This window comes from Glycine max, chromosome 2 (assembly GCF_000004515.6).
Source record: "Glycine max cultivar Williams 82 chromosome 2, Glycine_max_v4.0, whole genome shotgun sequence".
NCBI lineage: Eukaryota > Viridiplantae > Streptophyta > Magnoliopsida > Fabales > Fabaceae > Glycine > Glycine max.
The window spans coordinates 20,438,281-20,510,369 of record NC_016089.4 but is presented as its reverse complement, the minus strand read 5'-3'; the positions used below and the strand labels follow the sequence as shown (position 1 = coordinate 20,510,369).

Here is a 72,089-nt window from a genome sequence, read left to right as displayed (position 1 = left end):
CGTTTCCGTAACGTTTTCCATGAGGAATTTCGCAAAGGTTTCAACCGTTCTTCGACGTTCTTCATTCGTTCTTCATCGTTCTTCGATCTTCAACGGGTAAGTACCTCTAACCAAGCTTTTTGATTCATTCTATGTACCCGTAGTGGTCCACATTGTGTTTCGTGCATTTTTATTCTCATTTTGTTTACTTTTTATACCCCCTCTTGACGTGCTTAAGCCATTTTACTTAAGTCATTTCTCGCTTAACTTAAAAATAAAATAAATTTCCACCGAACGTTTGAATTGTATTATCTGTTAACTTCGGTTAAAATGAATTCCGACCGTTCGGTCGTGCCGTAACCACGTTGGAAATCAAAAAGAGGTAAAAAATAATATAATAATCAAAAAACATCTTTTAGTAAAATAAAGCGGAAAATCAATCGGACGTTTTCTCTTTGGGATTTCTCATTCTTAATCGAATTGATTAATAACTAAAGTGAAACTAAAGGCTAAAATCAATTCGCCTAGTCAAGCTCGTCCATAAAAATAGGCTTTTGAAGTTTGTCATTTCAATTTCTCACTAAGTAAAATGGATCATTTTTAAGGTCCAACGCCTTAAAATGATCACCATTTAAGTAAAAAAAGAATCACTTGACAAAAAGCAAGAACTACGTAGGTCTGAGTTCCTCATTGAGGATACGTAGGAGCAAAAGCCCCGCTTTTGTCGACCACCCCAAGAGATCGTTAATGGTCCAATGCCTTAACGTTTCTCTCCTTTCAAAAACAAGAGATCGTTAATGGTCCAACGCCTTAACGTTTCTCTCCTTTCAAAATCAAAAGATCGTTTAATGGTCCAACACCTTAAATGACCTTTTGTTCAATAAAAACATATTTTACAAAAAAGACAAAAATAACTTAACCAAACACTTTGTTCCGAAAGAACTACGTAGGTCTGATTTCCTCATCGCAAATTGAGGAATACGTAGGAGCAAAGGGAAACACCCTTGTCGACCACAAAAAGAAAAAAAATATATAAAAAGGATATAAAGGATATAAGGACATAAAAGGGAACATAAAAATCAAAGTCATGTTTGCACCTTCGATTAAAGGCTGCCGTCCCTTGGGACGGACGTGTGGGGTGCTAATACCTTCCCCGTGCGTAAATACAACTCCCGAACCTTTTCACTTAAAAGTTCGTAGATCACGTCTTTTTCGGTTTTTTCCGACGTTTTCCTCAAATAAACGTTGGTGGCGACTCTGCGCGTATTCCTTTCGTGGAACACGCATCCCGCGAGTCTCGCGTCTCCCTCCCGCCGAAGGGTAGGTTGCGATAGTTGGCGACTCCACTGGGGACTGTTTTTAGAGAGTTAGGCCATTTAAATCTTGTGCAATGTTTTACCATGACTTATCCCTTTTTTGGTTTCCCTTCATTATGTTCTTGTGTATATAAACTCTTGGTTGCTTTTAGTGCGTTTTAAAATGTATGCATGAAGTAAATATTTATTCATTTGATGCACACAAGCACCAACACTATTTGCACACACTGTGAGTGAAAAAGGGCCCTATACCCGGGTTCATGGGAACATAAGGAGTGGAGGTGAATCTGTGATCATGCTAGGTCTCCGACTTGCTTGATTACAGTGAACCCTCATCTAGAGTTTTCCTCTTTGAAAATATATCGTTGCTAGTAGTCCCTACTGCTGCAATATGTTCTTCGAAGGGGATAATACCTCTAGAAACCATTAAGAGAGATATGACTACCTTGGGGGGGGGGGGGGGAGGTTATCACTAAATGCCTAGTTAGTTCTCTCCCTTATAGGTCCCTTAAATAGGGGGCACGGAGCGAATACGCTGCGTGCCATTTTTCACAACTGCCATGCATAAGTATCATATACCCTTTTGCTTATGTTCAGTGAATATTGTCATACTATGTACATTCCCGCATTGCGTCTTTTGCATATGCATCCCATATGGGTTCTGTCTTGATCCCTTCTGTGAACAAACCGACGGAGGGTCCGTGTCGCTTTCTTAAATACATACATTGAGGCACTTTGCTACCCCTAGACGTTGTATCTAAGAAGGAGACAGTTCCTCAGGCTCCCGTATTCGTAAATTGCATCTGTGTCATATGCATTTCTTCATGCATTCATCCATTCCACCCATGATAGATGTCGGAGTTTTGATTCGCACTAGATTTTATTTCACTTTAGTAAAACATGGGATCAAGTCAAAAGCCTTCGCTTAAAAAGAGGTTCTATCAAGTCAAAATCAAGAGCTTAGAGGTCACTAGTTTACGAGAGTTGGGGCAATTAATGGGTCAACTTCAACAGCAAGCCTTCCGCAAAGCCTATGGTAAGATTTGGGACCTAGCTAGGGTAGAAGTCTCCATGGAACCGATTGCATCCCTTTCCCAGTATTATGACCAGCCCCTAAGGTGCTTCACATTTGAGGACTTCCAGCTAGTGCCGACTGTGAAAGAGTTTGAAGAAATCCTGGGATGCCCACTGGGAGGAAGGAAGCCATATCTTTTATCTGGGTTTTATCCCTCCACGACAACAGTTTCCAAGGTAGTGAAAATCTCAGCACAAGAGTTGGACCGTGTAAAGCAAAATAGGAATGGGGTAGTCGGAGTATCAAGGAAGTGTTTGGAGGAAAGGGCAAAGGCCTTGGAAAATCAAGGCGAATGGGCTTTCTTTTATTGACATCTTGGCGCTTTTGATCTTTGGAGTTGTCCTCTTTCCGAATATGGAAGGGTTAGTGGACCTAGCAGTGATTGACGCTTTCCTCGCCTTTCATCATGGCAAGGAAAGCCCGGTCGTCGCCATTTTGGCCATGTATGACACGTTCGACCGGGGATGTGAAAAGAGCGACGCAAGAATTTTTTGTTGTGCACTGGCTCTCTATGTGTGGCTGGTTTCACACCCTTTTCTCCAAGAAGGTAGGCCCGTCTATCCGCTACAAGGTCACCGCTCGTGCGTCGAAAAAGGAAAGGCGAATTGGGACCAACTCTTGGCTAGCATGGAGGGGCGTCTGTTAATTGGTTCCCTCGCTAGAAGGAAGGAAGAATCAGGATTCTATCTTCATGCGAAGGATGTCCAAATGTTCTCTTGATGGGAACAAGGGGTTGTATTAATTATAATCCCGTCCTCGCCATAAGACAGCTTGGCTACCCCATGAGAGAAGTGCCATCAGACGAAAGCATCACGCCTTTCATCGCATGGGGTTTCAGTGACCACAAACGCGAGGGTACTCCAAGGAGTTCGCAAGGCATGGGATGCGGCGTGAAGAAAGGACAGAGAGCTTAGGGGAAGCAGTAATGGGATCATCGGCGGCTATCATAAGTGGCTGAGAATCCGAACACAAGGATTGGATTGGCTCCCAAATCTAAAGACTGTGAGAGACGATGAGGTTAAAGCTTCGGAAGAAAGTGATGAGGTACAAGCCCTAAAGGCAGAGCTTGAAAGAGCCCGGGTAGTCGAAGAGAAGTTCAAGTCCATAGCCATCAAAGTCTGAAAAGAGTATGATGAACTAAGGGACGTCAATATGGCCACAGCTGAAGCTTTGGAACGAGAAACCAAGAAGGCCCGAAAGGAAGAACACGACCAAAGCAAAGTTTTGAGGGGCTTTATAAGGCAGCAATAGTGAGCTCAAGCTCCGAAGAGGTGAAAGGAATCATCACGGGTCAAAGGCATGATCTTGAAGGACGAGCTAAAGGTTTGCCTTAGGTCGAAAAGAAATTTGTCCCAACAGTTAAGCGAGACTAAAGGGAATATGTGGGCCATCATCGATAAGTGCAAAGAGAAGCTAAATCTAGCGGCGACTCATGAGCAAAGGCTAGAGGATGAGTACGCCAAGATATCAGCAGAAAGGGAAGCAAGGGAAAGGGTAATTGATTCATTGCACCAAGAGGCAACAATGTGGACGGACCGATTTGCTCTTACTTTGAATAGGAGTCAAGAACTTCCCCCATTGCTAGCCAAGGCCAAAGCAGTGGCGGACACCTACTCCGCCCCCGAGGAGATCCACGGACTTCTCAGCTATTGTCAGCATATGATAGACTTAATGGACCATATGATTAGAAACCGCTAGGAAGTTTGTATTGTCGCTCAGATCTTGACTAGTTATAACTTTTTGAAAAAAATGAGTTTATCCCACGTTTTTACTCCAAAAATCAGTGCGAATCAAGTCACTCCCACATTTTATCTCTAGCATGCATTGTATGTTGGTCTCGTCCTTTGTCACGGGAAGCCGGAAGGTCCATATCACCTTCTTAATTGTACACATGGGGCACTGCTCCCCCAAATGCGCAAGTAAGAAGAGATAATTTTCCGGGCTCTCGTGTCCGTAAAATGCATTCATATCATGCATCGCATAAGCATCTCTTCATAACATCATAATGAACATATCATTCCTGCATTTGTCCGTTATCATATTCCAGCCTCACATTTTGCATGAGTCATGGCATCATCATGCATATGCGTTCAACAAACTTTTTGATCTGCAAAATTGCATACCATTTGTTTTCATGTTTGCTCATCCTTGTGTTTTCCTCTACAAAAACAAAAAAGGGGAAGCGTGAAACTTCACACTACATTCTTAGTTGCATGTGTTAGGCACCATGAGCCAACCATGTTGGGATCATAAACCCATTTCTAAAAAAAAAAAAACACACAACAACAAAACAAAATAATTGAACATGGTACCTAATGCATGGTTAACTAGGAAATGGTGTTTCTTCGGGCATCTCAATTTCATAATTACATTTTCCATGCATAGCTTAAAGTATGCCCGAGTCATTCATCCCTATGAGATGTTGTTGAAGTATTGGCGATCAGAATTGCCATTCCTTGGATTATAGGGTTGAACCAAGCTCATGCTTTTATAAAAAGGTTCATCAAGTCAAGTTGAAATATGGAAGTAACCGTCTTGCAAAATTGGGGCAAAAGATGAATCAAGTCACATCACTTCTTTGTCTACTGCCAAACATATTTAGGATTGTTGATGTCCTTGTTACTTCCAGTTTCACCTTGACAAAGATGTCATGGACCATGTTGAAAATCTAAATTGATTCAACCCCATATCCTGCGTAAAAATTCGCAATCTTCAACTGTACATCATTCGCATACATCCATGCTTTTCATTGGTTGCATTGCTCATTGCATTCTTTCCTTGAAAAATAAAATAAAATAAAATAAAATGAACTTAATCATTGTTATAAAAAAAAAAAAAACATGCTTTACGGCGTCCTCACCGAACTTGTGCTAGAGCTAGAGTAATGGGTGAAGTAGAGGAGATACAAGAGAAGATGAAGGCCGACATGGAGGCCATTAAAGAGAAAATGGCCACAATGATGGAGGCCATGATGAGCGTGAAGAAGATAATGGAAGCCAATGCGGTTGCAATTGCCACTACCAGCGTTGTTGCTAAGGTGAACCTGATGTCCCCATCCGGCATCAACCAAATGAATCATCCAACCTCAGATATGGTAGGCAAAGATTTGGGAAGTACGGGCAGCCCCCATAATGTACAAATTCAAAACGAGCACACCTTCCCGCCATATGGCTTGTCTCTCAACTATACGCCACCCAAAGTGGCATACACTCTCAATGAAAATCTCAATAACTCCACTCCGATACTCATTGAGAACCAATAACCTCATCAGGCACATATCTCTCAAACCATGGGGGAGACACATGAAATTCCCCACCACAATCTAGCTGACTTCGAGCCTTGGCTCGGATATGCCACTGAAGGGCAAGCAGTTGGTGGTATACCCTTTGAAAACACTTTGGAGGGCCCTCAGTTTCGCCCACAACCACAACCATTGCATTTTGCGGTGGGAAGAGCCCCTCCTGCTATGGCCGAAAAGGGAAAGGCGGATCATCTAAAGGAAAGGCTCAGGGCCATTGAAGGAGGTGAAGATTATGCCTTTGCTAACCTAGAAAAGTTGTTCCTAATACCCAAACATGGTCATTCCCAAGTTCAAAGTGCTGGACTTTGACAAGTACAAGGGGACTACTTGTCCCAAGAACTATCTAAAGATGTATTGTCAGAAGATGGGGGAATACGCAAAAGATGAGGAATTGCTGATACACTCCTTCCAAGAAAGTCTTACTGGGGTAGCTGTTACCTGGTACACTAACTTGGAATCTTCCCGAGTCCATTCTTGGAAGGACCTAATGGTTGCCTGTGTTAGGCAGTATCAGTACAATTTTGATATGGTTCCGGATAGGATGCAACTACAGAACATGTGCAAAAAGGGGGCACGAATCTTTCAAAGAATACACCCAAAGATGGAGAGACTTGGCAACTCAAGTAGCACCCCCAATAACAGAGAAAAAGATTATCACAATGATAGTAGACACGTGACCGGTGTTCTACTATGAAAAATGGTGGGTTACACACCTTCAAGTTTTATAGATTCGGTCTTTGCCAGTGAAAGGATCGATGCGGGTCTGAAAAAAGGCAAATTTAGTCATCCTGCTTGGACGAATGAGAAAACTGGGGCAAATGAAGAGGGTGAGAAAGAGGGAGAAACCCATGCTGTGACTGCCATTCCTATACGGCCAAGTTTCCCACCAACCCAACAATGTCATTACTCAGCCAATAACAAAACTCCTCCTGACCCACTACCCAGTTATCCATAAAGGCCATCCCTAAATCAACCACAAAGCCTGTCTACCGCACTTCCAATGACGAAGACCACCTTTAGCACAAACCAAAAAAACACCAACAAAAAGGAATTTTGCAGCAAAAAGCCTATAGGGTTCATCCCAAATTCCGTTGTCATATGCTAAACTTGATCCCATATCCACTCAATAATTCAATGGTAGCCATAACCCCAACCAAGGTTCCTCAACCTCCATTTTTCTGAGGATACGACTCGAACGCAACTTGTGCTTATCGTGGAGGAGCCCAGGGGCATTCCATTGAGCATTGTATGACCCCGAAGCATAAAGTGTGAAGTCTAATTGATACGGGCTGGCTGAAATTTGAGGAGAATCGCTTGTTGAATCATAACATTGACAAGCAACACCATACATGGGGCAATTCTGGAAGCTGTTATTATGACTCATCAGGATTTTCAAGTTTATGCCATAAACCACAGTTACAATGTTAAATGATATGGATAAAATGGACATCCTCTCACGAACACATCTTTGCTTATTCAACTTCCACCGGAATGTGAGTGTAAGCCATTGGTCTGTTTGCTCAAGCAACCTGCGCTCCTGAGTGTTGACTTCCAAGACCGTTCAATCAGAGATTACTCATCTTGCACGTTGGTGGGGGTGCCGTAAAACAACGAGCAAAGTTCAAAACAAATAAGTTTCAAAATAAAAAATAAGTTTCAAAATAAAAAATAAAAGGCATTTGATTGACTGTGTTTTCAAGTAAAAATATAGACGTTCATGTGACCTCATTTTGTCTTTTTAGAGAGAAGTGAGTTATCAAGAATAGGATGTTGGACAAATGGCCTCAGTTACCTTAAGAAAAAGGGGGGTTGAATTAAGATGCAAAGACTATTCCCCAATTGAACTATCACTCTCTCTTTTCAGATTAACAATGCACACAGGAATAACCCTTCCCTTGTGTTCAGGAATCCTCTACAACAAGAGACCCACGGTCTCTTAATCCCGTTTCAGAAATAAGAAGAAGAGAAGAAGAGGTCTCTCATAAAAGAGGTAGATTGTAAAATGAAGATCAATCAAAAATTCCTTATTGAATTAGCAAGTGGTTGACCAAGGAATCTTTTTGAGAGGATAAGACATTTCAGTTCAGAAAAACTCTTGATCTTTCGAGAGGATAAAACTGTTTGGGCAATGAAAACTCTCTTTAAAACATTTGAATGGCCATTCATAAAACATTTGAATAGATATGTCTCTTGGAAATTATTTTCTGAAAATCCCCTCTGGTAATCAATTACAAGACTTGTGTAATCGATTACAGGTTTTAAAAATTTGAATTAAAACATTAAATAAACTGCTGGTAATCAATTACCATCGATGTGTAATCAATTACACGTTATAAATTTTGAATTCAAATTTCTAGTGACTGTTATAAACATTTTTCAGCTGCTGGTAATCGATTACCAGAGAGCAAATCTCAATTTGAAATGATAGAATTCTTTGGTCAAACCTTTTGTTTTTTTAATTTGGAAACTTCTCCCTAAGATTCTAGAGATCAACTTGATCATATATCTTGATTTTCTTGGATTCTTGGATTCTTGCCTTGAATAAAACTTGGAAGCACTTGATCCTTTGGCATCATCAAAACATCTTGCTTCTACATAGGAGTCATTTGACTTAATCCATCAAAAAATCCTTCAACTATTTCTCGTCCTTGGAAAATTCTTTTTGCAAGAATCAACTGCTTCTTTCATTCTTCCTCACTACGAGGCTATGAAAACAAGACAACGATTGGTACCTCAAAGCCTTACACTGGGGCAATGAGGGGAATCGTGCATGAGCCTCAAGTGAACCTAGGGGCAGATTAGAAGTTCTCACCCAATAGGTTCCCTCCTACAAGGTCATGACGAAAGACAACGATTGGTACCTCAAAGCCTTACACTGGGGCAATGAGGGGCACCGTGCATGAGCCTCAAGTGAACATAGGGGCTGATCAAAAGTTCTCACCCATCGATGTTTTCAACAAAAAAAAAGGGGGGACAAACCCTAGGATTTCAATAGATTGATTAAACGACAAACAGCTCTATTGCCATCACTCCAAAATGGTCAAGTGACTAAATCAAATAGAACATACACTTTGAGGGGGTTCCCGGAGAGATTTGCAAAAGATAGGATAAGGTTGCATGAATTATCACCTTTTTCAAAAGGGCAGTCAATCTGTGTTTTCCAAAAAAAAAAAAAAATCAAATCAAAATCAAAATCACAAAATAGGGAAAGAATGCCATGAACATTGTACAACTTTCCATTACATTGCATTGTTTCATATAAAGTCCGCATTTACCCAAATTTCACAACAAAGGTTGCATGCATTTGCATCCCTCAAAATCATGTTAACTACATAGATTCCCTACATCTAAATGTCAAAATCTTTTGAATTTGGGATGACCGGCTCTCTCGATGAGTCGATCTCTTGCTTTCTCATAAGGATGGACCCTCGGGTACTAGTACCCTGGTCTTCAGAGGACTACACTCCTCGCCAACAGAGGGCTGCACGCCCTCACCTTAAGAGGACTGTGTGTCCTCACTTTCAAAGGACTGCATGTCCTCACCTTCAGAGGGCTACACGCCCTCGCCATCAGAGGACTGCGTGTCCTCACCTTCAGAGGGCTACACGCCCTCGCCATCAGAGGACTGCATGTCCTCACCTTCAGAGGGTTACACGCCCTCGCCATCAGAGGACTGCATGTCCTCACCTTCGTAGGGCTACACGCCCTCACCTTTAGAGGACTACACGTCCTCGCCAACAGAGGGCTGCACGCCCTCACCTTGAGAGGACTACACGTCCTCGCCAACGTAGGGCTACACGCCCTCACCTTTAGAGGACTACACGTCCTCGCCAACAGAGGGTTGCACGCCCTCACCTTTAAAGGGCTACATGTCCTCGGCTCCGAGGGCTACACGCCCTCACCTTGAGAGGACTACACGTCCTCGCCTTGAGAGGACTACACGTCCTCACCATCATTGGGCTACACGCCCTCACCTTTAGAGGACTACACGTCCTCACCTTCGAAGGGCTACACGCCCTCACCTTTAGAGGACTACACGTCCTCACCAACAGAGGGCTGCACGCCCTCACCTCTAGAGGACTACACATCCTCGCCTTGAGAGCGCTGCACGCCCTCACCTTTAGAGGGCTACGTGTCCTCATTTTCAGTGTGCTCCACATCCGCACCTTAAGAGAATTTAAGGTCCTCTGTCCTTAAGTGCTTAACCGAGACTTGCACTCCCGGTTAAGGGACCAGTAGTTTCCTTTTAATGGTTCCTAGGCCACCCCCTGATATTGGTGGAGGGCCAACTGTGCGAGCACAACCAGAGAGGGAGGCTGTCACACAGCCACTATGCATACCGGGGCAAGATTTCACCCGTGCCGCTGCAAAGAGACGAGTGCGGATCATGCGCACCGACATGACCATTCTTACACAGATATAGATGACATTGCTACTTAGCAACGTTCTGCCCAGCGACCGCAATGCCAATCTCCCCCTGCAAAAGTATCAGTTGGTCTGTGTCGTCCCGACATGGGTAAGTATGCATATGGTTCAACTGATTTCTGATACCATCTATTGTTTGCAGGGATCGCACCCACAAAGACACCCAGTGGACCTGAAGAAGTCCAACAGGGCCCTGGGGTTTCCAGCTCTGGTTACGGGCCTCTGTCGGCCCTATAGGGCGCCCGTCCCCCCAGCAAGCTCATGCCATCATGACATAGGTAAGTATGCACCTCCCCCAACTGATTTCTGATATCATCTATTGTTTGCAGGGATCGTGCCCGCAAGACACCTAGTGGACCCGAAGAAGGCCAACAGGGTCTTGGAGTTGCCAGCTCTAAATACAGGTCTCTATCAGTTCAAGGGAGTGCCTGTTGCCCCCAGCAGGGTCATCAGGCCCCCTACCAATCGAGTTTTCATCCAGAAGTGTTGCGCCCCCAGGCAGGCGCAGGGCGAGACACTACAGCAGCATTGGGATGGCCGGTAGCGGGCAATAGACACACCACCACCACCACTAAAGTTCACCTCAGCTCATCCATAAATAGGTTAGAGCGTTGCCTACGACACATGGCCGACCAATAGGCAACCAAGTCTAAAGCCAAAGGTAAGCAAAGTACTAGGTCAGTGACCGAAAAGTCATAAGGCGTCCAGCTAAAGACGTTAAAGAAGCGCTACTAGGAGGCAACCTAGTACCTTTTGAATCTATGCTTGTTATTTGATCACTTTTTATAGTAGGACGCACCTAGTTGCTCATGATCCTGGGGATTTAAATAAAACAAGCACAAGCTCGAAAGGTAGTCATACCTTACAAAATATATATATGTATGTTTAGGTAGAAAGATACCTTAGATATGCATGTATGTAAACAAAAAAATACTTCACAAAATATATATATGTATGTTTAAGTAGAAAGATACCTTAGATATGCATGTATGTAACAAAAAAATACTTCACAAAATATATATATGTATGTTTAGGTAGAAAGATACCTTAGATATGCATGTATGTAACAAAAAAATACTTCACAAAATATATATATGTATGTTTAGGTAGAAAGATACCTTAGATATGCATGTATGTAACAAAAAAATACTTCACAAAAATATATATATGTATGTTTAGGTAGAAAGATACCTTAGATATGCATGTATGTAACAAAAAAATACTTCACAAAATATATATTTGTATGTTTAGGTAGAAAGATACCTCAGATATGCATGTATGTAAACAAAAAAATAGTTCACAAAATATATATATGTATGTTTAGGTAGAAAGATACCTCAGATATGCATGTATGTAAACAAAAAAATAGTTCACAAAAATATATATATGTATGTTTAGGTAGAAAGATACCTTGGATATGCATGTATATAGTAAAGATACCTCACAAAAATATACACATGTTTAGGTAGCAAAATACCTCATGATAAAAAAGGAAAAGAAAAATAAGTTGTTTAGCTGAAAAACCGATATGCTTTTGAAAAGAGATGATTTCCAACTTTTCTTTAAAAAAAAAAAAAATTCATTGATCATAACCGATTTTTGAAGAAAAAAAACGTGTCTACACCTGAAGGGTGAATGCTGTGAAAATTTCCCCGGACGCCCGAAATGGACTTGGAGGAATGCACAAATTGATAAAAGAACATATTTTGGAAACATTGGGTTGATTTAAAATAGAGGAAATGAATCCTGAGCCCTAGCATCACATGACCATAAAAATTTGACACTTGAGCGTCCGCATAGGTGCATGCATGACCAGTTTTGCATAAAATTTCCAAATCATCATTTTTGCATTTGTGTCATGGAAATAATGTGGGGCATCCCTTTTATCCTTGAACCAAACCAAGCCCTCACATGTATCATGTCTAGCCATTCTACAAGCTTTGAGCCAAAATCCTGACTCACCATAAACCTTGACCCAGGGTGAGAATGTCAATCCTTACCCTCGGAAGCGAAAAGAATAGAAGGGAAATTTCCAATCAGAGAAAAGGAAAGAAGGAAGATTTCCAATCAAAGAGAAAGCAAAAAAGGAAAAGAAGGAAAATTCCCAATCAAAGAGTGGGAGAAAGCAAAAAGAAAAGAAAGAAAATTCCCAATCAAAGAATGGGAGAAAGTAAAAAAGGAAGAAGAAGAAGGAAAGAAAGCTCCTGATCAAGGATCGAAAGAAAACAGAAGAAATGTGCAGAAAGGTCTTTGGACCGGACAATATCTGAACAATACAGAATTGTCACCAAATGAACAAAAAGAAGGAAAGGAAACCACGACCTAAAATTAAGGTAAACGCATTAGAAACGAAATGCTAACATCCAAAATCTCAGTTAAGGTTATGGGGGATTTCATTAGCAGACTCTCATTCCCCGGTAAACGCATTGTTTTTCACTCAAAAAAAGCGTATGCTGCTCTAATCAGTTGGAATATTTATCTCTTTACTTAGCATGTTTGCATTTTTAGCGAAGAAAACACCGAGACTTTTTCAAGTCTCACAAGTTATCAAGAACTACGTAGGTCTGAGTTCCTCATTGGAGGATACGTAGGAGCAAGAGCCTCGCTTTTGTCGACCACACCGCCTTTTGTTGCCATGACCCAAGAGCTGGTAGCCTGCGGAGACACCTTACGGTTATCCGCACCTCGTCATTCAGTCACCCCAAGTGTGATTGACGAGCAGAGGCCAATATGGTCATCTGCGCCCTTTTCGGAGATGTCAGCATTTTCCGATGGAGACTTTTCAAGTCTCACAAATTATCTAGAACTACGTAGGTCTGAGTTCCTCATTGGAGGATACGTAGGAGCAAGAGCCTTGCTTTTGTCGGCCGCCCCATAATCTTTGTCATACTGACCCTGAGGTCATGTGACATGCACCCTTGTGTCATCCAGAGGCGGCGGGCCCGATGATACGCGGAGATACCTTACGGTTATCCGCACCCTTTTGTCATCCAGAGGCGGCGGGCCCGATGACAAGCAGAGACAAAATTTGGTCATTCTGCACCCTTGTGTCATCCAGAGGCAGCGGGCCCGATGATACGCGGAGATACCTTACGGTTATCCGCACCCTTGTGTCATCCAGAGGCGGCGGGCCCGATGATATGCGGAGATACCTTACGGTTATCCGCACCCTTTTGTCATCCAGAGGCGGCGGGCCCGATGACAAGCAGAGACAAAATTTGGTCATTCTGCACCCTTGTATCATCCAGAGGCGGCGGGCCCGATGATACGCGGAGATACCTTACGGTTATCTGCACCCTTTTGTCATCCAGAGGCGGCGGGCCCGATGACAAGCAGAGACAAAATTTGGTCATTCTGCACCCTTTTGTCATCCAGAGGCGGCGGGCCCGATGACAAGCAGAGACAAAATTTGGTCATTCTGCACCCTTGTGTCATCCAGAGGCGGCGGGCCCGATGATACGCGGAGATACCTTACGATTATCCGCACCCTTTTGTCATCCAGAGGCGGCGGGCCCGATGACAAGCAGAGACAAAATTTGGTCATTCTGCACCCTTGTGTCATCCAGAGGCGGCGGGCCCGATGATACGCAGAGATACCTTACGGTTATCCGCACCCTTGTGTCATCCAGAGGCGGCGGGTCCGATGATACGCGGAAATACCCGAGTGGTTATCCGTATAAACATTCTTTTGCTATCTGTAAGACAGAACGCTCGATAGCATGCAGAGACTGACATAGTCTTCTGCACCTTTTGTTCCTCCGGGAACAACAAGTCATTTACATGCGGAAATTTTATGGTCACCCGCGACTCTCAACCGAGAGGAGCGAAATTAGTGTCATACACTAATTTTCGTCTGGGGACCTTTGCTTGATGACATGCGACCTTTCTTTGGTCCTTGTGAGGTGCTTGGCACCCATCATTAGGCAATTTGTGAACTTCCGGGAACAACAAGTCATGGTCACCCGCGACTCTCAACCGAGAGGAGCGAAATTAGTGTCATACACTAATTGTCGTCCGGGGACCTTTGCTTGATGACATGCGACCTTTCTTTGGTCCTTGTGAGGTGCTTGGCACCCATCATTAGGCAATTTGTGAACATCCGGGAACGACAAGTCATGGTCACCCGCGACTCTCGTCAACCGAGAGGAGCGAAATTAGTGTCATACACTAATTTTCGTCCGGGGACCTTTGCTTGATGACATGCGACCTTTCTTTGGTCCTTGTGAGGTGCTTGGCACCCATCATTAGGCAATTTGAGAAATTCCGGGAACAACAAGTCATTTGCATGTGGAGATTTTATGGTCACCAGCGACTCTCGTCAAATCGAGAGGAACGAAATTAGTGTCTTATCTTTACTTTCCTTTTATCTCCAATAAAAGACAAGTAAAGAGGGGCAACTGTCATACCCTAATTTCGTCCGGGGACCTTTGCTTGATGACATGCGACCTTTCTTTGGTCCTTGTGAGGTGCTTGGCACCCATCGTTAGGCAATTTGTGAAATTCCAGGACATGCTGGAAAACCAAAAAAATATTGATGCGCAATCCGTAAGTTTCCGTGACACACCGGAAATCAAATGGAAGCATCGTTGCATAATTAAGTGAGGTTCTGTAACATTCCGTAAGTCAAAAAGGGGATGATTATGTAATCCGCAAGGTTCCGTAACATTACGGAAAGAAAACAAGTATTGTTACGAAATTCGTAAGTTTCCGTAACTTTACGAAAAAAGAATCACCAAAAAAAAGCAGAGGGGGGTGTACTTAGTAAAAATGGGGGTGCAAATAGCACCCAGGCCCACTTGGGCCCTCCAGAATATTCCTCCAGAAGGCTGTTGCTTCTGGAGGAAGCAACCTGGCTCGCCTGGGCGAGCTGGGCGGCAACCACCTCCCCTATTTTGCTATAAATAGGGGAGGAAGTGAAGAAGAAAAGGGTTCAGCCCCTTTGGCACTTCTCTCTCTTTCGAATTTGCTTGGAAAAATTGTTTCCGTGAAGAAAATCTAAGCCGAGGCGCTTCCGAAACGTTTCCGTAACGTTTTCCGTGAGGAATTTCGCAAAGGTTTCAACCGTTCTTCGACGTTCTTCATTCGTTCTTCATCGTTCTTCGATCTTCAACGGGTAAGTACCTCGAACCAAGCTTTTCGATTCATTCTATGTACCCGTAGTGGTCCACATTGTGTTTCGTGCATTTTTATTCTCGTTTTGTTTACTTTTTATACCCCCTCTTGACGTGCTTAAGCCATTTTACTTAAGTCATTTCTCGCTTAACTAAAAAATAAAATAAATTTCCACCGAACGTTTGAATTGTATTATCTGTTAACTTCGGTTAAAATGAATTCCGACCGTTCGGTCGTGCCGTAACCACGTTGGAAATCAAAAAGAGGTAAAAAATAATATAATAATCAAAAAACATCTTTTAGTAAAATAAAGCGGAAAATCAATCGGACGTTTTCTCTTTGGGATTTCTCATTCTTAATCGAATTGATTAATAACTAAAGTGAAACTAAAGGCTAAAATCAATTCGCCTAGTCAAGCTCGTCCATAAAAATAGGCTTTTGAAGTTTGTCATTTCAATTTCTCACTAAGTAAAATGGATCATTTTTAAGGTCCAACGCCTTAAAATGATCACCATTTAAGTAAAAAAAGAATCACTTGACAAAAAGCAAGAACTACGTAGGTCTGAGTTCCTCATTGAGGATACGTAGGAGCAAAAGCCCCGCTTTTGTCGACCACCCCAAGAGATCGTTAATGGTCCAATGCCTTAACGTTTCTCTCCTTTCAAAAACAAGAGATCGTTAATGGTCCAACGCCTTAACGTTTCTCTCCTTTCAAAATCAAAAGACCGTTTAATGGTCCAACACCTTAAATGACCTTTTGTTCAATAAAAACATATTTTACAAAAAAGACAAAAATAACTTAACCAAACACTTTGTTACGAAAGAACTACGTAGGTCTGATTTCCTCATCGCAAATTGAGGAATACGTAGGAGCAAAGGGAAACACCCTTGTCGATCACAAAAAGAAAAAAAATATATAAAAAGGATATAAAGGATATAAGGACATAAAAGGGAACATAAAAATCAAAGTCATGTTTGCACCTTCGATTAAAGGCTGCCGTCCCTTGGGACGGACGTGTGGGGTGCTAATACCTTCCCCGTGCGTAAATACAACTCCCGAACCTTTTCACTTAAAAGTTCGTAGATCGCGTCTTTTCCGGTTTTTTCCAACGTTTTCCTCAAATAAACGTTGGTGGCGACTCCGCGCGTATTCCTTTCGTGGAACACGCATCCCGCGAGTCTCGCGTCGCCCTCCCGCCGAAGGGTAGGTTGCGACAGCACCACATCTCAACTTCATCATAGGCATCATGTAGGAATCTTAGAAAACAAAAGAGTTCAACAAGACTACTTCTAGGAATTGATTTAGAACATGTTATGAACTAAATAACATGCATGAATTAGACTCAAAATTCAAAAGATAGGCTAAGAATGAAAAGAATACATGAACAAATGTATCTAGAATTCAACAAACAAAATAAAAATTCAACACAAACTTAGAGCATAATGTGACAATTACTATGACTAAACATGACTCTAAGACAACATGGATTAAGTGATTTACACTTAGATTTTTGTGTTTTTTTTTCTAATCAATATTTTGGAACAAAATTTAGATCTAAAGGTTCAGCAAAAGAATATTATGAATGAAAATTGATAGAACCTAAAATCAACACAAAAACAAGATTCAAGAGTAGATCTACAAAATTTGAACCACAAAAATGCAAGAACAAGTGTAGATCTAAGATTTAATCGGTTTATTTTTTTGAATCTACTCTAAACAGAACCAAACCACAAGACAATGGAGGATATACATGGAGAATAAGATGAAGAACAAGGAATTAAAGAGAATTCACCGAACAAAAAGATAGAGGAAGCAAAAGAACATCACCTAGATGAAGATGCTCTTGATACCACATGATGCAAGCTCCATTGGAACTTGTAGGCCTAGGATCTTCTTCATCAATGGATTCCTTTGCTTCTTGGAAGATAAATGGAAGCGGAATGGAGAAGGAAGAGAGAGAGGAGACGCCACTTCAAGGGAAGATGAGTCTAGAAGAAGCTCACCACCATAGGAGGCCATGGATAAGAGCTTGGAGGAAGAAGGAGATGAATGAAGGGAGAGGGAGAGAAGAGCACGAAATTTTGTGCTCTAAATGAGCTTTTAAATCTGAAGTTTAATATTCAAATGATCAAATTTGAAAAAAAAATGCACACACATGACATCTATTTATAGCCTAAGTGTCACACAAAATTGGAGGGAAATTCAAATTTCACTTGAATTTGAAATTGAATTTGTGGAGCCAAACTTTGGAGCCAAAAATTCACTAATTATGATTAGTGAATTTTAGTTATGGTTCAGTCCACTAATCCAAGATCAATTCCAAGATTCTCCACTAAGTGTGCTTAGGTGTCATGAGGCATGAAAAGCATGAAGGACATGCACAAAGTGTGACTATATGATGTGGCAATGGGGTGTAGTAAGCAAATGCTCACCTCCCCCTCTAAAATTTAATTGGATTGGGCTTCTACCAATTCAATTAAATTTATTTCCAACCACACACATCAAATATCCACTTAGTGCATGTGAAATTACAAAACTACCCCTAATACAAAAACTAGTCTAGGTGCCCTAAAATACAAGGGCTGAAAAATCCTATATTTCTAAGGTACCCTACCTACATTATGGAGCCCTAAATACAAGGCCCAAAAATAATGAAACCTTAATCTAATATTTACAAAGATAAGTGGGTTCGTACTTAGCCCATGGGCCCGAAATCAACCCTAAGGCTCATAAGAACCCTAGGGCCTTCTCTTGCATCTCTGGCCCAATCTACTTGGAGTTTTCTATCCAATGCCCTTGTGGGGTAGGATTGCATCACTCATGCTAAGCGCGACGGTGCGATTTTAGAGCCTATTTAAAGCCTAAATTTTCATAATTAGGGTAACAAAATTATTTTGCTTTTGCACAAAATTTTACACACAAACTTTGGAGAGTGAGCTCTGAAGATAGTAGAGGAGAGGCAGCACAACAAGGAGTCTAGGGTTCATCTTTGAGCGAGATTAGAGAGTGTTTGAGTGATTGTGAGGTGCCAAGAAGAAGAGGAGGGATTCCCCTTCCTGTGTAAGCAGCAATTTCTCTGTATTCTCTGTCTAATTGTAGAAAAGGCCTCCTTGTTATGGCTTGCTAAAACCCTAGTTGGGGATTTCTAATGAACAGTTGATGTAAACACTTTTCATATCTAATTAAGTGTGTTTTATGTGTTCATTGCTACTATCGATGCTTCATTGTTGCGTGTGTTTGGTCTGATCACCCATTGGTGTGTACTGTTAGGAACTTTAGCACTGGGAAGTGTACTGTTTCCTTAGAACTTGATAGAGCAGGGCTAGATAACTACATTGTGAGGGATAGATTGCAGGTTTTTTAGTTTTTTATTATGTTGTGATCATAATGCTATTTAAATTAAGCCTAGTCCAACAAGAGGGATCTGAAGACGAAGCTTGGTTTAAATTAGTTTTAACTTACAAGGGATCAAGGTTTAATACTTTAGTCTTCACCATAGAACACAAGTGTAACACCCTGAGATGTTATTTATTATAAATCGATGTTTGATTGTGTTTAGCTTGTTGTTTGAATATATGTTTGACTTGAATGATTTGAAATATGACTTGAATTAGTCATGTGTGAGTTTCTTGATGTGGATGTTGAATTATGTGGAGTTTTGTTGAGCGAAGTTGAAATTATGAGATTTTAGATTTTACCAAAACCTAGATCAGTGAAATCACGACACCGGATTCGTTAACCGTTGGATTGTCTTCAAATTGTGTTTGGATCTCTCTAAGATATGTTTCTACATTCTGACCGTTGGGAATTTGAAAATAATAACTTTTGTTCTTCCGCTAAGCGAGAATGGCGCGCTAAGCGCAATTCCAACCGAGGGGAATTGCGCTAAGCGACCCAAAGCTGCGCTAAGCCCAATTCCAACCGAAGGGAATTGCACTGAGCGGCCCAAAGGTGCGCTAAGCGAGCCCTAGTGCAGAGGGGGCAGCACTAAGCCTAAATTCTTGCGCTAAGCACAAGAAGTGGACTTCGGCTTAGCGCGACAGCCCACTAAGTGAAAGTTACAGGTTATAAATACGTCCTCAGTGTGAAAAACACGATTTTCAGTCTCCTCTTCTACAAAAACACCACCCAAACCCTAAAACCTCATTTTTCACCACCCAAGACCACCGGTGGCCACCGTAAGTTGTTGTTGCTTGCTGTTGGACCCCCACACCAAGAGGAACACTTTAATCAGAGCGGAATCCTCAGAATCCTCCTCGAAGATTCGATGGAGAAAATCCCTCAATTTCCAAGTTTCTCTGAGGTAATCTTGACTTCTAAGCCATGTCCTAGCTAATTTGAGTTCCTCTTAGTGTCTCTTATGTGTTGGGTGCTGTAATAGGGTGTTTTTACTCTTCCTTTGAAAAGCCCTAGAGAATGGGACATTGTAAAAGTTATCTTTTTATAACATTGAGGTTATTTTTGCGTGTCATACCCTAATTTCATCCGGGGACCATTGTTTGGTGGCATGCAATCGTCGCTTAACCGCCTCGAGGTACTTAACACCCATCATTAGGTAATCCGTAAAGTTCCGCGACATTCTGGAAGTTGAAAAGAAGCATTGTTGCGTAATCCGTAAAGTTTTCCAACATTTTGGAAAGAAAATGGGTGTCATTACGTAATCCGTGAAGTTCCGTAACGTTTTGGAAAGGAATCAGCAAAAAAACACAAAAGGGGGTGTATTTAGTAAAAAAGGGGGGGTGCAAATAGCAACCAGACCCACTTGGGCCTTCCAGGGGGTTCCAACAGAAGGCGGTGCCTTCTGGTGGAAGCAACCTAGCTCGCCTGGGCGAGCTGGGCGGCAACCACCTCCCTCTTTTCTCCTATAAATAGGGGAAAGAGGGCAGAGCAAAAATGTTCAGCCCTTCTGGTATTTAGGATTCTCTCGAAATTAGTGAGGAAAATTATTTCCGTGAAAAATATCTAAGCTGAGGCGCTTCTGTAACGCTTCTGAGACGTTTCCATGAGCGATTTCGTGAAGATTCTTCACCGTTCTTCATCGTTCTTCGTTTGTTCTTCATCGTTCTTCGATCTTCAACCGGTAAGTTCTCGAAATCGAATCTTTCAATTCTTTCTATGCACCCTTAGCGGTCCCCACTTGTTTCACGTACTTCTATTTTCATTTTGTTTGTTTTCCGTACCCCCCTTTGACGTGCTTTAACCATTTATTTAAGTCGTTTTCTCACCTAATAAAAAATAAAATAAATTTTAACCGATCATTTGAATTGTAATATCGTTTAATCACTGTTAAAATTAAATCCAACCGATCGTTCACGTAGTAATCTCGTTTAAACCAAAAAAAGGGGAAAATAATAATAAAATAATCAAAATATCTTCGAATAAAATAATCAAAAAAATCAATCGGACGTTTTTCTTTGAAAGTTTCCTTGAATGAATTGACTAATAACCAAAGTGAAACTAAAGCTAAAATCAACTCACAAATTAAGCTTTGTCCACAAAAATCACTAAAAACCATTAAAGGTCCAACGCCTTAAAACGGTTCTCTTCACTTTTATTGGTTAAACATGGACCATTCAAAATCATAAAATCAATATGTAATTTTGCCGTTTTCTGTCAAAGAGATTGTGAATGGTCCAATGCCTTAACGTTTCTCTCCTTTCAAAAATCAAAAGATAAAAAAGAACTAACGTTTAGTTCTTAAAGAACTACATAGGTCTGATTTCCTCATCGCAATTGAGGAATACGTAGGAGCAAGGGAAACACCCTTGTCGACCACAAAAAGATAAAAAACATAAAGACATAAAAAAGGGAAAATAAAATATTTTGAAGTCATATTTGCACACTTGATTAAAGGCTGCCATCCCTTGTGATGGACGCGTGGGGTGCTAATACCTTCCTCGTGCATAAAAACAACTCCCGAACCTTTTCACACTTTGCGTAGACCACACCTTTTCTGGTTTTTCCAATGTTTTCCTCAAATAAACATTGGTGGCAACTCCATGCATTTTCCTTTCTTGGAAGACGCACCCATGAGCCCTCGCGTCGCCCTCCCGCCGAAGGGTAGGTTGCGACAGTTGGCGACTCCACTGGGGACTGTTTTTAGAGAGTTAGGCCAATCGATCAGTGTGCATTCCTCACCATGACTTCTCCTTTGTTAGTTTTCCTTTATTTTTTTAGATCCTTGTATATAACTCTTTTATGCTTTTAGTATGCTTTTTTAAATGTATGCATGAGATAGATGTTTATTCATTTGATGCACACAAACACCAACACCTTTTTGTACACACGGTGAGTTGAAAAGGGGCCCTATACCTGGGTCCGTGGGAACATAAGGAGTGGAGGTGAATCTATGGTCATGCTGGGTCTCCAACTTGCTTGATAGCAATTAACCCTCATCTAGAGTTTTTCTCTTTGATAACATATTGTTGCTGGTAGTCCCTACTGCCGCAATATGTTTTTCGAAGGGGATGATACCTTTAGAAACCATGAAGAGAGATATGACCACCTTGGGAAGTATCACTAAAAGCCTTTTAGTTCCTCCCAATTAGGTCCTTAAAATAGGGGCACAAAGCAAACACGCTGCGTGCCTTTTAAACATTGCCATGCATATAACCTAAAATGTCATGTATGCTTTCGCTGTGTGATTATTTGAGGATATTGCCATGTTGTGTACATCTCCTTATTACCTTTCCCCTTTTTTCACATCTGCATCATGCCATCATGCTCGGGTTGCGACTTAATCCCCACACTTTATCACGAGAAGACGGAAGGTCTGTGTCGCCTTCTTAAATGCATGCATCGAGCGCTATGCTGCCCGAATGTTGTATTTAAGAAAGAGATAACCTCCCGGGCTCTCATATCCATAAAATGCATCTGCGCCATATGCATTACTTCATGCATTCATCCATTTCACCTATGATAGATGTCGGAGTCTTGATTCGCACTAGTTTTTGTTCCACTTTAGTAAGAACATGGGATTGAGCCAGGCGCCTTCGCTTAAAAAGAGGTTCTATCAAGTCAAGGTCAAGAGCCTAGGAATCACCAGTCTGAAAGAGTTAGGACAGTTGATGGGCCAGCTCCAGTGACAAGCCTTTCGCAAAGCTTATGGAAAGATCTGGGACCTAACCATGGTCGAGGTCTCCACGGAGGCCATTGCCTCCCTCGCCTAATATTATGACCAGCCTTTGAGGTGCTTTACCTTTGGGGACTTCCAGTTAACACCCACGATGGAAGAGTTTGAAGAGATCCTGGGATGCCCTCTGGGAGGAAGGAAACCATATCACTTCTCAGGATTCTATCCCTCCTTAGCAAGAATTTCTAAAATAGTCAAAGTCTTGACACAGGAATTGGACCGCGGGAAGCAAGTCGAAAATGGGGTAGTTGGGGTACTAAGGAAATGTTTGGAAGCAAAGGCGAGAGTCTTGGCAAGTCAAGGCGAATGGGCCCCGTTCATGGACATCTTAGCACTTTTGATCTTCGGGGTGGTCCTCTTTCCAAATGTCGATGGGTTGGTGGACCGAACAACGATTGATGCTTTTCTCGCCTTTTACGACCGCAAGAAAAGCCCGGTTGTCGCTATCCTAGCCGATCTATATGACACATTTGACTGAAGATGTGAGAAGAACAATGCAAGGATCATTTGTTGTACACCGGCTTTCTACGTAAGGTTGGTTTTGCACTTCTTTCGCCAAGAGATGAGACACGTTTGCCCGCTAGAAGGCCACCGCTCATGCACCGAGAAAAAAGAGGCAAACTGGGACCAACTCTTAGCATGCAATGAAGGAGCGTCTATCAATCGGTTCCCCCGATGGAAGTAAGGAAGAACCAGGATTCTTATTTCGTGTGGGAAATTTCCAAATGTTTCCTTGATGGGGACGAGGGGTTGCGTCAATTACAATCCCATCGGCAGTTACCATAGGTGGTTGAAAGCATACGCACAAGATCTGGATTGGCTCCCGAGTTTGAGGACTACTAAGGGGATGGAGATTGAAACTCCGGAAGAAGATGAAGAGGTACAGGCCCTCAAGACAGAACTTGAGAAAGCCCAAATAGTCAAGAAAAGTTCAAGTCAGTAGCTGTTAGGATCCGAAAGGAGAACGCCGAACTGAGAGACGTCAATATAGCCACCACCAAGTCCTTGGAGCAAGAGACCAAGAGGGCCCGTAGGGAAGAACATGGCCGGAACAAATTCTAAGGGGCTCTATGGGGCAGTAACAGCGAGCTTAAGCTCCGGAGAGAGAAAAGGGACCAATCGCGAGTAGACGCTTTGATTCTGAAGGATGAATTGAGGGTTTTCCTAAGGTCCAAGAGGAGTTTGTCTCAACGGTTATGCGAGACCGAAACAAACATGTTAGCCATCATCAGCAAGTACCAAGAAGAATTAAATCTAGCCACGGCCCACGAGCACAAAGTGGCGGACGAATACGCCCGATTGTACGCGAAAAAGGAGGCTAGAGGAAGGGTGATTGACTCGTTACATCAAGAAGCAACGATGTGGATGGATCAGTTTGCTCTTACTTTGAATGGGAGTCAAGAACTCCCCCGATTGCTGGCAAAGGCCAAAGCTATGGTGGACACCTACTCCACCCCCGAGGAGATCCACGGGCTCCTCCGCTATTGTCAGCACATGATAGACTTGATGGCCCATATAATTAGGAACCGTTAGGGAGTTTATATTGTCACTCAGATCTTGGCTAGTTATAACTTTCTAAATAAAATGAGTTTATCCTGTGATTTTACTCCAAAAACAATGCGAATCAGATCACTCCCACATTCCATCTCTAGCATACATTCATTTCTCATTACGTACTCCTCACATTTGGTCTTTTTAGGAAAGACGCCATAACTAAGCGCGCCCCAAGGCATCCCTATCGTACCAGATCAAAATCTAGGACAATAGGTGACCTAGAGGAAGTACAGGAATAGATGAAAGCCGACATGTCGGCTTTGAAAGAAAAAATGTCTTCCATGATGGATCCCATGCTGGAAATGAAACAACTAATGGAGAGTAACGCGGCCACCGCCGCCGCTGTTAGTTCAGCTGCCGAAGCAGACCCGACTCTCCCAACTGCCACGCACCACCCTATTCCAAACGTGGCGGGACGAGAGGGAAGCACACCGGGGCATATCAACAACCCCCATCCGGGGTACAACTGAGGTACTTATCCCTACGGATTACCACCCAATTACACACCACCAGCCATACATGAAGACGTGGGTCACTTTCCTCCCCTCATCCTCGACGGGGAACCTCCTCGACATCCTGACGGGGTCCACGAGAATCCTCGAGAGCATGCTTAGGGAGACGTCGACTCCTACTCCCCGTTTCCCGCTGAGGGGCCGGTGCCTAACGCGCTACCTCAACCCAATATCACGGGAGAGCCTTGAAGCCACCCAACGCAGCCAATGTTTCTGTCCGTGAGAGGACCACCCCCGGCACCGGAAGGAAAGGGGAAACTCGATATCATCGAAGAGAGATTGAGGGCTGTTGAAGGGTTTGGTGATTATCCGTTCGCAGACATGACCGACCTATGCCTGGTACCGGACGTCGTTATCCCTCCGAAGTTCAAAGTACCTGACTTCGATAGGTACAAAGGGACGACTTGTCCTAAGAATCACCTAAAAATGTATTGTCACAAGATGGGTGCATATTCCAGGGACGAGAAGTTATTGATGCATTTCTTTCAAGATAGCTTGGCCGGGGCAGCAGTCATCTAGTATGTTGGATCAAGTGGCCTCAGAATAATTAAGAAGGGGGGTTGAATTAATTATTGATGAATCTTTACTAATTAAAATTTACCCTTCTTAGGCTTTTACTATGCTGCTAAGAAAGTAAAGAACATGAATATAAACTTAACCAAAAGTAAAAGCGGTAATTAAAGTGCACAGTGGAAATTAAAAGAGTAGGGAAGAAGAAGACAAACACACAAGAGTTTTATACTGGTTCGGCAACAACCCGTGCCTACATCCAGTCCCCAAGCGACCGCGGTCCTTGAGATTTCTTTTCAACCTTGTAAAATTCCTTTACAAGCAAAGATCCACAAGGGATGTACCCTCCCTTGTTCTCTTTGAACAACCTAGTGGATGTACCCTCCACTAGAACTGATCCACAAGAGATGTACCCTCTCTTGTTCTCAGTCACAACAACCCAAGTAGATGTACCCTCTACTTGTACCACAAAGGATGTACCCTCCAATGTGTTAAGACAAAGTTCTCAGGCGGTTAGTCCTTTGAAACTTTGTGAAGGGGGAAACAAAAGAATTCTCAGGCAGTTAGTCCTTCGTTCTTTTGGAAAAGGGAGAAGAGAGACACAAAAAGAATTCAGGCGGTTAGTCCTTGGCGAATTCTTTTTGGCAAAGGGAGAAGGGAATGAAAAAGATGAATAACACAAGTTTTGTTTTCAAGGTTTGGAAAAACCAGAAAACTTTAGAAAGCTTTTGGCAAAGGAAGAAGAAGAAGAAATTCAAGAGGATGTTCAACGAGATTCAAAGGATGTAAAAGATTGTAATCAATTGTCTTGAAAATGAAAGTTAAGGACTTGCTTTTATAGACTCTTCATGTCTGGTCAAGAAAACCATTAGAAGAGTTATAACCTTTAGAAAAACTTGAAAACTATTGGAATAGTTATATCTTTTGATTTTTGTTCAAAACTTATCACTGGTAATCGATTACCAAATCATTGTAATCGATTACTCAAAGCATTTTTGTGAAAGGATGGGACTCTTCACATTTAACTTTGAATTTCAACGTTCAAACACACTGGTAATTGATTACCAAATCATTGTAATCGATTACACCATTTTGAAATCTATTGGAACGTTGAAAATTTAGTTGAAAGCTTTTTGAAAACAATCTTTGCTACTGGTAACCGATTACAATAAACTGGTAATCGATTACCAGAGAGTAAAAACTCTTTGGTAAAAGGTTTTGTGAAAAATTCATGTGCTACTCAATGTTTTGAAAAACTTTTCAGTACTTATCTTGATTGAGTCTTTTCTTGATTCTTGAATCTTGAGTCTTGAATCTTGTTCTTGATTATTCTTGATTCTTGATTCTTGAAAACTTGAAACTTCTCTTGAATCTTTCTCTTGATTCTTGAATTGTTCTTGACTCAATCTTGAAATCATTCTCATGGGCTTTTTGTCATCATCTTTGTTATCATCAAAACACCTTGAATCAATCTTGATTCTTCATCATGAAGCAATGAAGTTTGCTTCTACATGGTACACTAATCTAGAAGCTTCCCGCATCCGCACCTGGAAGGATCTGACTACCACTTTCCTTTGGCAGTATCAATACAACTCTGACATGGCTCCCGATCGGACTCAGCTACAAAACATGATTCAACGCGAAAGCGAGTCCTTTAAAGAATACGCTTAGCGTTGGAGGGACCTGGCAGCGCAAGTAGCCCCTCCCATGGTTGAGAGGGAAATGGTTACTATGATGGTGGATACCTTGCCTGTATTTTACTATGAGAAATTAGTGGGCTACATGCCTTCTAGCTTCGCAGGCTTAGCCTTTGCCGGAGAAAGGATCGAGGTAGGTTTGAAGAGGGGAAAGTTTGATTACGTCTCCCCGGTAGGTGCCAACAGTAGGAGGACCGAAATAGCTGGGACAAAGAAGAAAGAGGGAGATGCCCATACCGTCACTTCAACACCTGCATGGCCTAAGCCGCCGCAAATCCCCTACTGTACTCACCAATATGCGCAACATCATCTGAGTTTTTCGGCTCACACCGAGGTCTCTTTCGATACGGCACTCACCCAACCAAGGGCGCCCACGCCCCCACAGTGGGGGAGCTCTCCGGGACCCAACTCCGACTCGGCCTCACCCGGCCAACAACGCTCACTTTGGCGCAAACACGGCAAGTAACTCTTGCCATCTCACATCTCCAACCAATTGGCCATGGTGGTCCCAGGAAAGATCTTCCAGTCTTTGTTCCCAAAGTGGTATAACCCTAGTGCGACCTGCGCATACCATGGGGGGACCCCGGGGCACTTGACTGAACAGTTCTTCGCCTTGAAAAGCAAGATCCAAAGCTTGATAGAGGCCTGGTGGTTGACTTTTCAAGAGGACGGGCCCAACATAAAAACAAACCCTCTTGCCAATCATGGAGGGGGAGCGGTTAATGCCATCGAGGTGAGTAGGTTGCACTGGCCCAAGCTTTTGGAGGACGTAAAGACCCCCAGAAGGTTTATCTACAAGGCTTTGCAAAAGGTGGGCATGATTCCCTGCGGCGGGCACAGAGAAGACTCTTGCTTAATGCATCCGGGTGTACCCCATGACATGGAAACATGTTCGGCAATAAGGGATCTATTACAATGGATGATAGACCAAGGCCGGCTTGAGGTCGGCAGTGAGAACCAGGAGGAACAACATGTATACATGCAGTCGGCTGATGTAGAAGGACCTAAAAAGCCTAAACCCTTGGTAATATATTTCACCAGGAACACGGCTCCCCAAAGACCTCAACACCCCTCGGCAGTGTCGGGCGGTAGATCTATTCCATTTTCTTACAAGAACAACCACGTAGTTCCGTGGAGGTATGCTTCTCTGGGCGGTAGGATGGAAGAAGCTATCGATATCAGCTCACTATCAGCCAAAGTGACCAATATCACCAGGCTGAGTGGCATAACCCGCAGTGGTCGCGTGTTCGGACCCCCTAGCCTGCCGATACAGCCTGCAAACACTAAAGGGAAAGCTAGGATGACGGAAGGACAAAATGTCAAAGTGTTCCCCGCACCAGACGAGGATGTTCCAACGAAGGATCTTTCCGAGGGAAGAGAGGGTTGTGGCAAGAAAGAGGTATCACTCGAGGAGGCCGGCGAGTTCCTCCGCATTATCCATCCAAGCGAGTTCAAAGTCATTCAACAACTCAACAAAACCCCAGCTAGAGTCTCCCTTCTAGAACTGCTCATGAGCTCTAAGCCTCATCGAGCTTTGCTGGTAAAGGTCTTGAATGAAGCTCACGTAGCCCAAGACATCTACGTAGAAGGCTTTGGGGGAATCGTCAATAACATCATAGCCAACAACTACCTCACTTTCGCTGAAGAGGAAATCCCTACCGAGGGGAGAGGACATAACCGAGCTTTACATGCGTCAGTCAAATACATGGAACACGTTATGGCCAAAGTACTCATCGACAATGGCTCAAGCCTGAACGTGATGCCCAAAAGCACGTTGGAGAAATTGCCATTTAACGCTTCCCATCTGAGGCCAAGTTCCATGGTTGTCCATGCCTTTGACGGTAGCCGCCAAAAGGTAAGCGGAGAGATCGACCTCCCAGTACAGATAGGGCCTCATACCTGCCAGGTTACATTCCATGTGATGGATATCAACCCGACCTACAGCTATCTTTTGGGGCATCCATGGATCCACTCAGTTGGAGTCGTCCCCTCCACACTCCACCAAAAGTTGAAGTTTGTAGTGGAAGGACATTTGGTCATAGTATCAGGTGAGGAAGATGTCCTGGTAAGTTGCCCTTCCTCTATGCCATACGTGGAAGCCGCAGAGGAGTCATTGGAAACGGCTTTCCAATATTTTGAGTTACTAAGCATCGCCTCCATAGATTCCCTCTCTAGGCAGCCCCGCCTGTCCGATTCGGCAATGATGGTGGCCCGGGTGATGCTGGGGCACGGCTACGAGCCCTGAATGGGTTTAGGTAAGAACAACGGCGGCAGGACCAGCCTGGTAAGCACCAAAGGAAATCGCGGGAAGTTTGAGTTAGGCTATAAACCTACGCAGGCTGGCATAAGGAAAAATATCTCGGAAAAGAAGAACAAAGGCCAGAGCCTACGGTTGGGACAACGAGCCAAAGAGCCCCCGCCGTGCCACATCAGTAGGAGCTTCATAAGTGAGGGCTTAAGACGCGAAGGTCAAGTCGCCGCGATATGTGATGATGAGTCCCCGAGGAGATCGGATTTGGTACGGCCATGCCCTACCAGTCTCCAACTAGGAAATTGGCATGTAGAGGAATGCCCGGACGTTTATGTGACAAGCATAATGTAACCTTTTGTAGCTTTAAAACTCTACGGTTGGGCTTAGACTTAGAGTTTCCTTTTGTTAAGGCATTATGTCTTTTGTTCTTGAAGTTATAATATAAAGATCTTTCTTCATCTGTTCCTGCGCCTCTACCCATTCTCATTCATTTGCATGTTTATTTCCTTGCTACGCTTAAAACGATACAGATCTGACGACGAGTCCCACAAAGGTACTAATACCGGGGACCCAGTCGTCGATTTCGAGCAAGAAGCAAGTCGGGCGGAGAATGAAGAGGATGAGGATGTGGGGCTTCCCCTAGAGTTGGAGAGGATAATCACTAAGGAAGACCGAGAGATGAGGCCGTATCAAGAAGAGAGAGAACTCGTAGACTTAGGAACCGGCAGTGGAAAAAAGGAAGTAAAAATAGGCACGGGTATGACCGCACCCGTTCGTAAAGAATTAATTGCCCTGCTGAAAGACTATCAAGACATCTTTGCCTGGTCGTACCAAGATATGCCCGGTTTGAGTTCTAACATTGTACAACACAGACTACCTCTGAATCTTGAGTGTTCCCCGATAAAGCAAAAACTAAGGAGGAGGATGATGGAAGCTTGCTTGTGGGGCTTCTATGGAGGCTGTATCTTTGAGCTTCAATGAGGTCCTTTAATGGTGATTTTCCACCATGGAGATGCAGCGGAAGACAAAGGAGAAGAGGTGAGAGGAGGCGCCATCCAATAAGCCATGGAAGAAGGAGCTTCACCACCAAGATGAGCCTTGGATAAGAAGCTTGGAGAGGATGCATCAATGGAGGAAAAGAAAAAGGGAGAGAAAGAGAGAGGGGGGAGCACGAAATTGAAGGAAGAAAAAGGGAGAGAAGTTGAACTTTGAGTTATGTCTCACAAGATACTCATTCATCAAAGTTACAACAAGTGTTACACATGCTTCTATTTATAGACTGGTTAGCTTTCTTGAGAAGCTTTCTTGAGAAAACTTCCTTGAGAATCTTCTTTGAGAAAACTTCCTTGAGAAGCTAGAGCTTAGCTACACACACCCCTCTCATAACTAAGCTCACCCCCTTGAGAAGCTTCCTTAAGAAGATTCCTAAAGAAGCTAGAGCTTAACTACACATACCTCTCTAATAACTAAGCTCAACTCCTTGAGATGAGAAGCTAGAGCTTAGCTACACACCCCCTATAATAGCTAAGCTCACCCCCATGACAAAATACATGAAAATACAAAAAAAGTCCCTACTACAACGACTACTCAAAATGCCTCGAAATACAAGGGTAAAACCCTGTACTACTAGAATGCTAAAAATACAAGGCCCAAACGAAGGAAAAACCTATTCTAATATTTACAAAGATAAGCGGGCTCATACTTAGCCCATGGGCTCAAAATCTACCCTAAGGCTCATGAGAACCCTAGGGCCTTCCCTTTGATCTCTAGCCCAATCTACTTGGAGTCTTCTATCCAATGCCCTTATAGGGTAGGATTGCATCATTCCCTCCAACTTGGAAAGGATATGACCTCAAGTCTTGAGGTTCTTCATACTCTGGGCTCCTTCCCTTAACACTTATAAAAAGAACAAAAACATATGTATTAGTGGTGTTTGGTATGTTGAAGTAAGGTAAGGTCTGAAAACCCATTTCCTGGGCCTCTTCCCATGAAGGAACATGGTTTCTCACCAACTCAATGAGTGGTGCTACAAGTATAGAAAACTATGGGACAAACCTTTTGTAAAAGTTTGTTAAGTTATGGAAGCCCCAAATTTATCTTATACTTGGTGGAGTGGGCCACTCAGGAATGACCTTTATTCTCTTAGGGTTCATGGGAACCCCTTATCACTATTTGAAAAATTAAGAAAAGTAATGGAATAAAACATACCTTTTTCTGTATTTTCATATTGATTATTCCTACCAAAAAGTATGACAAACCTAAGGTGTCCCATATGAGTACCTAAGTTTGTATTGAAACTAAAAATAAGAACAAACCTACCTAATGGGTCCCTATGTACACATACCATGAAGATGTTAGGTGCACGAGTGATTTTACAAAAGAGGGTTGCACCACTCAAAAAATTCATCATACCACCTATTTTAGGAAGTTGGTGCCTAATAATACCTATTTTGGGCACCAACAAAGCACAAGGATTTAAGCTCTTGCGAACCGAACCCTCATCCAATAACTTCTTTACTTGAGGAATAAACTCAAGCCCAAGGTCTGGCAATGCTAGCAAGTGTCTTTTTACAAAAGAGAAAATGTGGAGGTTGTCTAATAGGGAAAGTTTCTTTAATGTTTGTCTTTATTGTAAAATGAGTTTCCTTCTTAGCTAACCTCTTGGAGGAGACACTTACCTCCTTACACTTCTCTTTAACCACTGTCGCAACCTACCCTTCGGCGGGAGGGCGACGCGTGACTCGCGGGATGCGTGTCCCACGAAAGGAATATGCGCGGAGTCGCCACCAACGTTTATTTGAGGAAAACGTCGGAAAAACCAGAAAAGACGCGATCTACGAACTTTTAAGTGAAAGGTTCGGGAGTTGTATTTACGCACGGGGAAGGTATTGGCACCCCACACGTCCACCCCAAGGGACGACAGCCTTTAATCGAATGTGCAAACATGACTTTGATTTTTACGTTCCCTTTTATGTCCTTATATCCTTTATACGCTTTTTATATTTTTTCTTTTTTGTGGTCGACAAGGGTGTTTCCCTTTGCTCCTACGTATTCCTCAATTTGGGATGAGAAAATCAGACCTACGTAGTTCTTTCGGAACAAAGTGTTTGGTTTAAGTTTGTTTTTTGTCTTTTTTGCAAAATATGTTTTTTATTTGAACAAAAGGTTTTTTGTCTTTTTTGCAAAATATGTTTTTTATTTGAACAAAAGGTCATTTAAGGTGTTGGACCATTAAACGGTCTCTTGTTTTTGAAAGGAGAGAAACGTTAAGGCATTTGGACCATTAACGATCTCTTGGGGTGGTCGACAAAAGCGGGGGTTTTGCTCCTACGTATCCTCAATTGCGATGAGGAAATCAGACCTACGTAGTTCTTGCAAAAGCGGTAAAGTCACATGTTGATTTTATGCTTTTGAACGGTCCATGTTAACCGATAAAAGCAAAGAGGACCGTTTAAGGCGTTGGACCTTAAAAAGGTTTTTAGTGATTTTCGGACAAAACTTGATTTGTGAGTTGATTTTAGTCTTAGTTTCACTTTGGTTATTAATCAATTCATTCAAGGAAACTTCCAAAGAAAAACGTCCGATTGATTTTTTTTATTATTTTATTCAAAGATATTTTGATTATTTTATTATTATTTTACTTTTTTTGGTTTAACCGAGGTTATAGCGTGAACGATCAGTTAGATTTCGTTTTAACAGTGATTAAATGAGATTACAACACAAATGATCGGTTGAAATTCATTTTATCATTTATTAGACGAGAAAACGGCTTAAATAAATGGTTAAAGCACGTTAAAAACGGAAGAAAAGAAAACTGAAAGTAAACGAAATTAAAGTGAAAGTACACAAAACAAGAAATGAATTGAAAGTCTCGAATTCGAAAACTTACCCGTTGAAGAACGAAGAACGAACGAAGAACGGATGAAGAACGGTGAAGAACGATGAAGAATTTCCACAGAATCGCTTACGGAAGCGTTACGGAAGTACTTCGACTTGATTTTTCTTCACGAAAACGTGTTTTTGCCCAAAATAGCCGAAATGCATAGCCAAAGGGGTCTTGAACATTTTGAAACAGCTCCCCCCTCCCCTATTTATAGAAAAAAAAGGAGGTGCTTGCCGCCCAAAGACTTAATGAAGAAGATTTCTAAGCGCACCCGAATTACTAAGTTCACCCCCCTTTTCGTATTTTATGGAAAAGTTACGGAAGCCTTACGGAACTGTTTTCGAATTTGATTTTCATCTTTTTTCTCTTCCCTTTCACCAATGTTAAGTGGAATATGCTTACCCAAGGTTTTCGGAAATTTTACGGAAGTATTACGGAAGCCGCGGAAGCCCCGAAAACCATTTTTCAAAAACGTGGAGGAGCTTGCCGCCCAGTTGCTTCCTCCTTAAGCAACCCAACTTCCAAAATGTTCTGGAAGGGCCTAGATTTGAATTGCTATTTACACCCCTATCTTGATAAGTTCACCCCCTTACCTTTTTTGGTGATTCTTTTTTCCTAAAGTTACGGAAACTTACGAATCTCGTAACGATACTTGTTTTCTTTCCGTAATGTTACGGAACCTTGCGGATTACATAATCATCCCCTTTTTGACTTACGGAATGTTACGGAATCTCACTTAATTATGCAACGATGCTTCCATTTGATTTCCGGTGTGTCACGGAAACTTACGGATTGTGCATCAATATTTTTTGGTTTTCCGGCATGTCTTGGAATTTCACAAATTGCCTAATGATGGATGCCAAGCACCTCACAAGGACCAAAGAAAGGTCGCATGTCATCAAGCAAAGGTCCCCGGACGAAATTAGGGTATGACAACCACTAATGGTTGTCCTTCTTCTTGGGGGTAGATTTGTTCACTAGATTCTTCCCCTTTTGCTTTTTCACTTTCACTAGAGGAAGGTGAAGTAGTAGCCTTATCTTGGCTACTATAAATGTCTTGGCCCCTCATAACCATGGTTTTTGTGGTGGGGCATTGAGAAGTAATGTGTCCTCTTCCAAGACATTTAAAGAACTTTATAGAGCTAGTTTTTTCTTGCATACTAGCCTTAGGGGCTTGCTTTTCAATTGTCTTCCCCTTATCATCTCTGGGCTTAGAAGGTGTCACCCCTAAGATGCCTTGACCTTGGTCTTTCTTTGGATAAGAGAGAGAGCCATAAGATTTTGATGTAGACTTCTTTTTAAGTTGTTGCTCTACCCTTATTTCCCAAACTAAGTTAGCCTCTACATTGTCTTTCCCATTGAAGTATGGGAGGTTAATGTTAGCCTCTTGAGGCTTTCTTTCCTTTTCTCTTCTATGGGAGTGAGGTCTAAGATGTGACCTATGCCTTCCTTCGTAATAGTCACGAAGTTCTTCACTAAGACTCTTGCAAGAGTTATGACTACTATAGGAGGCATGTTTTTCTCTTTTCATTTCTTTCATTATTTTTCTTCTTTCTTCCTCTCTTATTTTCTTTCTTTCATCTTGACTTATTTCTTCCACTTGTTTTTTTTCCTTTTTCTTTTCTCTCTTGTTTTTCTTTCCATAACTTGAGGGAACTTAACTCACCTAAGATACTAGATAAAGGGTCTTTATGACTAGTACCCTCGCCATTAACACTAGATGAATGATGACTCATGTTGGTTCCTAAGTTGTGGTTCTTTCTTGTTGGAGGTTTGAAAACAAAAGGTAAAAGAAACTATGGTTGAAACTAGCCAAAATAAATACTAAAAGAGGTGTGAAAGATAAGGTAAAAAACTAATTGGTAAAAGGAAAGCTATCTAGGCGGTTTGACAATGGAAGGTAAAGGAAATAAGCTATGGAAGTAAGCAAGAAAAGTAAACTAGGATGAAGAGGCAAGTCGGGCGGAGAATGAAGAGGACGAGGATGTGGGGCTTCCCCCAGAGTTGGAGAGGATAATCGTTAAGGAAGATCGAGAGATGAGGCCGTATCAAGAAGAGAGAGAACTCGTAGACTTAGGAATCGGTAGTGGAAAAAAGGAAGTAAAAATAGGCACGGGTATGACCGCACCCGTTCGTAAAGAATTAATGGCCCTGCTGAAAGACTACCAAGACATCTTTGCCTGGTCGTACCAAGATATGCCCGGTTTGAGTTCTGACATCGTACAACACAGACTACCTCTGAATCTTGAGTGTTCCCCGGTAAAGCAAAAACTAAGGAGGATGATGATGGAAGCTTGCTTGTGGGGCTTCTATGGAGGCTGGATGTCTGAGCTTCAATGAGGTCCTTTAATGGTGATTTTCCACCATGGTGAGCCAATAATAACCGGCCCTAAGGATTTTTCTGGCCATAGCATGCCCATTGGCATGTGTCCCAAAGGAACCCTCGTGGATCTCCTCAATCATGAAGTTCGCCTCTTTGGCATCTACGCATCGTAGGAGGGTCATGTCGTGGTTTCGTTTGTACAGGATGCTACCACTTACAAAGAAACCAGTAGCCAATCTCCTCAACGTCCTTTTGTCATTGTCAGAAATCCCTGGTGGGTATTCCTTGTTCTCGACATACTGCTTGATGTCGAAATACCACGGTTTCCCATCCTGTTCTTCCTCTATTGCATAACAATATGCCGGCCTGCCTTGAGATTTGAATTCGATGTACGGTAGATCCCCGTGTGGGGCAAGTTGAAACATGGATGCCAGGGTGGCTAGTGCATCAGCCATTTGATTCTCTTCCTGAGGTATGTGGTGGAAGGAAATATCATCAAAGTACTTGGCTAACCTCAAGATGTGAGTTTGATAAGGTATCAACTTCGAATCCCTAGTTTCCCATTCTCCTTTCAACTGGCGTATCACCAAAGCTGAGTCTCCATATACCTTAAGTAGTTTTACATCAAAATCAATGGCCGCCTGAACCCCGAGGGCGCACGCTTCGTACTCGGCCATATTGTTGGTACAATCAAAACCTAGCCTAGGCGTGAAAGGAATACACTGATCATCCGGGGATACAAGGACTGCCCCTACTCCATGGCCCAAAGCATTTGATGCCCCATCGAAGCAAACAATCCATTTGTCTAGGTCCTCATACGTCCGCTTCTCTTCAAACAAGGCCATGATATCCTCATCTGGGAACTCGGGGTGCATCGGCCGATAATCCTGGACGGGTTGCTGGGCCAAATAATCTTCCAAAGCGCTTCCCTTTACCGCTTTTTGGGTGACGTAAACGATATCGAATTCAGATAACAGTACCTGCCACCTAGCGATTCGTCCCGTTAGGGCCGGTTTCTCAAAGATGTATTTCACGAGATCCATTTTGGAAATAAACCATGTGGTATGGCTGAGCATGTACTGCCTAAGCCGATGTGATGCCCATACCAGAGCACAACACATCCTTTCCAACATTGAGTAATTCAACTCACATGCGGTAAACTTCTTGCTTAGATAGTAGATGGCTTGCTCCTTTTTTCCAGAATCATCATGTTGACCCAGCACGCACCCCATAGACTCGTCCAACACGGTCATGTACAGGAAAAGAGGTCTTCCTGTTACAGGTGGCATGAGCACCGGGGAATTTGCGAGACTCTGTTTGATCTTCTCGAAGGCCTCTTGGCAGTCACTGTTCCACTGGACCGCCTGGTTCTTACGTAAAAGCTTAAAAATGGGCTCACAGGTAGGGGTGAGTTGCGAGATAAATCTCGCGATATAATTCAACCTGCCCAAAAATCCCCGAACCTGCTTCTCCGTGCGTGGTTCCGGCATTTCAAGGATAGCCTTCACTTTCTCGGGATCTATCTCTATCCCTTTCTGACTTACGATAAATCCTAGCAACTTCCCCGACTTTACTCCAAAGGTGCATTTGGTTGGGTTTAGTTCTAAATGGTATTTCTGCAACCTTCCAAATAGCTTACGCAAATTGACAAGGTGTTCGTCCTCAGTCCGAGACTTGGCAATCATGTCATCTACGTAGACCTCTATTTCCTTATGCATCATGTCATGGAACAACGCCACCATGGCACGCTGATAGGTTGCCCCAGCATTTTTCAGCCCGAAGGCCATCACTTTATAGCAGAATGTCCCCCATAGGGTGACGAAAGTGGTCTTCATACATCTTCGGGTGCCATCTTTATTTGATTATACCCCGAGAAACCATCCATAAATGAGAAAAGGGCAAATTTGGCTGTATTATCTACCAATATGTCAATGTGTGGCAGGGGAAAATTGTCTTTTGGACTTGCCCGGTTCAAGTCCCGGTAGTCTACACACATTCGAACCTTGCCGTCCTTTTTCGGGACTGGGACAATGTTGGCCACCCACTCCGGGTACCGTGCCACAGCTAAGAAACCTGCATCAAACTGCTTCCTAACTTCTTCTTTAATTTTTAAGGACATCTCGGGTTTCATTCTTCGTAACTTTTGCTTAACTGGGGAAAACCCAGGATTCAAAGGCAACTTATGCTGCACAATGTCGGAATCCAGACCGGGCATGTCTTGATACGACCACGCAAAGACATCTTGATACTCTTCGAGAAGGGTTATCAAGCCTTGGCGGATAGGCATGGTCATACCGGTTCCTACCTTTAACTCTTTCTTTTCCTCCGGGGTCCCCAAGTTTACCAATTCGGTTTATTCTTGGTGAGGCTTCATTTCACGTTCTTCCTGAGCGACCAACCTCTCCAACTCTGGTGACAGGACGTCCTCTTCCTCTTCCTCGTTTATCGTTTGGCTTATATCTCGATCGAAATCGATTGTCAAACCCTCGTTGTTAGGTTCCTCAAAGAATCGACCCTCACATCTATACCAAACAAGACAAAAGAAACAAAAACATGCACAATGATATGAGAAAAGGTGAAACCGCAAGAACAAATGAAACAAGATCTCTTTGATTATTTAATAAGGTAGGTTTCACAAAACAAAAGAGAAAGGAAATCTATAGGCTCTAATTACATTGAATCAGCGGTATAGACTTCTGACTGGCTTATCACACGCCAGTTCCCCACTTGGGAAACGGGGTGGCATGGTTGCACAAAACTTGGTGGGTCTTGAGGGAACTCCTCTTCTATTGCGGCCACCTCCTCCTCGGACACCATTCCAGCGCTGGTAAAACACTGGCTAAAACGGCCGGGCCATACCCTATCCGTGCGAAATCTTGACGGCACGTTCCTCCTCCTCGGCATCCCGGGTTCGTATCCTAATCCATACTTGTATGGATTTCCCTTGATATCGACCACGTCGGCATTCCCGAGGCAGTCCTTGCCTAGACCCATTTCAGGCTCAAATCCGTTTCTGAGCATAACACGTGCCACCATTATGGCCGCGTTGGAGAGAGAAGGTAGCGACGGACTTGGTTCCACCGAGGCGTAGCTCACCACCTCAAAGGATCGGAAAGCTGTTTCCAATGATTCTTCCGCCGCTTCTACGTACGGTGCGGAGGAGGGGAAGCTCACTAACATATCCTCTTCACCCGACACTATCACTAAAAGTCCACCCACTGCGAACTTCAATTTCTGGTGAAGCGTTGAAGGGACCACTCCCAGGGCATGAATCCACGGTCTTCCCAAGAGGCAGCTATAGGCGGGATTTATATCCATTACCTGAAACGCCACATTGCAAGTGTGGGGCCCTATCTGAATGGGAATGTCGATTTCCCCCATTACTTCCCGCCGAGTACCATCAAAGGCTCGCACCACCATCGAACTCGGTTTTAAACGTGACGCACTAAAAGGAAGCTTTTCCAAAGTGGTCTTCGGCATTACATTTAAACTCGATCCATTGTCGATAAGTACCTTTGCGACAACGTGGTCCATACATCTCACCGACACATGTAGAGCCTTGTTGTGTCCTTTCCCCCATTACTTCCGCAAACGCGATATAGTTGTTGGTGGTTATATGATTAACGATGCCTTCAAAACCCTCCACTGAGATATCATGTGCTACATGGGCATCGTTAAGGACCTTCATCAACAGTGCACGATGAGGCTCAAAGTTTATGAGTAGTTCAAGCAAGGAGATCCTTGCTGGAGTTTTATTCAGTTGCTCAACTACCTTAAACTCGCTTTGTTGGATGAGGCGGAGGAACTTATGGGCCTCTTCCAAAGTCACTGTTTTTCCTTGAAGTCCCTCTTTCTTTTCGACTCCTCTTGCCACGGGAGGATCTACTTCCTTCGAGAGGGTGGCTATGTCTGTGGGCTCTTGGACCATGGGCGCCTTCCCTTTAGAGGGCAATTCCGCCGGGTGAGGGGAAGCGAACACCCGACCACTGCGGGTTACGCCACTGAGGCCGGTGATGTTAGTTACCTTAGGTGATAGGGAGTCAACTTCGGTTGCAACTCTTTCGCTGGACGCGGGAGGGGTATACTTCCACGGAACGGCCTTATCACTTTGATATGCAAATGGCGTTGGCTTGGGTGCCGTCCGGGGGTATATGGGTGTGGAGCCGGTCCCTTTCCTAGTAAAACATATCACTAGGGCCTTGGGGGTTAGAGGAACCTTCTTCTCTTCCGACTGCATGCAAATTTGTGGTTCTTCCTTCCCTCCTATGAACACTTCAAGCTGCCTGCAATCCATGAGCCGCTGAAGCAATTCTTCCACCACGGGACATGTTTCCATGTCATGCGACTCCCTGAGGTGAAACAAACATTCATCCCTTTCATCTCCACCTCGGGAGACCATGCACGCCACTTGCAGTGATTGATAGATGAAGCTTCTAGAAGTAGCCACGTCTCCTAACCTCTTTGTCCGTGATGGCCCGTCCTCTTCGACGGCGTTCACGCTAGCACCTCCATGACTAGCTAGCGGGTTGGTTTTAACATTTGGGCCTTCTTCCTGAAACGCTAGCCAGCCGACACTAATCAGATGCTGCACTTTATACTTGAACGGGATGCAGGAGTCAATATTGTGTCCGGGAACTCCACTATGGTACACACACTTGGCACCCGAATCATACCACTTGGGGTAGGGTGGCTGGAGAACTTTCCCGGGTATGGCCACCACCAAGTGATTCTCCAATAATGAAGGCCATAACTCGGAATATGCCATGGGAATAGGAGGGAAGCTGTCTTTCGGGTGTTGTGCATATTTATAGGTCGCGCTGGGGGCTGTATTATTAACTGGCCGGGGTGTGGCTGGAGCTGTGCATTGGGCCGACACTCTTTCTGCTGCTGGTGGCCCTTTTACTTGAGTCAGGAGGGAATTCCCGCCTCGGATTAAAAAATTTGGGGGATTGGGCTGGTATGAGCTTTGGATATTTTGGGGTGCTTTCATCCATGTTGGGGCGGTGGTGACCGCGTGGGCGTCTCCTTCCTTTTTCCTCACGCCCACTACTGGGGCTCTTCTGTTGTTCTTGGGGGCCATATTGGCAGCATACTCGAACTTGCCTTTTCGTAGCCCGGATTCAATCCTTTCTCCGGCGAAGACGAGATCCGCAAAGTTAGCTGGCATGTAGCCTATCAGCTTTTCATAGTAGAACGTGGGTAACGTATCTACCATAATTGTGATCATCTCCCTCTCCGTCATGGGCGGTATGACTTGGGCTGCGAGATCTCTCCATCTCTGGGCATATTCTTTAATGGACTCATGCTCTCGTTTAGTCATACCCTGAAGCTGGTTCCGATCGGGAGCCATGTCCGTATTATACTGGTACTGCCTAATGAAGGCAGTTGCCAAGTCCTTCCATGATCGGATATGGGAAGCTTCCAGATTGGTATACCATGCTACAACTGCTCCGGCCAAGCTGTCTTGAAAGAAATGGACCAACAACTTTTCGTCCGCAGAATACGCCCCCATCTTCCGGCAATACATCCGGAGATGCCCCTTTGGACATGTCGTCCCTTTGTACTTATCAAAGTCTGGTACTTTGAACTTGGGAGGGATGACGATGTTGGGCACAAGACATAAAGCTGCCAAATCCGAGAATGGGTAATTGCCGAGGCCCTCGACTGCCCTCAACCTCTCTTCAAGCGCCTCAATCTTTCCCCTATCTTCCGCAAAGGGAACAGATTCTTTTACGGGTGTGGGTGAGGCCGGGATATGGCGGACTATGTTCGGCTGGGGTAGTTCATGCGGGGATGGATCTTTGAGGTGGAGCAGGGGGCCAAGATGGGTATCTCCTTCCCCATAGTCTTGCCCGGGATAGTCTTCATAAGGTGGGAGTTGCCCCTCAAAAGTAGGGGCTTGGCTTAAATCTTCTAGGTTGGCATGGGGGGTGAAGTCCGGAGGCAGGCCATAAGGATAAGCTTGCGGACTATACCTTCGGCCGAACACGGCCGTGTTTCTGTCTAGGCCCGGATTCAAGGCGGGCTGCAGCACCGGCTCCGCTTCCCTAACTGTACTGGAGGCGGTTGCGGTGGCTTTATCCTCTATGGTTTTCTGGAGTTTTAACATGACCTTCGAGATGGAAGCCATTTGATCTTTTAAGGCCGATAGATCGGCCTTCATCTGTTCCTACACGCCCTCTTCATTATCCATTTTTCTGGATCGAGTGTTATAGGGGTGCCTTGGTGTTTTTTTAGTTATGATGAAATTCCTAAAGAAATAAACAACGGTGAGTATGCCACCAAAACATGAGTATGCAAATGGATGATCGGAGCACTTGGATCCACCCCAAGATTTTTAGATAACGTAATGAGTCCAGAACTTCTCATTTTATAAAAAAACAAAGCTTTCATCTAGCCAAGATTATACAAAGGTGTTACAAAAGAACCTAACGATTCCTAATTATATGGGCCATCAAATCTATCATGTGCTGACAGTAATTGATTAGCCCATGAATCTCCTCGGGGGCAGTACACACTTCGGCCATGGCTTTTGCTTTGGCTAACAGACGCGGGAGGTCTTGACTTCCATTCAAGGTCAAGGCGAACCTATCCATCCACATAGTCGCTTCTTGATGCAACGCATCAATCACCCTCCCTCTTGCCTCTTTTTCGGCATACACTTGTGCAAAATCCTCCACTAACTTTTGTTCATGGGTCATGGACTGGTTCAATTCTTCCTTGTATTGCCCTATGATAGCTAGCATGCTTTGCTCCGTGGCTTCCAAGTGTTGAGCCAAACTCCTTTTGGACCTTGCGCAAGCAACTAACTCTTCTTTTAAGATCATGCCATGCACCCGTGACCGATAACCTCCTCTCTTCGGAGCTTGAGCTCATTGTTACTACCCCATAATGCTCCTCGGAATTTCTCTCGGCCATATTCCTCCTTGCGGGCCCTTTTGGTTTCTTGTTCAAGGGCTTTTGCAGTGGCCGTGTTTTCCTCTTGTAACTCGGTGCACTCCTTCCGGATGTGTGTAGCAGCCGATTTGAACTTCTCCTTGGCGAGTCATGCCTTCCCTAACTCTAACTTTAGAGCTCGGACTTCTTCATCTTCCTCTGGAGCTTCGAAATTCTCCTCATCGATGACTTTCAATTTGGAGAGCCAATCTAACCCTCGCGCATGAATTCTTAGCCACCCATGATAACCTCCAATGACGCCATTTTGGATGCCTCTAAGCTCCTTGTCTTTCTTCAACGGATTCCTCCACGCCTTGTGGATTCTTTGTATAACCTTGAGACCTTGCGCGCCTACATCCCTCACAAGGAAAGGCGAGAGACTTTCTTCGGTTGGCACTCCCCTCATGGGATACCCTAGTTGTCTTATGGCGAGTGCGGGATTATAATTAATACAACCCCTAGTCCCTATCAGTGGAACATTAGGGTAGTCCCCACACGAGAAAAGAACCCCTTCCTTGCCTTCCTTCCAACGAGGAAACCAATTGATCGTGCTGCCCCCTATCCCAGCCAAATGTTGGTCCCAATCGACTCTTCCTTTTTCGGCGCATGAGCGATAACTTTGAAGCAGACATGGGTGTCTTGTGTCTTGTTGGAATAGGTGTGAAACCAACCATACACAGAGAGCGGGAAAACAACAGACAATCCGTGCACTATTTTTCTCACACCTCCGGTCAAAGGTGTCAAACAAATCTGCCAAGATGGCCACCACTGGACTCTCCTTGCTGTGGTGATATGCGAGGAAAGCATCAATGGCAGCTAAGTCCACCAAACTATCAACGTTCAGAAAGAGGACAACCCCAAAAATCAACGAAGCTAATATATCCGCAAACGGGCCCCACTTCTCTTGGCTCGCCATATCCCTTGCCTTGCCTTCCAAGTATTTCCGAGGCAGGCCCACTACGCCATTCCGAGTTTGCTTCATGCGATCTATCTCTTTTGCCGAATCTCCAACCACAGCTGCAATCTTGCTCAAGGATAGAAGAAACCTGGAGAAAAGATACGGTTTTCTCCCCTCAAGAGGGCATCCTAGTATTTCCTCAAACTCTTCAATAGTCGGTACCATTTGGAAGTCCCCAAACGTGAAGCACCTCAACGGTTGGTCATAGTATTGGGCGAGGGATACGACAGCTTCCGTAAACACCTCCACTGCGGTCAAATCTAGAATCTTTCCATACACTTTGCGGAAGGCTTGCCTTTGGAGAGGTCCCATCAATCGTCCCAATTCCTTGAGGCTGGTGACATCTAGACTCTTATCCTTGACTTGATAAAACCTTTTGCCGTTTTGATTTGTCCCCATCATTTACCTAAAAAGGGGTGGATCAAGACTCCGACATGAATGATGCAATGCGTATGCATGAAACGGAAAGAAAACAAAACAAAGGGGTAATTCACACATACGAGACCGCAGAGATCCAATTTTAGTGCTACGTTTTGGGCATGATGGCGCCTCAACATAGTATTAAAAAAGTTACGTATTACTCTAAAGAAACCAAACATCACTAGCAAAACTATAAACTAGTGCTATTTACCAAAAAATGCATGAGAACGAATGGCACGGAGCGTGTTTGCTCTTTGCCCCTATTTGGGAACCTATAGGACAATATCTAGGGGTCTCTAATAACTACTCCCCAACAATTCATAACTCACACGGCTGTTTTCTAGAGGTATCATCACTCAAGATAATAATATTGTGGCGGTATGGAATACCAGCAACAACACATTATAAAGAGAGAAAGCTCTAGACGAGCTTTCACTATTATCAAGCAAGTCGGAGACCTAGCATGATGATAGATTCACCTCCACTCCTTAAATTCCCATGAACCCGGGTGTAGGGCCCCTTTTTTTTTTTACTCAAACCTGTGGGTGCTTAGTGTAAAAATGTGGAAAAGACAGCAGTTATTACATTTTACACAGTTTAATAAATGCACACACAATGTTTCATAATTCCACAATTCCTTTAGAATAGGCTTAACTCACAAAAAGATCCCCAGTGGAGTCGCCAACTATCGCAACATGCCCTTTTTACTAAATGCATCCCCCCTTCTACTTTTTTTTTTGGTAATTCTTTTTCCGTAACGTTACGAAACTTTACGAATTTCGTAACGACACCTATTTTCTTTCCGTAAGGTTACGAATCCTCACAGATCATTTATTTACTCTTTTTTAGCTTTCGAGGAAGTTACGGAAACTCACGGATTGCGCAAAAACACCTCCTTTTGGTTTCCGCCACATTACGGAATTTTACGGATCGCGTAAGTCTGCTTCCTTTTGATTTCCGACATGTCTCGGGACTTCACATATTGTGAAACAAAGGATGCCAAGTATCTCAAAGCGGCCGATCAAAGGTTGCATATCATCAAGTAATAATCCCCGGACGAAATTAGGGTATGACAATACACATGTAAGTAATTTAAAGATAGTTATTAAAAAATTAACCTAAAAACATACCTTTGAAAACCCATCAACAAGTAGGGACAACTTTAATTGTTCAAATCTCTCTATGCCACCGAAGAGGTTCATGTACTCATGCGACCACCTGCCAAGTTCTTTAATCAATTCATTACGCACTAACGGCCATGAATCTTCCCCCATACCTAATAAAGCAGCAATGGACCGATATCCACAGTTACCGTTCGCTTTCACATCCACAATGTCACGAATGAAACCATGAATGAATGGCGCAAATTGATCCAACATCGGGATGATCCTTGTTTGCTGAGGCGGTTCAGACATGATGCACTTCGTTTGACTGGAGAGTTGCTGCTTTGAACAGAATGAAAAGCATCAACATACTCCCAGTAAGACGGATCACGCTTTGTGGATCTTTGACTTCTTTTCATTGGTTTCTTCGGTGCACCTTTAGTGTTGACCTTTGACAAAGGAGGGCACATAGAGTTATGATCAGGGTATGCAATTTCTCGAAGTTTACTCTTCAGAGTTACTTTGCCAGACACATCAAGTTCATCAAACCTTTTAGATATGATCTCTATCTCTTCCTTGATGCTGACTTCCGTCTCACATAACCCTTGGTCTGAAAAGCAAAGTCTCCTCCAGAAAAGATGGACTGACTCCAATGGGATGCTGCCAGCAGTATACCTAGAAAGCTCACATGCACAAGAAAGACCGTGCGTGCTTCTCATCACACAACCACAAGAAGAGAGATTGTTGTCGAGATAACGTAGACGGTCAACCTCAGAAGCAATCTGATTTAAAGCATCCCTTGAAACCATCCCAAGAAGCCTCTTGTATAAGGTTATTTTATATACATGCCCAACCACATGCATACTGGTTTCAAAGGATGCTTTAATTTCGACGTGTTGCAGCATGATCATGTTGTTCATGGCATCCCAAACACTACATAGGTCTCCAACGCTATTTTGTAGTACTCTTTTGAGAGCCCAATGAGCTTATTCAACCCTACATTTAAAATACACAACAAACATGAAAATATACAACAATTAAATACCATTTATTACTAATCCTTACTAACAAATAAAATCAGTTCTTAATACCTGTTTGTTGTTGTGTTGCCTAGATGCATGACCTTATTCGTCCATGCTGTAATAAATTTTTCCTTGTGGGGGATAATCCATGTGTCGTTAACATAGTCAATGAACATCGTCCAAGGCGAACAAGCAACTTGAAACTAATGATGTGACTCATGGAACTGGTGTTCGGACGGACAATCAACCAAAGTACCCCAGTTATCCATTACATAGTCCCACGCATTTTTTTCACCGATTAAATATTTGCACTTCACCTTCACATTCTTATCGATATGAAACCTGCACAACAAATTAGTAGACTCAGGGAACACAGTTTTCACTGCATTCATCAGTGCTAGGTCTCTTTGTCAGTGACAATAACAAGAGGGAGGCGATCGTTTCTTAAAAATTGGCCTCGAAATCGTTCCAAAGCCCATACAATATTATTAACACGCTCAGCCTCCAGATATGCAAACCCAGCAGAGAATGTCATCGCCGTTGGTGTCACTCAACCAAAGTCAAGTAGTGGGAGTCTGTACCTGTTTGTTTTGTAGGTACTGTCTATAAAAAACACCAGATGACATGCATTGCATAACTTTACTGCATCTGGGCGACACCAAAACATATCACGCACCACAACTTCATCCTTCAATCTAAGCCAATGAATGTATTGATCATGTTCGAGAAGCTTCATCAGATGCTGCATTTCAGTATCATCTCCTCTTATTGAAGAACGATATGCACTTCTTGCATTGTAAATTTGCTTTATCGTGGTGCAACTGTTGGCATTGTGTTCCTTCAACGTTAGCAAGATGTTTTTCGGTTTCACCATCGACTTTGTCATATCAGCAATAATTTTCTTTTCTTCCTTAGTCAATCGCACAGAGTATGGATGTCCAACTATGGACTTGGCCAATTCATGATTGTGAATCCCACAAATCAACCTCACCATCCAACCTTCCCCTCCATGCACTGGTTTCCCATGAAGCCTGAAGGGACAACCACATTTCCTACTCCCAGTGTCTTTTCTAACGAATTCTTTATTCCTACACTTGTACGTACCACTCCTTTCACACCCAATTAAGACAAATGAACTTCTTCCTCTGCTACCGGTCTCTGTGTTAGACCTCATAATCACTGCAACAAATTCATTTTCATGGGCAACTGTTCGAGCCCATTGCAAAACATCATCTCGAGTAGCGAATACCTACAACACAACCCTAACATATTAATTTTCATACAAAACATCAATTCAACCAAATGACTCAAATTATCTATGATTACCTGAGACGTATTAAAAACATTTGAACAATCCACATGTGGTTCATTCACCCCACATTCTTCTTGATTATCATAATCATAATCCATATGAACTTCTTGTGACATCGCATAGTCATACCTCCATTGATCTTCGTCCATCTTAAGGACATATGCATCATACACAAGTACATTCAAATTATCATATAACCACATCCAAAAATTTACTACACATTAAATAACAAACATATTAACAGGACATATGCATCATACACAAGTATATTCAAATTATCATATAACCACATCCATAAATTGACTACTTATTAACTAACAAACATACTAACAACAAATACAAATATATTCTAAATTTATAACTACATTATTTACTTAAACTAAACTTATCACTATAATAAACAACTAGTAAAACATTTTTCTACTACAACAAAATACAATTAAGTTACCTAAATCATTTAATATTATACCAAATCAGTATACCTAATTAAACCAATAATCCACAATATATATATATATATATATATATATATATATATATATATATATATATATATATATATAAATTTTAAAACACAAATAAAATTTTTTTGTTAATAATGTAACATTCCGGAAGAAGTGCTTCCGGAAGTTACTAAGGCTGATTCCGGAAGTGTTTTCCAGAAGTACTTCTTCCGGAATGGGCCTTAGTAACTTTCGGAAGAAGTGCTTCTGGAAGTTACTAAGGCGGATTCCGGAAGAAGTACTTCCGGAAGTACTTCTTCAGGAATGGGCCTTAGTAACTTCCGGAAGATGTGCTTCCGGAAGTTACTAACATTCTCATTCCGGAACTTCTTCCTGCTGTGCCTAAAATTTCTTTCGAATACAGCTTTTTACTGTTTTTCTTCTCTAAAAAATAGTCGAAAAACGCAAAAAGTACCCATAAATGCGTACCTCCGACGAAATAGGAAGAACAACGACTAACAAAACTTCAAATACGGAACACCTACTTCACGGGGACCACCAAATCTTCAAATACTTCACGGGACCACCAATGGAAAGCAACAGGGACCACCAATGGAAAGCAACAACAAGAAAACGAAAGAAAGCAAAGAAGGAAGAAGGCGCAGTAAGAGATGGAAGCGTGAAGCAATAAATTTAAAAAAAATTACACAGGGGCAAACTTGTCATTACATATGCATTAAATATTATTTTATTTTTACTTATTATTATAAAATGAAAATTATTTTTTTCTTGACATTGTTATAAAATAATAATCATTTTTTTTATTATATATTAACTTTTGTAATAGAAATTCAATGTTATCAAAATAAATATTTTATATTTTTAATAAAATATACGAATCGATTAATTTTTATGGTTTAAATTATACTAAATTGTCACACAAATTAATATTTACAATTACATGCGCGTAAAAAAGAAATTATAAATATTAGTCATAATTACGTTCACTAATTATTTAATTATTTATGCATAATAATATTAATTATTTTATAATTTAGTTTATTCATTGAAATTAAATTATTACAAAAAAAATCATTTTTTTTAAAAAAACAAATTTCCGGAAGACCCTTCTTCCGTAAGTAAAAGGATATCTTCCGGAAGAAGCTTCTTCCGGAAACATTCTGGATGACGTTCTTCTGGAAAGAGTTTCTGAGTACTTCCGGAATCACGAATTCTTCTTCCGGAAGAAGGTTCTTTCGGAAAAAGAGTCTTCTGGAATGATTCCGGAAGAAGGTTCTTTCGGAAATGGTTTTCGCGGAAGGGCATTTTCGCCACTTCACTGTTTGCTGGGTGCCCCAGCAATAATGCTGAGTGCACGTAGAAACTCCCAAGGTAAAGGCATACTGGAATGAAAAGCAGATAGCACAGAGAACACACAAAACATCATTAAATAGATAGAAATATATTTACATCATGTACCTACAGGGAAGATCCAACAGAGGATTTAACTTTCCATACCAGTGGTGAGGATGCCTCCTCCACCTCTAGGATCTCACAATCACTCACAAATTCATCTCAAGCTCTCTAACCAGCTCTTGCTTCGAGCTTTGGTCTCTGCAGATCTTCACATGGCAAAATCTCTCAAAAGTCTCTAGAACTTGGACCTTTTTCTCTCTAGAAACCCTAGACATGCAAAGCTCTGAATCCCAATCCAAACTCACTTCACAAAATCTGATTTCAGGCTTAAATAGGTGGCCTTGTTCGTGCTCGTGCGCTTAGTGCACTGATCGAGGTTGTACCCAAATCTAATAAACATAAAAAAATGCAGTATCTAGGAAGTGATCCTAGGTCATCCCCCAACGAGCAATGGTCAACCAAACGTTCATAACAAATAGTGATAAAACAGTAACAAATTGTGGGAGGTTGTTTGTTTTTGTAAATTAAATAGCAAGAAAATTTGAATTAGAAAATAATAGAATTAAAACATGTTGTTTCCCCTTGATTTACAAGCAAGTCTCTTATCCTAGGTTACGAGAATTTATCCTTAATCAGTTCAACCACTTAAACCAACCCTAAATTAAATTACTAAGCGAAAATTAACATAAGGTTGTCATTATGTGATTAAGCAACACATACACCAATTAATCATGAATGAAACTGATCATTAAGCATGAAGATAAATGAAGCGCAGAGACAATTAATCAAGCACTAAGTATGCATGGATTAATAGCAACAAATATAGAGTAATTGGTGAAGAGGAAAAACTGATTAGAATTCAATAGTAATAACAAAACCTCAAAGAGAGCTGTGCTTGATCCTCAAGAGAAAACAACGCTGGAGACTTAGCCTTCCATTAATCAGTAGAAAACGAAATTGTAGATTGAAACAGAAACGAAATTGCAGAAAACAAACTTTATTCTACGTGAACATTGTCCATGAATAGTAAAAACTGGAATTCTAAAACCCTAGAATTATTCTCCTCTCCCTGAAAACTCCCTGAACTAAAACCCTGGTGCTGTTATATAGGTCCTCAGCCCCAAAGCTTACAAATCTACTTTAAGTCCAAGCCCATAAACGAAATAAAATAAAATCTGGACAAGATAAGATAAGATTGGATGAAATAAAATCTGGACAAAATAAAATCTAGATGAAATAAAATCTGGATAAGATAAGATTTGATAAAATAAAATTGTTTGCTCTCTTCAAGTCCAAGCCCAATTGCTTATAATTCTCCTGAAATTAAATTAAAAACACAAAATTAGTCAAGTAGGTCCAAATGATAAAACTGCATAATTAATTTGACAATTAAGGCTAATCAATAATTAAAATGGTGACAAAAAGGGTTCAGAAATAGGAGAAAATAATGACACATCAAATCCCCCCACACTTATCCTTTTGCACTCTTGGGCAAAATCAAAAAGCATAGCAAGGAACAAATCCAAAGACATTAAAGAGAAACAAACAAACACAAAAACAATTACATATTTCTCAATCAATTTCAAGGAATGAAAGGAATAGGCAACATCCAACACATAGAGAGTTAAAGAATCAAGACAGTCATGAAAATCATCCAAGCATCTCAAACATGGAAAGATAGTCAATTAGCTCAAGAATGAAAAGTGATAAAGCCTCATACGATATGCACTCTATCTCTCAGGTGTCTAGGCTACTGTTTACTCTCAGAGCACCCATGAGAAACAAACACCACATAGACTTGGCAAGGTTGTAATGAGGATCAAAAGGTCTTTTAAGGTTGTAATGGGGCCAAGGACAAGGTAGAGGAAAGTATGGGATAAGTAGCTAAAACCCAAAGGAATATAGGAGCAATGGGGAATAAGTGGAAACTAAGTAAAAGTAGTAAACCCCAAAACCAAAATTAAAAATTAAGCATAAAAAGTAACCCAAAACAGAATCAACCAAGTCCTTAAACCAATCCAATTCTTAAAACCAATACCTCATTTATTCAACTTCATTCTCTTTTTTCTTTTTTCATTTTTTTTTTGAACGTGAACAGTAGCATTTGAAAGCATTTGAAAAATAAAAAAACAATTAGGCAATATATGTATATACATCAAGCATGGCCAAAATACATCATCAAGCATGGCCAATAAAAACTTATCATCCAATGAAACATACCCCCCCCACACTTATTCCCAACACAATTCCAAAGCTCCAAAATTCCTTAAGGGTAGGGTGAGATCATGGTTTTTCACTTAAGGCTTGTAATGAGCTTCAAAACAAAGAAAGGGGAACATAGGCTCAAAGGGGCTATCAAAGGAATTAATTCAAGGTAGGCTCATTTGGCTAGAGGCTTATAAGAACAAAATGCCTAAATCATCTCCCAACATGCATGTGAAGCAAGAAGTATCAACAAGAGTCAAGCCAAGGCTACTGTGCAAGCAATCAATGGGGGCAAAACACACAGAATAAAATAGATGATGATGGCTCAAATGGTCATTCGAAAATCATCCCGAATGGGTGAGTCCTCAGATGCACGCTCAATACTACTCAGGTGGTCAGCCACGAGGTTCTGTGCACCGCTCCGATCACGGATTTCCAAATCAAACTCTTGGAGCCAAAGCATCCACCTGATCAATCTAGGCTTTGATTTAGCCTTCTTCAATAGGTACTTCAGAGCTGCATGGCCAGTATAAACAATAACACGAGTACCAAGTAAATATGAACGAAATTTCTCAAGAGCAAAAACTATCGCTAATAGCTCATTCTCTGTGGTAGTGTAATTTGTTTGGGCAGCATCCAAAGTCCTGGAAGCGTAGTAGATTACCCGAGGCAGCTTGTCAATCTTTTGAGCAAGGACAACCCCCAATGTGTAATTGGATGCATCGCACATTGGCTAAAATGGGGCTGTCCAATCAGGTGCCTGAATGATAGGGGTGGTAGTCACTGCATGCTTGAGGAAATTAAAAGCCTCTTCGCACCGGTCATCAAAATCAAACTCCACCTCCTTTTGCAGCAGATTGGATAGTGGAAGGGCCACTTTGCTAAAATCCTTGATAAAGCGCCTATAAAACCCTGCATGACCAAGAAAAGAATGAACCTCTCGCACGCAAGAGGGGTAAGGCAATTGTGAAATAACAACTATTTTTGCAGGGTCTACCTCTATGACCCTACTGGAAATTATATGCCCTAAAACTATACCTTGTTCTACCATGAAGTGACATTTTTCAAAATTCAGCACAAGGTTAGTTTCAATGCACCTATTAAGAACTCTATCCTGACCATCCAAACATGCATCAAAAGAGGATCCATAAACAGTAAAATCATCCATAAGCACCTCTATGCAGCTCTCTAAAAAGTCACTGAAAATGCTAAGCATACACCGCTGGAAGGTACTAGGGGCGTTGCATAGGCCTAAGGGCATCCTCCTATAGGCAAAAGTGCCAAAGGGACAGGTGAATGTGATCTTTTCTTGATCCTCACTGGCTTAGCATTTTCCTTGGAAATTTTTCCTCTTGCTCAGCAGCAAGGGAGGCAGAGATGATCACTGGAAATTTTTCCTTGTCCTCCAAGTAAGCATATTTGAGGGTTGCTGGTAAGAGCTTCAACTTTGGTGTGGGTGGTGGCTAAACAGTGGGAGGAACCAGGGTAGGAGAAGAAGAAGGTTCCTCAGCCTGTACCTCATGAAGCAAGTCAAAAGTATATGTACTTTCTGCAACATGGTTAGTGCATTCTGACTCTAAAAAATCAACATCAAGATGTACAACACCCAGAAAATCAGAACCAGACTCAAATTCAAATTCACTCTCGGCATAAAAATCAGATACATGATCAAATTCAAACTTAGATTCAGATTCAATGCATAAGGAATGACAAGTATGCAGATCAAATAAAAATGGATGTTTCCTACCATGAAGAGAATCAAAATCAAACATATAATCATCAACAATCTGATCAATCATCTCAGTAAGAAAGATAGAATGATCCTCATATGGATGTTTCATAGCATCAAGAATGTTAAAATGAACAACAATATCACCAAATTCCATAGGCAACGTGCCAGCATAAACATCTATCTTGGTTTGGGCTGTTTTCATAAATGGCCTACCTAAAATAATTGGAACTGAACCATGCGAAAATCCCTCTTCCATATTAAGAACATAAAAATCAACAAGAAAAATAAGTTCACCAACCCGAACCAGCACATCCTCTATGAAACCTGCGGGGTATGCATCACTTCTATTTGCCAAATGAATCACCACATCTATAGATTGCAAAGGTCCAAGAGATAAAGAATTGAAAATGGACAGAGGCATGACACTAAATGATGCTCCTAGATCTAGCATGGCATTCTCAAATTTATTGTTCCCAATGATGCAAGGTATATAGAAAGTACCTGGGTCCTTACATTTCTCAGGAATATGAGGAACAAATTTACCTATCAATGCTGATACATTTCTGCCCATGCTAATCCTTTCATTGCCTTTGAGCTTCCTTTTGTGGCTGCACAACTCCTTTAGAAACTTGGCATATCTTTGAATTTGCTTGATGGTGATGCAATCCTACCCCGCAAGGGCATTGGATAAAAGACTGCAAGTAGATTGGGCCAGAGATCCAAGGGAAGGCCCTAGGGTTCTCATGAGCCTTAGGGTAGATTTCGAGCCCATGGGTTAAGTATTAGCATGCTTATCTTTTTAAATATTAGAATAGGTTTTTCCTTCATTTGGGCCTTGTATTTTGGTTATTCTAGTAGTATAGGGTTTTAGCCTTGTATTTCAAGGCATTTTGAGTAGTCTTTGTAGTAGGGAATTTTTGTATTTTCATGTATTTTGTCATGGGGGTGAGCTTAGCTATTATAGGGGGTATGTAGCTAAGCTCTAGTTTCTCATCTCAAGGATGTGAGCTTAGCTATTAGAAAGGTGTGTGTAGCTAAGCCCTAGCTTCTTTAGGAATCTTCTCAAGGAAGCTTCTCAAGGAGGTGAACTTAGTTATGAGAGGGGTGTGTGTAGCTAAGCTCTAGCTTCTCAAGGAATGCTTCTTAAGGAAGCTACCTAGTTTATAAATAGAAGCATGTGTAACACTTGTTGTAACTTTGATGAATGAGAGTCTTGTGAGACACAACTCAAAGTTCAACTTATCTCCCTTTTTCTTCCTTCAATTTCATGCTCCCTCCTCTCTCTTTCTCTCCCTCTTTCTTTTCCTCCATTGAAGCATCCTCTCCAAGCTTCTTATCCAAGGCTCATCTTGGTGGTGAAGCTCCTTCTTCCATGGCTTATTCCCTAGTGGATGACGCCTACTCTCACCTCTTCTCCTTTGTCTTCCGCTGCATCTCCATGGTGTAAAATCACCATTAAAGGACCTCATTGAAGCTCAAAGATCCAGCCTCCATAGAAGCCCCACAAGCAAGCTTCCATCGAGTGGTAATCAGAGCACAAGAGCTTCAAGCAAGTGCTCCTTAAACCTCCATTAATTTTTTTTGCTTTACCTTCTCTTCCATTGTTGTTTCTTCATTTTTCTCCATGTATCTCCTCACATGTCTTGTGATAAATGTTTTTAACATGATTCTAGAGTTTCCATGGATTAAACTTGCTATATAAGCTAGAGTTTCCAGGATCTTTAAGCTTGGATGGAAGGATCTTCTGGATCACAGCACTGCAATTTCCTTCCATTATGATGCTTTCCTGATTAATATATTTGTACTTCCTTGTTAACATATCTTTCAAAAATTTAGAGTAGAGTGGCATCTGCTACAACGCTTCTCTGAAGGGCATGGTTATTTCCAGTTTCCTGAAAATATCTAAAAATCTCGCCAGATGACAATCTTTTTCTTTCTTGGAAGGTACCATAGGATACGGTACTTCCACACCTTCATCCACAACTTTTCCACTCCTACTCTTCTTTGCAGTCAGATTATTTTTTTCTTCTTTTTCATTTTTTTCATTTTCTATTTCTTTTTCTTTTTCTTGGTCCTTAATTCTTTATTCTTGACCATTATTTGTTCCTTCTTTTTTTTTATTACTTTCACCTCTCACCTCATTTTTCTTGCCATCAATACTTTTCTTGACAGCAGTTTTCTTCTTATGCACAACACTATCCTCATCCTTAACCTCCACATACCTTTTACCCCTTGTCATCACAGTTTTGCATTACTCCTTGGGATTCTGTTCTGTATTTGCCACAAAACTGTTGGATGACTTGTCAGCTATCTGCTTGGCTAGTTGTCCCACCTGGACCTCAAGGTTCTTTAGTGGTGACTCAGTGCTTTTATGATTTGACATTGTTACCGGCATCAACTGAGTCAAGGTCTCCTCCAGCTTAGTAGTTCTCTGGAATATGTTAGGTCCTTGTTGGATTGGCCTGTTTGAAGGCCCCCTCTGGTCTTTGTTGAACTGATTGCCAGGGTGTGTCCTCCACTGTCCTTGTTGATTATATGGACCCTGCTGGAAGCCTGAAAATCCTCCTTGAGTATACCCTTGTCGTTGTTGATTTCCCATATAATGAATTTCTCGAGTGTTTTCTTCAATGGGAGTACATTGGCCTGTTTTATGAGCCTCACCACAGATGGTACAACCTGTAACCTGCAAAACAAAAGAGTGTGTAGGTTGTCCCATAGACAACTTAGTTGGCAGCTTACCAAGTGTTTCTGTTAAAATTTCCAGTTGCTTAGAAAGAAACTTGTTTTGTGCCAATAAGGCGTGATGCAATCCTCCCTAGGAAGGGGCCAGTCACTAGAGCCATGAGCAAGAGGCTCCAAGAGTAGATTTCTGAACCCATGGGCCAAGGTTGGTTCCAATTATCTTTCTACATATTGGACTAGGATGTCATTATATTTGGTCCTTGTATTTAGGGCTCCATAATGTAGGTAGGGTACCCTAGAAATATAGGATTTTTCAGCCCTTGTATTTCAGGGCACCTAGACTAGTTTTTGTATTAGGGGTAGTTTTGTAATTTCACATGCACTAAGTGAATATTTGATTGTGTGTTGGGAAATAAATTTAGATGAATTGGTAGAAACTCAATCCAATTTAATTTTAGAGGGGGAGGTGAGCATTTGCTTTCTACACCCCATTGCCACATCATATAGTCACACTTTGTGCATGTCCTTCATGCTTTACATGCCTCATGACACCTAAGCACACTTAGTGGAGAATCTTGGAATTGATCTTGGATTAGTGGGCTGAACCATAAATAAAATTCACTAATCAAAGTTTGGCTCCACAAATTTAATTTCAAATTCAAGTGAAATTTGAATTTCCCTCCAATTTTGTGTGACACTTAGGCTATAAAATAGAGGTCATGTGTGTGCATTTTTTGGATCTTTAATCATTTGAATATTAAACTTCAGATTTCAGAGCTCTTTTAGAGCACAAAATTTCGTGCTCTTCTCTTCCTCTCCCTTCACTCATCTCCTTCTTCCTCTAAGCTCTTATCCATGGCCTCCTATGTTGATGAGCTTCTTCTAGACTCATCTTCTCCTTGAAGTGGCGTCTCCTCTCTCTCTTCCTTCTCCATTCCGCTACCATTCATCTTCCAAGAAGCAAAGGAATCCATTGATGAAGAAGATCCTAGGCCTACAAGCTCCAATGGAGCTTACATCATGTTTTTGTGTTGATTTTAAGTTCTATCATTTTTCATTCATAAAAAAACACAAAAATATAAGTGTAAATCACTTAATCCATGTTGTCTTAGAGTCATGTTTAGTCATAGTAATTGTCATATTATGTTCTAAGTTTGTGTTGAATTTTTATTTTGTTTATTGAATTCTAGATACATTTGTTCATGTATTTTTTTCATTCTTAGCATATCTTTTGAATTTTGAGTATAATTCATGCATGTTATTTAGTTCATAACATGTTCTAAATCAATTCCTAGAAGTAGTCTTGTTGTTGAACTCTTTTTTTTTTGTTTTCTAAGTTTCCTACATGATGCCTATGATGAAGTAGAGTTGTGGTGCTGAGTTGTGGCTGGATTTGTGAATCAAAATAAGTCTTAAGATCTCTTGAATGATGTTATTCAAGATAATTGAGCATAAGCAAACACAAATTGTAACTATCCAAGCCTTAAGCAACATAAACACTACTCTTGATTTCTAGGTTGAAATTGCTGGTGCTGGCAGCTTGAACATACGAACTTGTATAAATTACTGGGAATTGGTAACTACGTTTTATGAGCTGAAATTTTTACTGAAATTTCTAGACATCTGGACCAAAATTACGAAAAAAGAACCAAGCGATTTGGATTAAAGGAAAAAATAATAAAAATCACACAAGTTGGCTGAAAAATCAGTGTCCAGGAAAAAAAAAGTGAAAGGGAAGTGTGCTTGTTGTTTTGGCTCAAAATTTGTTCTATAATTGGTGCCTATTTTATACCAACCCTAGTTCTGAAACATCAATTGAAAATTATTGTGAAAACAAGTGCCAAAACTAGAGATTTCTTGAGTCTTTTTTCTTTTTAGTTTTTCTACTCTACTCTAGAGCCATTCTAGGTTTCTCTTTGAGTCCTAGCTTGCTTTTGTGTGCTTTTAATTGTTGAATAATCCTTGAAAATTTGTCTTATTAAAACTCTATTGGTTTAGCTTTCATTTCATTTTTTTTTTGTCTTTGGTTATTGCTTGTCTCTTTGTTTCCTTGCTTGCAAGTTGCCATATAGGGAATTGGAAAGGAGGATTGGTGCCATCCCTTGAAGAATTTGAGTCAAGAAGCAAGGGGCCAACCACCTTAAAAGCTATTGGACTAAGAAGCACTCCAAATTGAGTGAAACACCAAAGAGAGAATAGCCACCACAATTGAGGACTTTTTTTTGTAATTTTGTAATTGGCAATTTGCTTTGCTTTCAAATTTTGTAACAAAAAGGCCTTTCATTGGAAGTAAGTTGGGAGCCTCCAATAGGTCACCCTACTTCCATTTGTGTGTAATAATTTTAGGCAATTTTCCCTTAGGATAGTGAGTGTTTTGTTGGAAACCTTAAATGAGGTCATCCAAACACTCTTAGGATCCGCCTAGTTTGCATTTCTTGCACTTTAATTTCTTGCTTACTTTCATAGCTTATTTCCTTTACTCTCCATTATCAAACCGCCTAGGTAGCTTTCCTTTTACCAATTAGTTTTTACCTTATCTTTCACACCTCTTTTAGTGTTTATTTTGGCTAGTTTCAACCATAGTTTCTTTTACCTTTTTTTTTCAAACCCCCAACAAGAAAGAACAATAACTTAGGAACCAACATGAGTCTTCATTCTTCATCTAGTGTTAATGGTGAGGGTTCTACTCCTAAGGTAAAAAAAAGGTAAAAAAAAAGAGTGGAAGAAATAAGTCAAGGTGAAAGAGAAAAAATAAGAGAGGAAGAAAGAAGAAAAATAATGAAATAAATGAAAAGAGAAAAACATGTCTCCTATAGTAGTCATGACTCTTGCAAAAGTTTAAGTGAAGAACTTAGCGACTATTATAGAGGGCGCCATAGTTCGCATACTAAACATCACTCCCAAAGAAGAGAAAAGGATAGAAGGCCTAGAGATGTTAACATTAGCCTCCCATATTTCCATGGAAAAGATAATGTTGAGGCCTACTTAGATTGGGAAATGAAGGTTGAACAACTCTTTGCTTGCCATCATATTAGTGAAGAGAGAAAAGTTCCATTGGCTACCCTTAGCTTTCATGGGTATGCCCTCTATTGGTGGACTTCCCTTGTTAGGGAACGAAGGATTCATGGGGATCCTCCAGTAAAGTATTGGAATGATCTTAAGAGAGCCCTTAGGAAGAGGCACATTCCCTCCTACTATGAAAGGGAGCTTATGGACAAGCTCCAAAGGCTTAGATAAGGGAGTATGAGTGTTGAAGAATATAGACAACAACTGGAACTACTCCTTTTAAGAGCTGGACTTAGGGAGGAGGAAAGAACAAGCATAGCTAGGTTCCTTAGTGGGCTTAATATGGAAGTGAAGGACAAGGTTGAACTCCTTCCATATAGGGACCTAGATGAGCTAGTCCAACTTTGTATAAGAGTGGAGCAACAACTTAAAAGAAAGCCTTCTTCAAAATCTTATGGCTCTCACTCTTATCCAAGGAAGGACCAAGCCCATGGAATTTTAGGGGCTGCACCTTCAAAAACCAAGGAAGATAAGGGTAAGACCATAGAGAAATACACCCCTAAGACTAGTTCCCAAGAAAGGACTAGCAACATTAAATGCTTCAAATGTCTTGGGAGAGGTCACATTGCCTCTCAATGCCCCACAAAGAAAACCATGATCATGAGGGGTCAAGACATTTGTAGTATTCAAGAGAAGACTACTTATTGCCCTTCCTCTAGTGGAAGTGAAGATGAAGTAAATGGTGAAGAGTCTAGTGAGGAAGTCTACCCTCATGAAGAAGGTGACCTCTTAATGGTTAGAAGGCTCCTTGGAGGTCAATCTTGTGATCTATCTCAATCCCAAAGAGAGAACATCTTTCATACAAGATGCAAAATTTTAGATAAAACTTGTTCTCTCATTGTGGATAGTGGATCTTGTAGCAATTGTTGTAGCACAAGATTAGTTTCCAAGTTGAACCTCACTATCATTCCCCACCCAAAACCTTATAAACTTCAATGGCTCAATGAGCAAGGGGAAATGATAGTTAACCAACAAGTGAAGGTACCTTTCTCCATTGGGACATATAAGGATGAAGTTAATTGTAATATAGTTCCCATGGAGGCAGGACATATTCTGTTCGGAAGGTCATGGCAATTTGATAGGAAGATCATTTACAATGGCCTAACTAATGAGATTACCCTCACCCATCTTGGCACTAAATTTGTGTTGCATCCTCAAACACCTTCACAGGTGGCCAAAGATCAACTAGCTATGAAAGTTAAGAGGGATGAGGAAGAAAAACTAGAAAATCAAAAGAAAAAGATGGATAGTAAGGCCTTTTCTTCAAAGGCCAAGGGGAAGGAAAAAGAGGAAAAGGATTCCTCCAAGAAGATTGTTAAGAAGGAAAATCATTTTGCAACAAAAGGTGATATTAAAAGAGAACTCCTTCATAAACAATCTTTCTACCTTCTCCTATCAAGGGAAACATCCCTTAGCACTGCCACAATTCCTACATTTGAGACCTTACCCCCAAAGGTCCAAGAACTCTTACATGAATTTGGTGATATATTTCCCAAAGAGATACCCCCTGGGCTACCTCCTTTAAGGGGAATAGAACACCAAATAGATTTAGTACTAGGAGCAAGCCTTCCTAATAGACCAGCCTATAGGACTAACCCTCAGGAGACTAAGGAGATAGAGTCTCAGGTTAAAGAATTGTTGGAGATGGGTTGGGTTCAAGAATTCCTAAGCCCATGTGCTGTGCCAATGTTGTTGGTGCCCAAAAAGGATGGTACATGGAGAATGTGTACAGATTGCAGGGCCATCAACAACATCACTGTAAAGTATAGGCATCCCATTCCTAGACTTGATGATTTTCTTGATGAGTTGCATGGCACCAATATCTTTTCAAAAATTGATCTTAAAAGTGGGTATCACCAAATCAGGATGAAAAAGGGTGATGAGTGGAAAACCGCTTTCAAGACCAAGTTTGGTTTGTATGAATGGCTAGTGATGCCTTTTGGGCTCACTAATGCACTAAGCACCTTTATGAGGCTTATGCATCATGTCTTAAGGGATTTCGTAGGTAGATTTGTAGTTGTTTATTTTGATGATATTTTAGTGTACAGTTGGAGCCTAGATGATCACTTAGGACATCTCAGGCAAGTTCTTTTAGTCCTTAGGAAAAACACCCGCTATGAAAATATAGAGAAGTGTACTTTTTGTGTAGATAATATAGTTTTCTTAGGGTTTGTAGTTGGTAGAAATGGGGTCCAAGTGGACCCTGAGAAAATCAAGGCCATCCAAGAATGGCCCACCCCAAAAAGTGTGGGAGATATTAGGAGCTTCCATGGGTTAGCAAGCTTCTATAGAAGGTTCGTTCCTAATTTTTCTACAATTGCATCACCTCTCAATGAGCTAGTGAAGAAGAATGTGGCATTTACCTGGGGTGAAAAACAAGAGCAAGCCTTTGCTTTGCTCAAAGAAAAGCTTACTAAGGCACCTGTTCTAGCTCTTCCTGACTTTTGTAAAACTTTTGAGCTAGAATGTGATGCCTCTGGAGTGGGAGTTAGAGCTGTATTGTTACAAGGTGGGCACCCTATTGCTTATTTTAGTGAAAAACTTCATAGTGCCACCCTCAACTACCAAACTTGGGAACATTACTTTGTTTCCAAGGAATTTGTCATTCATAGTGATTATCAATCACTTAAGTACATTAGAGGGCAAAGCAAGTTTAAAAAAGGCATGCAAAATGGGTAGAGTACCTAGATCAATTTCCATATGTTATCAAATACAAAAAAGGAAAAACAAATGTGGTAGATGATGCCCTCTCTAGGAGACACACATTGTTTTGCTCCCTAGGAGCTCAAATTTTAGGATTTGATAATATTAGGGACTTGTATGCTTCATATGAACATTTCTCTCCTATTTATGAGAGTTGTGGGGAAAAGGCCCAAGATTGATTCTATTTGGCTGAGGGGTATTTGTTCAAAGAGGGAAAGCTTTGCATACCCCAAGGATCCATTAGGAAATCACTTGTGAAAGAGAGCCATGAGGGTGGGCTTATGGGCCACTTTGGGATAGACAAGACCCTTGTCTTACTCAAAGAAAAGTTTTATTGGCCCCATATGAAGAAAGATGTCCATAAGCATTGCACTAGGTGTGTGGCTTGTTTACAAGCCAAGTCTAGGGTGATGCCTCATGGGCTATACACACCCTTACCCATCCCATCTGCACCTTGGGTAGACATTAGTATGGACTTTGTCCTTGGGCTTCCTAGAACCCAAAGAGGTGTAGACTCTGTCTTTGTGGTGGTAGATAGGTTTAGCAAGATGGCACACTTTATACCATGCCACAAGGTGGATGATGCTTCCTACATCTCAAAACTCTTTTTCAGGGAAGTTGTGAGACTTCATGGTTCGCCTAGGTCCATTGTGTCAGATAGAGATGCTAAGTTCCTTAGCCACATCTGGAAAGCCTTATGGGCTAAGCTAGGAACTAAACTTCTTTTCTCTACCACTTGTCATCCACAAACTGATGGGCAAACAGAGGTATTGAATAGGTCTTTATCCACCATTTTAAGGTCTCTTCTAAAAGGCAACCATAAGTCTTGGGATGAGTATCTTCCTCATGTAGAATTTGTCTACAACAAGGGGGTTCATAGAACCACCAAGAAGTCCCCTTTTGAGGTTGTCTATGGGTTTAATCCCATAACATCGTTAGACCTCATTCCCCTCTCACTGGAAACTTCTTTTATACATAAAGAAGGGGAATCTAGGTTAGAGTTTGTAAAGAAGTTGCATAAGAGGGTTAAGAACCAAATAGAGAACCAAACAAAGGTGTATTCAACTAAAGGCAATAAAGGAAGAAAATAACTAGTTCTTAATGAGGGTGACTAGGTTTGGCTCCATCTTAGGAAGGATAGATTTCCTACTAAAAGGAAATCCAAGCTTAGCCCTAGAGGGGATGGACCTTTTCAGGTTTTGGAGAGGATTAATAACAATGCCTATAGGTTGGACCTCCCAGAAGAGTATGGAGTCAGCACCACTTTTAACATTTATGATTTACTTCCTTTTGTAGGTGGAGCTGATATTGAGAAGGAGGAACTAATAGATTTGAGGTCAAATCCTCTTCAAGGGGGTGGGGATGATGCAATCCTCCCTAGGAAGGGACCAGTCACAAGAGCCATGAGCAAGAGGCTCCAAGAGGATAGGGCTAGAGCTGTTGAAGAAGGCCCTAGGGTTCTCATGAACCTCAGGGTAGATTTTTGAGCCCATGGGCCAAGGTTGGGTCCAATTATCATTGTACATATTAGACTAGGATGTCATTATATTTGGTCCTTGTATTTAGGGCTCCATAATGTAGGTAGGGTACCCTAGAAATATAGGATTTTTCAGCCCTTGTATTTTAAGGCACCTAGACTAGTTTTTGTATTAAGGGTAGTTTTGTAATTTCACATGCACTAAGTGAATATTTAATGTGCATGTTGGGAAATAAATTTAATTGAATTGGTAGAAGCCCAATCCAATTAAATTTAAGAGGGGGAGGTGAGCATTTGATTACTACACCCCATTGCCACATCATATAGTCACACTTTGTGCATGTCCTTCATGCTTTACATGCCTCATGACACCTAAGCACACTTAGTGGAGAATCTTGGAATTGATCTTGGATTAGTGGGCTGAACCATAACTAAAATGCACTAATCATAATTAGTGAAATTTTGGCTCCAAAGTTTGGCTCCACAAATTCAATTTCAAATTCAAGAAAAATTTGAATTGAAATTCAAATTTCCCTCCAATTTTGTGTAACACTTAGGCTATAAATAGAGGTCATAAGTGTGCATTTTTTTGAACTTTGATCATTTGAAAATTAAACTTCAGATTTCAAAGCTCTTTTAGAGCGCAAAATTTCGTGCTCTTCTCTTATTCTCCCTTCATTCATCTCCTTCTTCCTCCTAGCTCTTATCCATGGCCTCTTATGGTGGTGAGCTTCTTCTAGACTCATCTTCTCCTTGAAGTGGTGTCTCCTCTCTCTCTTCCTTCTCCATTCTGCTGCCATTCATCTTCCAAAAAGAAAAGGAATCCATTGATGAAGAAGATCCTAGGCCTACAAGCTCCAATGGAGCTTACATCAACGTGTCATGTGATGATAGCTCTATCAAGCTTTTCTTCGTGGGTTGGTGGGTTCTGTCTCGTAGAATTGCATGATCATTGGCTGACATATTCTCAATTAGCTCTGTTGCTTTTTCCGGGGTCTTCAGTTTTATCTTTCCCCTTGAAGAAGCATCTAATAGTTGCTTGGTTTGTGGTCTCAGCCCATCTATAAACATATTCAATTGGATTGGCTCAGAAAACCCATGAGTGGGAGTTTTTCTTAACAAGCCTCTGAATCTCTCCAATGCTTCACTCAGAGATTCATCAGGAAACTGATGAAATGAAGAAATTGCAGCTTTCCCTTCTGCAGTCTTGGACTCTAGGAAGTATTTCTTTGGAACTTTTCAACAACTTCTTCCTAGGTTTTTAGACTGTTGCCCTTGAATGAGTGGAGCCATCTCTTGGCTTCTCTTGCTAATGAGAATGAGAAAAGGCTGAGCCTAATAGCTTCGTCTAGTACACCAGCAATCTTAATTGTGTTACATATTTCAATGAATGTTGCCAAGTGTGCATAGGGATCTTCATTAGGTAATCCTTGAAATAAGTTCCCATGTATTAAATGAATTAAGGAATGTGGATAGTTGATGTTGTTAGCTTGCACTTCAGGACATGCAATGCTGGTAAAAAATTGTGGTATTGAACTACTTTAATAATCCTCAAGGGTAATCCTCTGGTCATGCTCTTCTGCCATGGTAGTGGCTTCAGGTAATTGAGTTGCAGATTCTGATGCAATCCTACCCCCGAAGGGCATTGGATAGAAGACTCTAAGAAGATTGGGCCAAAGATGCAAGAGAAGGCCTTAGGGTTCTCATGAGCCTTAGGATAGATTTCGGGGCCATGGGCTAAGTATGAGCCCACTTATCTTTGTACATATTAGATTAAGGTTTCATTAATTTTGGGACTTGTATTTAGGGCTCCATAATGTAGGTAGGGTACCCTAGAAATATAGGATTTTTCAGCCCTTGTATTTTAGGGCACCTAGACTAGTTTTTGTATTAAGGGTAGTTTTTTAATTTCACATGCACTAAGTGAATATTTGATGTGTGTGGTTGGAAATAAATTTAATTTAATTGGCAGAAGCCCAATCCAATTAAATTTTAGAGGCGGAGGTGAACATTTGCTTACTAAACCCCATTGCCACATCATATAGTCACACTTTGTACATGTCCTTCATGCTTTACATGCCTCATGACACCTAAGCACACTTAGTGGAGAATCTTGGAATTGATCTAGGATTAGTGGGCTGAACCATAACTAAAATTCACTAATCATAATTAGTGAAATTTTGGCTCCAAAGTTTGGCTCCACAAATTCAAGTAAAATTTGAATTGAAATTCAAATTTCCCTCCAATTTTGTGTGACACTTAGGCTATAAATAGAGGTCATGTGTGTGCATTTTTTTGAACTTTGATCATTGGAAAATTAAACTTCAGATTTCAGAGCTCTTTTACAGCAAAAAATTCCATGCTCTTCTCTTCCTCTCCCTTCATTCATCTCCTTCTTCCTCCAAGCTCTTATCCATGGCCTCCTATGGTGGTGAGCTTCTTCTTGACTCATCTTCTCCTTGAAGTGGCGTCTCCTCTCTCTCTTCCTTCTCCATTCTGCTGCCATTCATCTTCCAAGAAGCAAAGGAATCCATTGATGAAGAAGATCTTATGCCTACAAGCTCTAATGGAGCTTACATCAGATTCCCTTGACGATGGTGAATCAGGTGATAATAAGTCAGAGAAATGAGTCTCCCCCTCAAGAATGGATGCAACTATTCTGTCTTGCAGAAGTTTCCTTCTCCGCTCGACCATATTCCTTCGCAACGTAGCTTCCATTTCTAAGTCCAGAGGAACTAAATTGCCTGTGGGAGATCTATGCATATACAATACTAACAAAACAATGATTATCCAGTTAAACAACAAAAGACAAATAGAAATTATGAACGAATATTCACAGAAACAATCAAAAAATAACAAATAAAGAATAGACACCTAAAAACGAGCTAACTTCCCAAATAAAAAGAAGTTCCCTGGAAACGGTGCTAAGAACTTATTCAGCTTCCGAAAAGTGCACGGAATCGCACAAGTAGTATAAAACGGTAAGAACCGAGTATTGAACACTCGAGGAACTTGTGTTATTTGGTAAGCTATTTCAGCAAATAGGCGTCTATTGTGTAAAAATAAGTGTGAATATGAACAAGTGTATAAACTATCTGTGCAAAAAGAAAGAAAATCACGTGAGAGAAATGATGTGTAAAAACAAGTAGAGAACACGTCTTCCTAATAGGTGCCTGATGCTAAAAAGATATTCTTTATCTAACAATGCTCATGTGCTCTTATGGTGTCTCCTGAGATACTAAACCCCGATTCCTCATGATAGCTTAGCCTAATCCTGATTAAGCCTTGTCCGCAGATTCCTCTTGTAAGACTAAACTCAACCAGGACAGCTTTAAGGCACACATACTCAACTAACTTATCGCACCCCGATTCCTCGTGAAAGCACGACAACTCAGCCCTGCACTATCAAGGACTTTAGAGTCAGACCAGTTTCCACTGTTGAATGACCCTAACAAAGCATGCATCTATGTGATCAAGGTAAAGGCATACTGGAATGAAAAGCATATAGCACAAAGAACACACAAAACATCATTAAATAGATAGAAATATATTTACATCAGGTACCTACAGGGAAGATCCAACAGAGGATTTAGCTTTCCATACCAGGAAGCCTTCTTAACAACAAAGAGAAGAACAAGATGAAAGATTGAAAAAATACAAGTGGTGAGGATGTCTCCTCCACCTCTAGGATCTCACAATCACTCACAAATTCATCTCAAGCTCTCTAACCGACTCCTGCTTTGAGCTCTGGTCTCTGCAGATCTTCACACAGCAAAATCTCTCAAAAGTCTTTGGAACTTGGACCTTTCTCTCTCTAGAAACCCTAGACATGCAAGGCTCTGAATCCCAGTCCAAACTCCGTTCACAAAATCTGATTTCAGGCTTAAATAGGTGGCCTTGTTCGTGCTCGTGCGCTTTGTGCATGTTTGGACCGCTTAGCACACGTTAGTGATTTTTGACTTAGCATGCCTTTCTCGCTTAGCGGATGAACTGAAGCGGTGCGCTTAGAGAGATGAAGTGGTGCGCTTAGTGAATCTGTACAGCTCATCTTCTTCTGGATTCTTCCTCACGCTTAGCCTAGGAATGTTGAACTTAGCAGATGCTCACTAAGCCAATATATTGGCTTAGCGAGAAGGTGAAAAACAACTAGTGATAAAACATTTTGGAACTTGCTTAACTCTTGATTCTTTGGCATCATCAAAATAATCTTGGAAGCCATTACTTCCACACCAATGTTTTAAAACGTTAGATTTCAAATTTCAAGAGTCACAACTAGTGATAAAACATTTTCAAATCATTTTAAACTTGTGTAATCGATTACACAATACTTGTAATCGACTACCAGAGTTTCTAAATGTTTTGATTTTCAAATTTAAACATGAAGAGTCACTTCTGTTGATGTGTAATCGATTACACCTTGATGGCAATCAATTACTAGTGACTGGTTTTGAAAAATAAATTTCCAAAAGTCACAATTCTTAAAGTGACTTGTTTCTGAAGATTTTTTCAAAAGTCACAACTTTTTAAGTGACTAGTTTTCAAAAGTCACAATTTTTAAAAGGTGACTAGTTTTAATGAAATTGCCAAGAGTCACAAACTTTAACTTAAGTCATCAAATGATTATAAATATGTGACCATGGCATCAATTTCAATATCATTTTTTACAAAACTTTCTGATTCATTTCTCTTCATCTTTCTAAAAGTTTTTGTTCAATACTTTCTCTTTCAAGAAAAGTTCATTGACCAAAAACTTGTGCTATTCTTTTTCTTCATTCCTTCTCCCTCTTGCCAAAAGAATCGAAGGACTAACCGCCTGAGTTCTTTTGTGTCTCCCTTCTCCCTCTTCGAAGAGAATTCAAAGGACTAATCGCCTGAGGCACGGGTTGTGGCCGAACCAGTATAAATCTTGTGTTTGTCTTCTTCTTCCCTACACTTTTTAATTTTTGTTGTGTACTTTTAATTATCGCTTTTACTTTTGGTTAAGTTATTGTTTATGCTCTTTACTTTCTTAACTTAGTAGTAAAAGCCTAATTGAATCTAGTAATATTAGGAAGGATAATTTTTAATTAGTCAAGACACATTAATAATTAATTCAACCCCCGCTTCTTAATTATTCTGAGGCCACTTGATCTAACAAATGACACTCCACTTCCAAAATATTTTTGGGCAGAAGCTGTCAACACCACATGTTATATTATGAATAGAGACTTAATAAAACCTATTCATAAGAAAACCCCATATGAACTGTTTAACAATAGAAAACCAAACATTGCTCATTTACATGCTTTTTGATGTAAATGTTTTGTCCTAAACAATGGTAAAGTAAGCCTAGGTAAATTTGATGCTAAGGCAGATGAGGGCATCTTCCTTGGTTATTCCCTACATAGCAAAGCCTTTAGGATATACAACAAAAGAACCATGACAATTGAGGAATCAATACACGTTTCTTTTGATGAAACTAATATGACCTCTCCGACAAAAGAGTTTCTTGATGATATTGCAGATTCTTTGGAAGATATGCACAATCAAGAAAGGAATCTAAAACAAAAGAGAAATGAAGAAAACAAGGATGTTCAAGATGACATAGCCCATGAAAATGATGATCTTCCCAAAGAATGGAAAACCTCAAGACATCATCCTCTTGACAATGTCATCGAAGATATCTCAAAAGGGGTAACAACTAGACACTCTCTCAAAGATTTATGCAATAACATGGCATTTGTTTCTATGATAGAACCTAAAAACTTTAAAGAAGCCATAATACATGATCAATGGATAGTTGCTATGCAAGAAGAGTTAATTCAATTTGAGAGAAATAATGTTTGGGAACTAGTTGAGAAACCACATAACTACCCCATTATAGCAACTAAGTGGGTATTAAGAAATAAACTAGATGAAAATGGTATAGTAATTAGAAATAAAGCTAGACTAGTTGCAAAAAGGTACAACCAAGAAGAAGGTATAGACTATGAAGAAACATTTGCACCTGTGGCTAGATTAGAAGCTGTTGCAACCTACCCTTCGGCAAGAGGGTGACGTGTGACTCGCGGGATGCGTCTTCCAAGAAAGGAATACGTGCGGAGTCGCCACCAACGTTTATTTGAGGAAAACGTCAGAAAAACCGGAAAAGACGTGGTCTACGAACTTTAAGCGAAAGGTTCGGGAGTTGTATTTACGCACGGGGAAGGTATTAGCACCCCACACGTCCATCACAAGAGACGGCAGCCTTTAATCAAATGTGCAAATATGACTTCAATTTATGTTATTTTCCCTTTTTACGTTCTTATGTCTTTTTATGCCTTTTTATATTTTTATTTTTTTGTGGTCGACAAGGGTGTTTCCCTTTGCTCCTACGTATTCCTCAATTGTGATAAGGAAATCAGAACTACGTAGTTCTTTGGGAACAAAGCGTTTGGTTGAGTTGTTTTTTTTATCCTTTTTTGCAAGATATGTTTTTATTGAATGAAAAGGTCATTTAAGCCGTTGGACCATTAAACAATCTTTCGATTCTTTTGAAAAGAGAGAAAACATTAAGGCGTTGGACCATTTTTGAAAGAGATAATAAAGTTACATGTTGATTTTAGGCCTTTTTAGAAATCTACATTTAACCAATAAAAGCGGAAAAGACCATTTCAAGGCGTTGGACCTAAAAATGGCTTTTTTAGGCGATGACAAAAAGTTTGGTTTATGAATTGATTTTAGCCTTAGTTTCACTTTGGTTATTAGTCGATTCGATTAAGAAAGGGAAATCCCAAAGAAAACGTCTGATTGATTTTTTTTAATTTATTTTACTAAAAGATATTTTTGATGATTATAATATTATTTTGCCTCTTTTTGGTTTTAAACGTCGTTACGGCATGACCGAACGGTCGAAATTCATTTTAACAGAAATTAAAGGATGCTATAATATGAATGATCGGTGGAAATTTATTTAATTTTTGATTAGGCGAGAAAATGACTTAAATAAATGACTAAAGCACGTCAAAAGGGGGTACGAAAAGTAAATGAAATGAAAATAAAAGCACGCGAAACAAATGAGGACCACTAAGGGTACATAGAATGAATTAAAAAGTTTGATTTCGGGAACTTACCGGTTGAAGACTGAAGAACGACGAAGAATGACGAAGAACGGTTGAAAATCTTTGCGAAATCACCCACGGAAACGTCACGAAAGCATTACGGAAGTGCCTTGGCTAGGATTTTCTTCAGAGAAACAATTTTCCTCACTAATTTTAAGTGAATCTCAGATACCAGGAGGGTTTAACATTTTTGTTCTTCCCTCCTTCCCCTATTTATAGGAAAAGGAAGGAGAAGCTTGTCACCCAGCTCGCCCAGGCGAGCTAGGTTGCTTCCTCCAGAAGGCACCGCCTTCTGGAGAACTTCCTAGAAGGCCCAAATGGGCCTGTTTGCTATTTGCACCCCCTATTTTTTTACTAAATACACCCCTTGCCTTTTTGTTGATTCTTTTTCCGTAATGTTACGGAAACTTACAAATTACGTAACAATACTTGTTTTCCTTCCGTGATGTTACGGAACCTTACGGATTATGTAATCATCCATTTCTTCTTGTACGGAATGACCATAATTTGTCTCTGCCCACCTCTCGACTTACTGTCCCTGAATGACAAAGGGCGCAAAATGACCATAATTTGTCTCTGCGCGTTTATCACTCGACTCGCTGCTCCTGAATGACAAAGGGCGCAGAATTTGTCTCTGCGTGTTTATCACTCATCTTACTGCTCCTGAATGACAAAGGGGGCAGAATTTGTCTTTGCACGTTTATCACTCATCTTGCTACTCCTGAATGACAAAGGGCACAGAATTTGTCTCTGCGCGTTTATCACTCATCGAGCGTGCGGATGACCGCATGTCATCGGGCCCGCCGCCTCTGGATGACAAAAGGCGCAGAAGACGACGTTAGTCTCTGCGTGCTATCATGCTTTGAGTCTTGGAGATAGCAAAAGAAAGTTAAAAAGTGCGGGACTAAATGGTTCCCGCATGTCATCGGGCTCGCCGCCTCTGGATGACAAAAGGCGCAGAAGACGACGTTAGTCTCTGCGTGCTATCATGCTTTGAGTCTTGGAGATGGCAAAAGAAAGTTAAAAAGTGCAGGACTAAATGGTTCCCGCATGTCATCGGGCCCGCCGCCTCTGGATGACAAAAGGCGCAGAAGATGACGTTAGTCTCTACGTGCTATCATGCTTTGAGTCTTAGAGATAGCAAAAGAAGTGTGGGACCAAATGGTTCCCGCATGTCATCGGGCCCGCCGCCTCTGGATGAAAAAAGGCGCAGAAGACGACATTAGCCTCTGCGTGCTATCATGCTTTGAGTCTTAGAGATAGCAAAAGAAAGTTTAAACGGATAACCACTTGGGTATCTCCGCATGTCACATGACCCCAGGGTCAGTATGACAGAGATTGTGGGGGTGGCCGACAAAAGTGAGGCTCTTGCTCGTACGTATCCTCAATGAGGAATTCAGACCTACGTAGTTCTAGATAAGTTGTGAGACTAAAAATAGTCTCGGTGTTTTCTTCACTAAAATGTGAACATGCTTTAGTAAAGAGACAAAACTTCCAACTAATCAGAGCAAGATATGCTTTTCGGATGAAAAACAATGTGTCTATCGGGGAAAGGGAGTATGCTGATGAAATCTTCTCATAACCATAAATGAGATTTTGGATGTTAGCATTTTGTTTCTAAATGACCATTTATAGGAAACACTGGGTTCAACAAAAATAGAAGAAAATCACTCAAGGTGTATCAATCTCACACAGGTAAGTGTTTCATCCTAATTCCAAATCATAGATATGCCATGACTTGATTTTGCAAATTATTTCCTATCAAACCAAAGATTACATGCGTGATCATGGATCAATAGGACTTTTTCTTGGGAATGGTGTTTTTTGGTGGAAACTTTGGCTTTGAGTGTTCTTGGCCTTTTCCTTTTCTGTTTTTGTTTAGTGTGAGGTGAACAAGTCACCGACGCACAGGACTTTGGTTGGCAATCGAAGGGAGAGGACCACTTTAGGTTGTGGTTTCCCCCCTTCTTTTGTTTACTTGGTGGTAACTCTGTATTTTTTCAGATGTTGTCTGGCCCAAAGACCTTTCTGCATATTTCTTTTGTTTTCTTCTGATCCTTAATCGGGAATTTTCTTTCCTTTCTTTTTTGCTTTCTCTCAATCTTTGATTGGGAATTTTCTCTTTTTGTTTTCTTCCAAGGGCAAGGATTGACATCCTCACCCTGGGACAAGGTTTATGGTAAGTTGGGATTTTGGCTCAAGGCTTTGTAGAATGGCTGGACATGACATATGTCAGTGTTTGGTTTGGTTCAGGGATAAAAGGGGATGTCCCACATTATTTTCATGATACAAATGCAATAATGATGATTTGGAAATTTTATGCAAAACTAGTCATGCATGCACCTATGTGGACACTCAAGTGTCGAAATTTTTTTTGGTCATGTGATACTAGGGCACAGGTTTCATTTTCTCTATTTTAGTCAACCCAGTGTTTCCAAAATATGTTCTTTTATCAATTTGTGCA

The 72,089-nt window shown here is 41.4% G+C and overlaps 1 protein-coding gene across 1 annotated transcript; it reads left to right on the top strand.

Moving 5' to 3' along the window:
• The first annotated feature begins 27,113 nt into the window (after nt 1–27,113).
• LOC113000955 (uncharacterized) lies at nt 27,114–28,859 on the top strand. Its single transcript, XM_026127625.1, has 2 exons — nt 27,114–28,387; nt 28,460–28,859. Exons 1-2 carry the CDS (start codon nt 27,114–27,116, stop codon nt 28,857–28,859), a joined length of 1,674 nt encoding a protein of 557 aa, XP_025983410.1.
• Nucleotides 28,860–72,089: the final 43,230 nt, after the last annotated feature.

What these genes read in the sequence shown, in the direction of transcription:
- LOC113000955 (XM_026127625.1), top strand. Translation starts at nt 27,114, where the DNA reads ATGGTGGTCCCAGGAAAGATCTTCCAGTCTTTGTTCCCAAAGTGGTAT. An exon ending in AACGTGATGCCCAAAAGCAC is followed by an intron (nt 28,388 to 28,459) that starts GTTGGAGAAATT and finishes CTTTGACGGTAG; the next exon opens with CCGCCAAAAGGTAAGCGGAG.